The following is a 72,089-nucleotide window of genomic DNA, read 5'->3' as shown; positions in this document are numbered from 1 at the left end:
TGCTGCAGGTGTCCAGGACATCCTTGTCCACATAGAGGTATTAAACAAAAGGTGCAGTAGGAATGGTTTTTTTCTTGTCTATAAAGATTCAGTAATGCAGAATCAGATGTAAGTCAAAAGAGAACAAAGCCACTGACTGGTAAATAACCCTAAAAAACTTTCACATTTTGGTAGGAAATCTGATGAGAAAATAATAATACCTGATAATGACCCTTTCCAGATGAATCGCACAAATGAAATTGATGCACATCAGTTTTTAAGCCCTGAAATCAGGACCGCTAAAAAATCGATTCTTTGTATCTATCAGTACACAAAGGTATTGGTATATAGTCCCGCCTTAATTTTCTGTTGTAACACAATATATTTAATTGAGAAATATCTTGAAAATTTTTGTACAGCTTTCTAAGTAAAGTAAAAGTGCAGGCAACGGTCCTAGTTCTTGCGTCGAACAAATATAACTTTAAAAATATTGTTATCAGGTTAGTTTCAATAATTATAATAAAGATTAAGCGAGCATAATTTATTATACAACATACATGCGATATATACATTACAAGCATTATGTAAATCTCCATAGAAGAAAATGAATCGTACGTAGATAACATTTACCGTTTAATAACTTTATCATTATCATAACCTCTACAATATGTCACTGAAATATTTTAAAATAAATATGAATTATTAACACAAGTAATCTGTCTTTATCATGATATGAAAAATAAATTTTAACTTAAGATAAATTTTATACATATTCTTTTCTGACAGAAACACTTCTACTTAAAAATATTAAATGTTTAAAATATACAAGAAAAGTAAGAGTGTGTGTGTTTTATATATATATAAACACAGCAAAATCATTTAAAAAATTATATAATTGTACTCAGATACCATCATGTATAATTACATTCAAAATTGTTTTACACTTTCTGTCACTAAATGCATTATTCGAATTTACAATAAAAAACCTTTGAACAACTAAGTTTCATTAAAAATATTTATAATTATTGACTGTTTGGTGGTGCTAATACAGGTACTGTAGGTAAAGTTGAATTCTTCAGCAGATTACCGGTTAACAATAATTGCATGCTTGATATTCCTGTAAATAAAACCATTGAGTTAAAGCTAATTCATGAACACAACATAAGTTATAATAAAAGTAGATGCAGAATAATAGATGTATAAGTAAATAAAATAAATAATTATACTGAATTGTACTAAATTATACTAAAAAATAAATAATTGTGTAAGAAACAACACACAATCATACACACACACACACACACACACACACACACACACACACACACACACATAAAATTTATAACAAACCAATTATGTTTATCAAACTGATATTTGAATAACGGTACTTCTAGAACTAAAGTAAATAACTGTTTTCCAATAAGTTTCCTTCAAATTTCTTGAAAAGTTATATTAAAATTTATTAAGATATTTTAACAGCAACATATTTTTCTCCGTCAATATATTTCAGAAAAGTTTTAACGACTGAAGATTTAAGTTCTCCATTTATTTATTTACAGCAGCCGCCTAAAATTAAGAATAATTTACGACGGTCAACTTAGGTTAAGAGATGGCTCTAAGAAGATACATGCATGTATATAGAGCTATTTTTTCTGTTTTATGTTGGATATTATGAAAACTGCAGGAGATGCAGTTCTGTGATCAATGTTATTTGATTTTTGAGGTTAAAAGTCATACAAAACCATCCGGTTTAACGCCAGAAAGTTTCAGTATGAACTCATTTCACCAGGAAAACTGAAATACAGGAAAAATCTTTCACTAGCTGTAACTCGATAACAAAATGTTTTTTAGATACACGTTTGTATCAATGTTCTCAAGTAGAGCTTATTTCAAACTACAGTATATATATATCTTTTTGAAAGATAGAAGATGACATGTCTCCAATTATTGCATGCTTGCACCGGTAAGACAAATACATAAAATCTGTATCCGAGAAAATAGGCCATAAAGGAACATCTAGTGTAACTGCTCTGGTTAAATCCATCAATGTAAATCACTTCACCTTATAAAGAAGTATCTTTATTGCAGAAATTCTATAATAATACTACACGCTTATTGTCTGTTTTTCTTATAACTAATCACCTAAGTAAATATACTAATGAACAGTAAATGTAGCATGTAGTTTCATACTAAGGAAAGATAAAACAAACATTCCCCAAGCTTGAATAATCATAAAACTAAATTAAATGGGAATTTGTGGAATTAAGACTGAAAATAAAAACAAAATCACACAGAAGATGCTAAGATTGTCCCTTTATGATGCATGTAAATCATTATTGGTCAGACTCGACCAGAGAGGGAAAGACTCACCTCCTTCATTAAAGTGCTTACTATTTGACTAGACAGGAATGATCCGGTAGCAAATCAAATAAAATTTTACGAATGGTGATCCAACATCCCAAGAATTGTACACTCTGAGGAGTAAACTACTAATCGAATTTAGACATTACCAAGTTTCAGTAAAATTTAAGTACACATTTCACCTGCATCCCAAAAGCTGTTACTGTAAATATTATGCTGTTACTTGTTAACCTATAAAAATGTTTTAAACACTGAATTTTGAGTTCTCTTACACGTTTAATTCAGGCAATGCATTCATAAAGCAGACCTAAATTTATGTGGAGTGATACTGAGATTTTTTTGTTAATTTAGATAATTTCACCTTATGACTCGTTCATAAATGAAGTTTTGAACCAAACGTTTTGCAGCTGCCGATGGATGTAGGCTGTTAAATCATTTACATGTAATGAACACATGAAGGCGGTTTTTAATAAATTTTATAGTGTTGTTTACAGCCAAAGAAAATAAAATTATAGAACATCAGTACTTTAAGGTACATTTTCCAGTGTAAATGGTTCTGAAGTTAAAAACATTGTTCTCAAGGAATCTTACTATGAAGCCCAGAAAATTGCCATCTACATCCTATTCTTTTAAGATGCGCAGCATATCTAATCAGCAAGTCAACTTGTAAGCCTTTTCAGAATTGAAGAAGACAGCAAACGTGGCACTGGGATTCAAAGTATCCAATTAAACATTCTGCTTCAAGAGTAATTCAGAGATCCAAGGGAGATCTAGCACTTCAAAATCAGCACTCCTCTGATGCAGTAAAAACGTTCTCATCTTCTCAAAATATCATATCAGAATGTATATTTCACCATTAGCTGAACAGTATTTCTTGTTTCTTGTTTAAGCAATATCAATATTGAATCTCAACATCTTTATTTTCTTTCTTGTTGGTATCTTATTTTTTCTATTTCTTTCCTGATTGATTGTTATCAAATTTCTCCTTCAATTGTTTCTTTTAAACATAAATAGAATAGGAAAGGTGATAACACAAACATGTCTGAGAAAAGGTTTTCTGGCCTTCCTAAATTTCAGCTTACCTTTCTAGATCTCTAATCTTATCACAGCTACCGAATTCTTACACATATTCTAAACAAGCTTTTAAGTATAGCCTACAAACATTCTAAGTACGAGGTAAGTTCTTACCTGAGATACATGCATTTTATACAGAATGTATAATTAATATGTAATGCATGACATAAAAACTACACTTACATTTTTTTCTATAAAACGGGATAAAACATTCATTAAAAAAATTAGATTGAATTCTTATTACCTCTAATGAAAACCTCTATTTAACAAATTTTTCCTGTGATTCTCGATTTCATTATATAAAGATTTGACCATATATGACAGCATAGCACAGTTATATGACAGCGTAGCACTCTTTGGGTAAAAAGAAAATAGAAAATTATGGTTATGATGAGAATACTCAGACAGCTCAGTTTTTACATGGGTTTGAATACTAGATCGTGGATACCGGTGTTCTTTGGTGGTTGGGTTTCAATTAACCACACATCTCAGGAATGGTCGAACTGAGAATGTACAAGACTAACACTTCATTTACACTCATACATATCATCCTCTGAAGAATTATCTAAACGGTAGTTACCGGAGGCTAAACAGGAAAAAGAAAGACAGCTCAGTTTCTTGTAAATGTTTTATAAAAACAGAAACCAATCACAAAAACTAAAAACCTTTTGTTATACGCAAAAGTAAACGAAAAAAAAAATCAAAAAATTGACTGATATAGTTCCAAACATTTTTTTTAAATGTTGGAATATAATATACACAAATTTAACAGGATTAGCAATGAAAAAAAATAATTTTATTGCTCCCTATGATTATACACATGTTTAAATTATGCGGTTGTAATATGTGGTATTTAATTAATTCTATAATTCAAGCTTTGAGTCCTCTACTACCTAATCCTCCCAAACAGTATTTGAATGCGGGAGGTAATAGAGAGAGAACTAGTACAAAACTTTCTGCGAGACCTACCTTAAAACTCTCAAAATTGTTGGCCAGATCAGTTGTAATCTAGATAGTTTGCAGCCACCTAACTGTTTGTACAAATGAAGAACCGACTGCAAAAATTATACAGCGAGTTAAACTTTAGCAGAAACATTGCAGAATTTAATAGATTCAAGTTATGACTGAGGGGTGGAACTCTGTTTCTTTACAGATTGATGCTGGGACTTCTGAATGTTGTGTTGCTACCACTGGTTTGCAATGTAGGTGTTCAAATCGGGTTTTGAAAGGTAATATTTATTTACAACAAGTAAGAACAGCATGCGTGATTTTAATTGTTTGTGTTCATTTAATTAAGCAAAGATCTTTTAAAACCTAATTCGAGCACTAGTGCCTTGTCTAGAAGCAGAGCTGGAACAATCCAGTGGCAGTCTCTGAATTAGCTTAATATAGAGCAAAAGCTAGATAAGCAAAGCTAAAATGTTTAACAATTTTTCCTGTACAAAAAGCGTGCAGTTCTAAAAAACAGTTTTCATTTCTTAAATTCAAAGATTTTCTTATAATACCCAAAAGCCATAAAACAATTCCAAATATATCGACAGTAACCCATGATGATGGGCCAAAAACTTTGATATTTCGAATTTGCAAAAGCTCTTAGCATGAAAGTCATAGAAATTCTTTTGGACCTTAAGATTTTTAGTAAATCTGATAAAATTTTATCGAACTTTATCAGAGTGCTTAGTAGACTCCAAAACATCATATTTCTGCAAGTGATCTTAGAAAAAAAATTGCATTGCACCATTGTTTTTTACTCCAAAGTTAAATATATATATATTTCTAGCCAAATCTCCTTCCTTTGGAGAATATCCATAAGCCTGAAGTATCTGAAGTTTTATGCAAAAGTGGATTGCCAACAAAAAATTAAATAAATAATTTTTTTGTTGTTCATCTCCTCGTACTGCTGCAGGTGTCCAGGACATCCTTGTCCACATAGAGGTATTAAACAAAAGGTGCAGTAGGAATGGTTTTTTTCTTGTCTATAAAGATTCAGTAATGCAGAATCAGATGTAAGTCAAAAGAGAACAAAGCCACTGACTGGTAAATAACCCTAAAAAACTTTCACATTTTGGTAGGAAATCTGATGAGAAAATAATAATACCTGATAATGACCCTTTCCAGATGAATCGCACAAATGAAATTGATGCACATCAGTTTTTAAGCCCTGAAATCAGGACCGCTAAAAAATCGATTCTTTGTATCTATCAGTACACAAAGGTATTGGTATATAGTCCCGCCTTAATTTTCTGTTGTAACACAATATATTTAATTGAGAAATATCTTGAAAATTTTTGTACAGCTTTCTAAGTAAAGTAAAAGTGCAGGCAACGGTCCTAGTTCTTGCGTCGAACAAATATAACTTTAAAAATATTGTTATCAGGTTAGTTTCAATAATTATAATAAAGATTAAGCGAGCATAATTTATTATACAACATACATGCGATATATACATTACAAGCATTATGTAAATCTCCATAGAAGAAAATAAATCGTACGTAGATAACATTTACCGTTTAATAACTTTATCATTATCATAACCTCTACAATATGTCACTGAAATATTTTAAAATAAATATGAATTATTAACACAAGTAATCTGTCTTTATCATGATATGAAAAATAAATTTTATACATATTCTTTTCTGACAGAAACACTTCTACTTAAAAATATTAAATGTTTAAAATATACAAGAAAAGTAAGAGTGTGTGTGTTTTATAAATATATAAACACAGCAAAATCATTTAAAAAATTATATAATTGTACTCAGATACCATCATGTATAATTACATTCAAAATTGTTTTACACTTTCTGTCACTAAATGCATTATTCGAATTTACAATAAAAAACCTTTGAACAACTAAGTTTCATTAAAAATATTTATAATTATTGACTGTTTGGTGGTGCTAATACAGGTACTGTAGGTAAAGTTGAATTCTTCAGCAGATTACCGGTTAACAATAATTGCATGCTTGATATTCCTGTAAATAAAACCATTGAGTTAAAGCTAATTCATGAACACAACATAAGTTATAATAAAAGTAGATGCAGAATAATAGATGTATAAGTAAATAAAATAAATAATTATACTGAATTGTACTAAATTATACTAAAAAATAAATAATTGTGTAAGAAACAACACACAATCATACACACACACACACACACATAAAATTTATAACAAACCAATTATGTTTATCAAACTGATATTTGAATAACGGTACTTCTAGAACTAAAGTAAATAACTGTTTTCCAATAAGTTTCCTTCAAATTTCTTGAAAAGTTATATTAAAATTTGTTAAGATATTTTAACAGCAACATATTTTTCTCCGCCAATATATTTCAGAAAAGTTTTAACGACAGAAGATTTAAGTTCTCCATTTATTTATTTATTTACAGCAGCCGCCTAAAATTAAGAATAATTTACGACGGTCAACTTAGGTTAAGAGATGGCTCTAAGAAGATACATGCATGTATATAGAGCTATTTTTTCTGTTTTATGTTGGATATTATGAAAACTGCAGGAGATGCAGTTCTGTGATCAATTTTATTTGACTTTTGAGGTTAAAAGTCATACAAAACCATCCGGTTTAACGCCAGAAAGATTCAGTATGAACTCATTTCACCAGGAAAACTGAAATACAGGAAAAATCTTTCACTAGCTGTAACTCGATAACAAAATGTTTTTTAGATATACGTTTGTATCAATGTTCTCAAGTAGAGCTTATTTCAAACTACAGTATATATATCTTTTTGAAAGATAGAAGATGACATGTCTCCAATTATTGCATGCTTCCACCGGTAAGACAAATACATAAAATCTGTATCCGAGAAAATAGGCCATAAAGGAACATCTAATGTAACTGCTCTGGTTAAATCCATCAATGTAAATCACTTCACCTTAGAAAGAAGTATCTTTATTGCAGAAATTCTGTAATAATACTACACGCTTATTGTCTGTTTTTCTTATAACTAATCACCTAAGTAAATATACTAATGAACAGGAAATGTAGCATGTAGTTTCATACTAAGGAAAGATAAAACAAACATTCCCCAAGCTTGAATAATCATAAAACTAAATTAAATGGGAATTTGTGGAATTAAGACTGAAAATAAAAACAAAATCACACAGAAGATGCTAAGATTGTCCCTTTATGATGCATGTAAATCATTATTGGTCAGACTCGACCAGAGAGGGAAAGACTCACCTCCTTCATTAAAGTGCTTACTATTTGACTAGACAGGAATGATCCGGTAGCAAATCAAATAAAATTTTACGAATGGTGATCCAACATCCCAAGAATTGTACACTCTGAGGAGTAAACTACTAATCGAATTTAGACATTACCAAGTTTCAGTAAAATTTAAGTACACATTTCATCTGCATCCCAAAAGCTGTTACTGTAAATATTATGCTGTTACTTGTTAACCTATAAAAATGTTTTAAACACTGAATTTTGAGTTCTCTTACACGTTTAATTCAGGCAATGCATTCATAAAGCAGACCTAAATTTATGTGGAGTGATACTGAGATTTTTTTGTTAATTTAGATAATTTCACCTTATGACTCGTTCATAAATGAAGTTTTGAACCAAACGTTTTGCAGCTGCCGATGGATGTAGGCTGTTAAATCATTTACATGTAATGAACACATGAAGGCGGTTTTTAATAAATTTTATAGTGTTGTTTACAGCCAAAGAAAATAAAATTATAGAACGTCAGTACTTTAAGGTACATTTTCCAGTGTAAATGGTTCTGAAGTTAAAAACATTGTTCTCAAGGAATCTTACTATGAAGCCCAGAAAATTGCCATCTACATCCTATTCTTTTAAGATGCGCAGCATATCTAATCAGCAAGTCAACTAGTAAGCCTTTTCAGAATTGAAGAAGACAGCAAACGTGGCACTGGGATTCAAAGTATCCAATAAAACATTCTGCTTCAAGAGTAATTCAGAGATCCAAGGGAGATCTAGCACTTCAAAATCAGCACTCCTCCGATGCAATAAAAACGTTCTCATCTTCTCCAAATATCATATCAGAATGTATATTTCACCATTAGCTGGACAGTATTTCTTGTTTCTTGTTTAAGCAATATCAATATTGAATCTCAACATCTTTATTTTCTTTCTTGTTGGTATCTTATTTTTTCTATTTCTTTCCTGATTGATTGTTATCAAATTTCTCCTTCAATTGTTTCTTTTAAACATAAATAGAATAGGAAAGGTGATAAGACAAACATGTCTGAGAAAAGGTTTTCTGGCCTTCCTAAATTTCAGCTTACCTTTCTAGATCTCTAATCTTATCACAGCTACCGAATTCTTACACATATTCTAATCAAGCTTTTAAGTATAGCCTACAAACATTCTAAGTACGAGGTAAGTTCTTACCTGAGATACATGCATTTTATACAGAATGTATAATTAATATGTAATGCATGACATAAAAACTACACTTACATTTTTTTCTATAAAACGGGATAAAACATTCATTAAAAAAATTAGATTGAATTCTTATTACCTCTAATGAAAACCTCTATTTAACAAATTTTTCCTGGGATTCTCGATTTCATTATATAAAGATTTGACCATATATGATAGCGTAGCACTCTTTGGGTAAAAAGAAAATAGAAAATTATGGTTATGATGAGAATACTCAGACAGCTCAGTTTTTACATGGGTTTGAATACTAGATCGTGGATACCGGTGTTCTTTGGTGGTTGGGTTTCAATTAACCACACATCTCAGGAATGGTCGAACTGAAAATGTACAAGACTAACACTTCATTTACACTCATACATATCATCCTCTGAAGAATTATCTGAACGGTAGTTACCGGAGGCTAAACAGGAAAAAGAAAGACAGCTCAGTTTCTTGTAAATGTTTTATAAAAACAGAAACCAATCACAAAAACTAAAAACCTTTTGTTATACGCAAAAGTAAACGAAAGAAAAAAAAATCAAAAAATTGACTGATATAGTTCCAAACATTTTTTTTAAATGTTGGAATATAATATACACAAATTTAACAGGATTAGCAATGAAAAAAAATAATTTTATTGCTCCCTATGATTATACACATGTTTAAATTATGCGGTTGTAATATGTGGTATTTAATAAATTCTATAATTCAAGCTTTGAGTCCTTTACTACCTAATCCTCCCAAACAGTATTTGAATGCGGGAGGTAATAGAGAGAGAACTAGTACAAAACTTTCTGCGAGACCTACCTTAAAACTCTCAAAATTGTTGGCCAGATCAGTTGTAATCTAGATAGTTTGCAGCCACCTAACTGTTTGCACAAATGAAGAACCGACTGCAAAAATTATACAGCGAGTTAAACTTTAGCAGAAACATTGCAGAATTTAATAGATTCAAGTTATGACTGAGGGGTGGAACTCTGTTTCATTACAGATTGATGCTGGGACTTCTGAATATTGTGTTGCTACCACTGGTTTGCAATGTAGGTGTTCAAATCGGGTTTTGAAAGGTAATATTTATTTACAACAAGTAAGAACAGCATGCGTGATTTTAATTGTTTGTGTTCATTTAATTAAGCAAAGATCTTTTAAAACCTAATTCGAACACTAGTGCCTTGTCTAGAAGCAGAGCTGGAACAATCCAGTGGCAGTCTCTGAATTAGCTTAATATAGAGCAAAAGCTACATAAGCAAAGCTAACATTTTCAACAATTTTTCCTGTACAAAAAGCGTGCAGTTCTAAAACAGTTTTCATTTCTTAAATTCAAAGATTTTCTTATAATACCCAAAAGCCATAAAACAATTCCAAATATATCGACAGTAACCCATGATGATGGGGCAAAAACTTTGATATTTCGAATTTGCAAAAGCTCTTAGCATGAAAGTCATAGAAATTCTTTTGGACCTTAAGATTTTTAGTAAATCTGATAAAATTTTATCGAACTTTATCAGAGTGCTTAGTAGACTCCAAAACATCATATTTCTGCAAGAGTGATCTTAGAAAAAAAATTGCATTGCACCATTGTTTTTTACTCCAAAGTTAAATATATATATTTCTAGCCAAATCTCCTTCCTTTGGAGAATATCCATAAGCCTGAAGTATCTGAAGTTTTATGCAAACGTGGATTGCCAACAAAAAATTAAATAAATAATTTTTTTTTTGTTCATCTCCTCGTACTGCTGCAGGTGTCCAGGACATCCTTGTCCACATAGAGGTATTAAACAAAAGGTGCAGTAGGAATGGTTTTTTTCTTGTCTATAAAGATTCAGTAATGCAGAATCAGATGTAAGTCAAAAGAGAACAAAGCCACTGACTGGTAAATAACCCTAAAAAACTTTCACATTTTGGTAGGAAAACTGATGAGAAAATAATAATACCTGATAATGACCCTTTCCAGATGAATCGCACAAATGAAATTGATGCACATCAGTTTTTAAGCCCTGAAATCAGGACCGCTAAAAAATCGATTCTTTGTATCTATCAGTACACAAAGGTATTGGTATATAGTCCCGCCTTAATTTTCTGTTGTAACACAATATATTTAATTGAGAAATATCTTGAAAATTTTTGTACAGCTTTCTAAGTAAAGTAAAAGTGCAGGCAACGGTCCTAGTTCTTGCGTCGAACAAATATAACTTTAAAAATATTGTTATCAGGTTAGTTTCAATAATTATAATAAAGATTAAGCGAGCATAATTTATTATACAACATACATGCGATATATACATTACAAGCATTATGTAAATCTCCATAGAAGAAAATAAATCGTACGTAGATAACATTTACCGTTTAATAACTTTATCATTATCATAACCTCTACAATATGTCACTGAAATATTTTAAAATAAATATGAATTATTAACACAAGTAATCTGTCTTTATCATGATATGAAACATAAATTTTAACTTAAGATAAATTTTATACATATTCTTTTCTGACAGAAACACTTCTACTTAAAAATATTAAATGTTTAAAATATACAAGAAAAGTAAGAGTGTGTGTGTTTTATAAATATATAAACACAGCAAAATCATTTAAAAAATTATATAATTGTACTCAGATACCATCATGTATAATTACATTCAAAATTGTTTTACACTTTCTGTCACTAAATGCATTATTCGAATTTACAATAAAAAACCTTTGAACAACTAAGTTTCATTAAAAATATTTATAATTATTGACTGTTTGGTGGTGCTAATACAGGTACTGTAGGTAAAGTTGAATTCTTCAGCAGATTACCGGTTAACAATAATTGCATGCTTGATATTCCTGTAAATAAAACCATTGAGTTAAAGCTAATTCATGAACACAACATAAGTTATAATAAAAGTAGATGCAGAATAATAGATGTATAAGTAAATAAAATAAATAATTATACTGAATTGTACTAAATTATACTAAAAAATAAATAATTGTGTAAGAAACAACACACAATCATACACACACACACACACACATAAAATTTATAACAAACCAATTATGTTTATCAAACTGATATTTGAATAACGGTACTTCTAGAACTAAAGTAAATAACTGTTTTCCAATAAGTTTCCTTCAAATTTCTTGAAAAGTTATATTAAAATTTATTAAGATATTTTAACAGCAACATATTTTTCTCCGTCAATATATTTCAGAAAAGTTTTAACGACTGAAGATTTAAGTTCTCCATTTATTTATTTACAGCAGCCGCCTAAAATTAAGAATAATTTACGACGGTCAACTTAGGTTAAGAGATGGCTCTAAGAAGATACATGCATGTATATAGAGCTATTTTTTCTGTTTTATGTTGGATATTATGAAAACTGCAGGAGATGCAGTTCTGTGATCAATGTTATTTGATTTTTGAGGTTAAAAGTCATACAAAACCATCCGGTTTAACGCCAGAAAGTTTCAGTATGAACTCATTTCACCAGGAAAACTGAAATACAGGAAAAATCTTTCACTAGCTGTAACTCGATAACAAAATGTTTTTTAGATACACGTTTGTATCAATGTTCTCAAGTAGAGCTTATTTCAAACTACAGTATATATATATCTTTTTGAAAGATAGAAGATGACATGTCTCCAATTATTGCATGCTTGCACCGGTAAGACAAATACATAAAATCTGTATCCGAGAAAATAGGCCATAAAGGAACATCTAGTGTAACTGCTCTGGTTAAATCCATCAATGTAAATCACTTCACCTTATAAAGAAGTATCTTTATTGCAGAAATTCTATAATAATACTACACGCTTATTGTCTGTTTTTCTTATAACTAATCACCTAAGTAAATATACTAATGAACAGTAAATGTAGCATGTAGTTTCATACTAAGGAAAGATAAAACAAACATTCCCCAAGCTTGAATAATCATAAAACTAAATTAAATGGGAATTTGTGGAATTAAGACTGAAAATAAAAACAAAATCACACAGAAGATGCTAAGATTGTCCCTTTATGATGCATGTAAATCATTATTGGTCAGACTCGACCAGAGAGGGAAAGACTCACCTCCTTCATTAAAGTGCTTACTATTTGACTAGACAGGAATGATCCGGTAGCAAATCAAATAAAATTTTACGAATGGTGATCCAACATCCCAAGAATTGTACACTCTGAGGAGTAAACTACTAATCGAATTTAGACATTACCAAGTTTCAGTAAAATTTAAGTACACATTTCATCTGCATCCCAAAAGCTGTTACTGTAAATATTATGCTGTTACTTGTTAACCTATAAAAATGTTTTAAACACTGAATTTTGAGTTCTCTTACACGTTTAATTCAGGCAATGCATTCATAAAGCAGACCTAAATTTATGTGGAGTGATACTGAGATTTTTTTGTTAATTTAGATAATTTCACCTTATGACTCGTTCATAAATGAAGTTTTGAACCAAACGTTTTGCAGCTGCCGATGGATGTAGGCTGTTAAATCATTTACATGTAATGAACACATGAAGGCGGTTTTTAATAAATTTTATAGTGTTGTTTACAGCCAAAGAAAATAAAATTATAGAACATCAGTACTTTAAGGTACATTTTCCAGTGTAAATGGTTCTGAAGTTAAAAACATTGTTCTCAAGGAATCTTACTATGAAGCCCAGAAAATTGCCATCTACATCCTATTCTTTTAAGATGCGCAGCATATCTAATCAGCAAGTCAACTTGTAAGCCTTTTCAGAATTGAAGAAGACAGCAAACGTGGCACTGGGATTCAAAGTATCCAATTAAACATTCTGCTTCAAGAGTAATTCAGAGATCCAAGGGAGATCTAGCACTTCAAAATCAGCACTCCTCTGATGCAGTAAAAACGTTCTCATCTTCTCAAAATATCATATCAGAATGTATATTTCACCATTAGCTGAACAGTATTTCTTGTTTCTTGTTTAAGCAATATCAATATTGAATCTCAACATCTTTATTTTCTTTCTTGTTGGTATCTTATTTTTTCTATTTCTTTCCTGATTGATTGTTATCAAATTTCTCCTTCAATTGTTTCTTTTAAACATAAATAGAATAGGAAAGGTGATAACACAAACATGTCTGAGAAAAGGTTTTCTGGCCTTCCTAAATTTCAGCTTACCTTTCTAGATCTCTAATCTTATCACAGCTACCGAATTCTTACACATATTCTAAACAAGCTTTTAAGTATAGCCTACAAACATTCTAAGTACGAGGTAAGTTCTTACCTGAGATACATGCATTTTATACAGAATGTATAATTAATATGTAATGCATGACATAAAAACTACACTTACATTTTTTTCTATAAAACGGGATAAAACATTCATTAAAAAAATTAGATTGAATTCTTATTACCTCTAATGAAAACCTCTATTTAACAAATTTTTCCTGTGATTCTCGATTTCATTATATAAAGATTTGACCATATATGACAGCATAGCACAGTTATATGACAGCGTAGCACTCTTTGGGTAAAAAGAAAATAGAAAATTATGGTTATGATGAGAATACTCAGACAGCTCAGTTTTTACATGGGTTTGAATACTAGATCGTGGATACCGGTGTTCTTTGGTGGTTGGGTTTCAATTAACCACACATCTCAGGAATGGTCGAACTGAGAATGTACAAGACTAACACTTCATTTACACTCATACATATCATCCTCTGAAGAATTATCTAAACGGTAGTTACCGGAGGCTAAACAGGAAAAAGAAAGACAGCTCAGTTTCTTGTAAATGTTTTATAAAAACAGAAACCAATCACAAAAACTAAAAACCTTTTGTTATACGCAAAAGTAAACGAAAAAAAATAATCAAAAAATTGACTGATATAGTTCCAAACATTTTTTTTAAATGTTGGAATATAATATACACAAATTTAACAGGATTTGCAATGAAAAAAAATAATTTTATTGCTCCCTATGATTATACACATGTTTAAATTATGCGGTTGTAATATGTGGTATTTAATTAATTCTATAATTCAAGCTTTGAGTCCTCTACTACCTAATCCTCCCAAACAGTATTTGAATGCGGGAGGTAATAGAGAGAGAACTAGTACAAAACTTTCTGCGAGACCTACCTTAAAACTCTCAAAATTGTTGGCCAGATCAGTTGTAATCTAGATAGTTTGCAGCCACCTAACTGTTTGTACAAATGAAGAACCGACTGCAAAAATTATACAGCGAGTTAAACTTTAGCAGAAACATTGCAGAATTTAATAGATTCAAGTTATGACTGAGGGGTGGAACTCTGTTTCTTTACAGATTGATGCTGGGACTTCTGAATGTTGTGTTGCTACCACTGGTTTGCAATGTAGGTGTTCAAATCGGGTTTTGAAAGGTAATATTTATTTACAACAAGTAAGAACAGCATGCGTGATTTTAATTGTTTGTGTTCATTTAATTAAGCAAAGATCTTTTAAAATCTAATTCGAGCACTAGTGCCTTGTCTAGAAGCAGAGCTGGAACAATCCAGTGGCAGTCTCTGAATTAGCTTAATATAGAGCAAAAGCTAGATAAGCAAAGCTAAAATGTTTAACAATTTTTCCTGTACAAAAAGCGTGCAGTTCTAAAAAACAGTTTTCATTTCTTAAATTCAAAGATTTTCTTATAATACCCAAAAGCCATAAAACAATTCCAAATATATCGACAGTAACCCATGATGATGGGCCAAAAACTTTGATATTTCGAATTTGCAAAAGCTCTTAGCATGAAAGTCATAGAAATTCTTTTGGACCTTAAGATTTTTAGTAAATCTGATAAAATTTTATCGAACTTTATCAGAGTGCTTAGTAGACTCCAAAACATCATATTTCTGCAAGAGTGATCTTAGAAAAAAAATTGCATTGCACCATTGTTTTTTACTCCAAAGTTAAATATATATATTTCTAGCCAAATCTCCTTCCTTTGGAGAATATCCATAAGCCTGAAGTATCTGAAGTTTTATGCAAACGTGGATTGCCAACAAAAAATTAAATAAATAATTTTTTTTTTGTTCATCTCCTCGTACTGCTGCAGGTGTCCAGGACATCCTTGTCCACATAGAGGTATTAAACAAAAGGTGCAGTAGGAATGGTTTTTTTCTTGTCTATAAAGATTCAGTAATGCAGAATCAGATGTAAGTCAAAAGAGAACAAAGCCACTGACTGGTAAATAACCCTAAAAAACTTTCACATTTTGGTAGGAAATCTGATGAGAAAATAATAATACCTCATAATGACCCTTTCCAGATGAATCGCACAAATGAAATTGATGCACATCAGTTTTTAAGCCCTGAAATCAGGACCGCTAAAAAATCGATTCTTTGTATCTATCAGTACACAAAGGTATTGGTATATAGTCCCGCCTTAATTTTCTGTTGTAACACAATATATTTAATTGAGAAATATCTTGAAAATTTTTGTACAGCTTTCTAAGTAAAGTAAAAGTGCAGGCAACGGTCCTAGTTCTTGCGTCGAACAAATATAACTTTAAAAATATTGTTATCAGGTTAGTTTCAATAATTATAATAAAGATTAAGCGAGCATAATTTATTATACAACATACATGCGATATATACATTACAAGCATTATGTAAATCTCCATAGAAGAAAATAAATCGTACGTAGATAACATTTACCGTTTAATAACTTTATCATTATCATAACCTCTACAATATGTCACTGAAATATTTTAAAATAAATATGAATTATTAACACAAGTAATCTGTCTTTATCATGATATGAAAAATAAATTTTATACATATTCTTTTCTGACAGAAACACTTCTACTTAAAAATATTAAATGTTTAAAATATACAAGAAAAGTAAGAGTGTGTGTGTTTTATAAATATATAAACACAGCAAAATCATTTAAAAAATTATATAATTGTACTCAGATACCATCATGTATAATTACATTCAAAATTGTTTTACACTTTCTGTCACTAAATGCATTATTCGAATTTACAATAAAAAACCTTTGAACAACTAAGTTTCATTAAAAATATTTATAATTATTGACTGTTTGGTGGTGCTAATACAGGTACTGTAGGTAAAGTTGAATTCTTCAGCAGATTACCGGTTAACAATAATTGCATGCTTGATATTCCTGTAAATAAAACCATTGAGTTAAAGCTAATTCATGAACACAACATAAGTTATAATAAAAGTAGATGCAGAATAATAGATGTATAAGTAAATAAAATAAATAATTATACTGAATTGTACTAAATTATACTAAAAAATAAATAATTGTGTAAGAAACAACACACAATCATACACACACACACACACACATAAAATTTATAACAAACCAATTATGTTTATCAAACTGATATTTGAATAACGGTACTTCTAGAACTAAAGTAAATAACTGTTTTCCAATAAGTTTCCTTCAAATTTCTTGAAAAGTTATATTAAAATTTGTTAAGATATTTTAACAGCAACATATTTTTCTCCGCCAATATATTTCAGAAAAGTTTTAACGACAGAAGATTTAAGTTCTCCATTTATTTATTTATTTACAGCAGCCGCCTAAAATTAAGAATAATTTACGACGGTCAACTTAGGTTAAGAGATGGCTCTAAGAAGATACATGCATGTATATAGAGCTATTTTTTCTGTTTTATGTTGGATATTATGAAAACTGCAGGAGATGCAGTTCTGTGATCAATTTTATTTGATTTTTGAGGTTAAAAGTCATACAAAACCATCCGGTTTAACGCCAGAAAGATTCAGTATGAACTCATTTCACCAGGAAAACTGAAATACAGGAAAAATCTTTCACTAGCTGTAACTCGATAACAAAATGTTTTTTAGATATACGTTTGTATCAATGTTCTCAAGTAGAGCTTATTTCAAACTACAGTATATATATCTTTTTGAAAGATAGAAGATGACATGTCTCCAATTATTGCATGCTTCCACCGGTAAGACAAATACATAAAATCTGTATCCGAGAAAATAGGCCATAAAGGAACATCTAATGTAACTGCTCTGGTTAAATCCATCAATGTAAATCACTTCACCTTAGAAAGAAGTATCTTTATTGCAGAAATTCTGTAATAATACTACACGCTTATTGTCTGTTTTTCTTATAACTAATCACCTAAGTAAATATACTAATGAACAGGAAATGTAGCATGTAGTTTCATACTAAGGAAAGATAAAACAAACATTCCCAAGCTTGAATAATCATAAAACTAAATTAAATGGGAATTTGTGGAATTAAGACTGAAAATAAAAACAAAATCACACAGAAGATGCTAAGATTGCCCATTTATGATGCATGTAAATCATTATTGGTCAGACTCGACCAGAGAGGGAAAGGCTCACCATCCTTCATTAAAGTGCTTACTATTTGACTAGACAGGAATGATCCGGTAGCAAATCAAATAAAATTTTACGAATGGTGATCCAACATCCCAAGAATTGTACACTCTGAGGAGTAAACTACTAATCGAATTTAGATACCAAGATTCAGTAAAATTTAAGTACTGCATCCCAAAAGCTGTTACTGTAAATATTATGCTGTTACTTGTTAACCTATAAAAATGTTTTAAACACTGAATTTTGAGTTCTCTTACACGTTTAATTCAGGCAATGCATTCATAAAGCAGACCTAAATTTATGTGGAGTGATACTGAGATTTTTTTGTTAATTTAGATAATTTCACCTTATGACTCGTTCATAAATGAAGTTTTGAACCAAACGTTTTGCAGCTGCCGATGGATGTAGGCTGTTAAATCATTTACATGTAATGAACACATGAAGGCGGTTTTTAATAAATTTTATAGTGTTGTTTACAGCCAAAGAAAATAAAATTATAGAACGTCAGTACTTTAAGGTACATTTTCCAGTGTAAATGGTTCTGAAGTTAAAAACATTGTTCTCAAGGAATCTTACTATGAAGCCCAGAAAATTGCCATCTACATCCTATTCTTTTAAGATGCGCAGCATATCTAATCAGCAAGTCAACTAGTAAGCCTTTTCAGAATTGAAGAAGACAGCAAACGTGGCACTGGGATTCAAAGTATCCAATAAAACATTCTGCTTCAAGAGTAATTCAGAGATCCAAGGGAGATCTAGCACTTCAAAATCAGCACTCCTCCGATGCAATAAAAACGTTCTCATCTTCTCCAAATATCATATCAGAATGTATATTTCACCATTAGCTGGACAGTATTTCTTGTTTCTTGTTTAAGCAATATCAATATTGAATCTCAACATCTTTATTTTCTTTCTTGTTGGTATCTTATTTTTTCTATTTCTTTCCTGATTGATTGTTATCAAATTTCTCCTTCAATTGTTTCTTTTAAACATAAATAGAATAGGAAAGGTGATAAGACAAACATGTCTGAGAAAAGGTTTTCTGGCCTTCCTAAATTTCAGCTTACCTTTCTAGATCTCTAATCTTATCACAGCTACCGAATTCTTACACATATTCTAATCAAGCTTTTAAGTATAGCCTACAAACATTCTAAGTACGAGGTAAGTTCTTACCTGAGATACATGCATTTTATACAGAATGTATAATTAATATGTAATGCATGACATAAAAACTACACTTACATTTTTTTCTATAAAACGGGATAAAACATTCATTAAAAAAATTAGATTGAATTCTTATTACCTCTAATGAAAACCTCTATTTAACAAATTTTTCCTGGGATTCTCGATTTCATTATATAAAGATTTGACCATATATGATAGCGTAGCACTCTTTGGGTAAAAAGAAAATAGAAAATTATGGTTATGATGAGAATACTCAGACAGCTCAGTTTTTACATGGGTTTGAATACTAGATCGTGGATACCGGTGTTCTTTGGTGGTTGGGTTTCAATTAACCACACATCTCAGGAATGGTCGAACTGAAAATGTACAAGACTAACACTTCATTTACACTCATACATATCATCCTCTGAAGAATTATCTGAACGGTAGTTACCGGAGGCTAAACACGAAAAAGAAAGACAGCTCAGTTTCTTGTAAATGTTTTATAAAAACAGAAACCAATCACAAAAACTAAAAACCTTTTGTTATACGCAAAAGTAAACGAAAGAAAAAAAAATCAAAAAATTGACTGATATAGTTCCAAACATTTTTTTTAAATGTTGGAATATAATATACACAAATTTAACAGGATTAGCAATGAAAAAAAATAATTTTATTGCTCCCTATGATTATACACATGTTTAAATTATGCGGTTGTAATATGTGGTATTTAATAAATTCTATAATTCAAGCTTTGAGTCCTTTACTACCTAATCCTCCCAAACAGTATTTGAATGCGGGAGGTAATAGAGAGAGAACTAGTACAAAACTTTCTGCGAGACCTACCTTAAAACTCTCAAAATTGTTGGCCAGATCAGTTGTAATCTAGATAGTTTGCAGCCACCTAACTGTTTGCACAAATGAAGAACCGACTGCAAAAATTATACAGCGAGTTAAACTTTAGCAGAAACATTGCAGAATTTAATAGATTCAAGTTATGACTGAGGGGTGGAACTCTGTTTCATTACAGATTGATGCTGGGACTTCTGAATATTGTGTTGCTACCACTGGTTTGCAATGTAGGTGTTCAAATCGGGTTTTGAAAGGTAATATTTATTTACAACAAGTAAGAACAGCATGCGTGATTTTAATTGTTTGTGTTCATTTAATTAAGCAAAGATCTTTTAAAACCTAATTCGAACACTAGTGCCTTGTCTAGAAGCAGAGCTGGAACAATCCAGTGGCAGTCTCTGAATTAGCTTAATATAGAGCAAAAGCTACATAAGCAAAGCTAACATTTTCAACAATTTTTCCTGTACAAAAAGCGTGCAGTTCTAAAACAGTTTTCATTTCTTAAATTCAAAGATTTTCTTATAATACCCAAAAGCCATAAAACAATTCCAAATATATCGACAGTAACCCATGATGATGGGGCAAAAACTTTGATATTTCGAATTTGCAAAAGCTCTTAGCATGAAAGTCATAGAAATTCTTTTGGACCTTAAGATTTTTAGTAAATCTGATAAAATTTTATCGAACTTTATCAGAGTGCTTAGTAGACTCCAAAACATCATATTTCTGCAAGAGTGATCTTAGAAAAAAAATTGCATTGCACCATTGTTTTTTACTCCAAAGTTAAATATATATATTTCTAGCCAAATCTCCTTCCTTTGGAGAATATCCATAAGCCTGAAGTATCTGAAGTTTTATGCAAACGTGGATTGCCAACAAAAAATTAAATAAATAATTTTTTTTTTGTTCATCTCCTCGTACTGCTGCAGGTGTCCAGGACATCCTTGTCCACATAGAGGTATTAAACAAAAGGTGCAGTAGGAATGGTTTTTTTCTTGTCTATAAAGATTCAGTAATGCAGAATCAGATGTAAGTCAAAAGAGAACAAAGCCACTGACTGGTAAATAACCCTAAAAAACTTTCACATTTTGGTAGGAAATCTGATGAGAAAATAATAATACCTGATAATGACCCTTTCCAGATGAATCGCACAAATGAAATTGATGCACATCAGTTTTTAAGCCCTGAAATCAGGACCGCTAAAAAATCGATTCTTTGTATCTATCAGTACACAAAGGTATTGGTATATAGTCCCGCCTTAATTTTCTGTTGTAACACAATATATTTAATTGAGAAATATCTTGAAAATTTTTGTACAGCTTTCTAAGTAAAGTAAAAGTGCAGGCAACGGTCCTAGTTCTTGCGTCGAACAAATATAACTTTAAAAATATTGTTATCAGGTTAGTTTCAATAATTATAATAAAGATTAAGCGAGCATAATTTATTATACAACATACATGCGATATATACATTACAAGCATTATGTAAATCTCCATAGAAGAAAATAAATCGTACGTAGATAACATTTACCGTTTAATAACTTTATCATTATCATAACCTCTACAATATGTCACTGAAATATTTTAAAATAAATATGAATTATTAACACAAGTAATCTGTCTTTATCATGATATGAAAAATAAATTTTAACTTAAGATAAATTTTATACATATTCTTTTCTGACAGAAACACTTCTACTTAAAAATATTAAATGTTTAAAATATACAAGAAAAGTAAGAGTGTGTGTGTTTTATAAATATATAAACACAGCAAAATCATTTAAAAAATTATATAATTGTACTCAGATACCATCATGTATAATTACATTCAAAATTGTTTTACACTTTCTGTCACTAAATGCATTATTCGAATTTACAATAAAAAACCTTTGAACAACTAAGTTTCATTAAAAATATTTATAATTATTGACTGTTTGGTGGTGCTAATACAGGTACTGTAGGTAAAGTTGAATTCTTCAGCAGATTACCGGTTAACAATAATTGCATGCTTGATATTCCTGTAAATAAAACCATTGAGTTAAAGCTAATTCATGAACACAACATAAGTTATAATAAAAGTAGATGCAGAATAATAGATGTATAAGTAAATAAAATAAATAATTATACTGAATTGTACTAAATTATACTAAAAAATAAATAATTGTGTAAGAAACAACACACAATCATACACACACACACACACACACATAAAATTTATAACAAACCAATTATGTTTATCAAACTGATATTTGAATAACGGTACTTCTAGAACTAAAGTAAATAACTGTTTTCCAATAAGTTTCCTTCAAATTTCTTGAAAAGTTATATTAAAATTTATTAAGATATTTTAACAGCAACATATTTTTCTCCGTCAATATATTTCAGAAAAGTTTTAACGACTGAAGATTTAAGTTCTCCATTTATTTATTTACAGCAGCCGCCTAAAATTAAGAATAATTTACGACGGTCAACTTAGGTTAAGAGATGGCTCTAAGAAGATACATGCATGTATATAGAGCTATTTTTTCTGTTTTATGTTGGATATTATGAAAACTGCAGGAGATGCAGTTCTGTGATCAATGTTATTTGATTTTTGAGGTTAAAAGTCATACAAAACCATCCGGTTTAACGCCAGAAAGTTTCAGTATGAACTCATTTCACCAGGAAAACTGAAATACAGGAAAAATCTTTCACTAGCTGTAACTCGATAACAAAATGTTTTTTAGATACACGTTTGTATCAATGTTCTCAAGTAGAGCTTATTTCAAACTACAGTATATATATATCTTTTTGAAAGATAGAAGATGACATGTCTCCAATTATTGCATGCTTGCACCGGTAAGACAAATACATAAAATCTGTATCCGAGAAAATAGGCCATAAAGGAACATCTAGTGTAACTGCTCTGGTTAAATCCATCAATGTAAATCACTTCACCTTATAAAGAAGTATCTTTATTGCAGAAATTCTATAATAATACTACACGCTTATTGTCTGTTTTTCTTATAACTAATCACCTAAGTAAATATACTAATGAACAGTAAATGTAGCATGTAGTTTCATACTAAGGAAAGATAAAACAAACATTCCCCAAGCTTGAATAATCATAAAACTAAATTAAATGGGAATTTGTGGAATTAAGACTGAAAATAAAAACAAAATCACACAGAAGATGCTAAGATTGTCCCTTTATGATGCATGTAAATCATTATTGGTCAGACTCGACCAGAGAGGGAAAGACTCACCTCCTTCATTAAAGTGCTTACTATTTGACTAGACAGGAATGATCCGGTAGCAAATCAAATAAAATTTTACGAATGGTGATCCAACATCCCAAGAATTGTACACTCTGAGGAGTAAACTACTAATCGAATTTAGACATTACCAAGTTTCAGTAAAATTTAAGTACACATTTCATCTGCATCCCAAAAGCTGTTACTGTAAATATTATGCTGTTACTTGTTAACCTATAAAAATGTTTTAAACACTGAATTTTGAGTTCTCTTACACGTTTAATTCAGGCAATGCATTCATAAAGCAGACCTAAATTTATGTGGAGTGATACTGAGATTTTTTTGTTAATTTAGATAATTTCACCTTATGACTCGTTCATAAATGAAGTTTTGAACCAAACGTTTTGCAGCTGCCGATGGATGTAGGCTGTTAAATCATTTACATGTAATGAACACATGAAGGCGGTTTTTAATAAATTTTATAGTGTTGTTTACAGCCAAAGAAAATAAAATTATAGAACATCAGTACTTTAAGGTACATTTTCCAGTGTAAATGGTTCTGAAGTTAAAAACATTGTTCTCAAGGAATCTTACTATGAAGCCCAGAAAATTGCCATCTACATCCTATTCTTTTAAGATGCGCAGCATATCTAATCAGCAAGTCAACTTGTAAGCCTTTTCAGAATTGAAGAAGACAGCAAACGTGGCACTGGGATTCAAAGTATCCAATTAAACATTCTGCTTCAAGAGTAATTCAGAGATCCAAGGGAGATCTAGCACTTCAAAATCAGCACTCCTCTGATGCAGTAAAAACGTTCTCATCTTCTCAAAATATCATATCAGAATGTATATTTCACCATTAGCTGAACAGTATTTCTTGTTTCTTGTTTAAGCAATATCAATATTGAATCTCAACATCTTTATTTTCTTTCTTGTTGGTATCTTATTTTTTCTATTTCTTTCCTGATTGATTGTTATCAAATTTCTCCTTCAATTGTTTCTTTTAAACATAAATAGAATAGGAAAGGTGATAACACAAACATGTCTGAGAAAAGGTTTTCTGGCCTTCCTAAATTTCAGCTTACCTTTCTAGATCTCTAATCTTATCACAGCTACCGAATTCTTACACATATTCTAAACAAGCTTTTAAGTATAGCCTACAAACATTCTAAGTACGAGGTAAGTTCTTACCTGAGATACATGCATTTTATACAGAATGTATAATTAATATGTAATGCATGACATAAAAACTACACTTACATTTTTTTCTATAAAACGGGATAAAACATTCATTAAAAAAATTAGATTGAATTCTTATTACCTCTAATGAAAACCTCTATTTAACAAATTTTTCCTGTGATTCTCGATTTCATTATATAAAGATTTGACCATATATGACAGCATAGCACAGTTATATGACAGCGTAGCACTCTTTGGGTAAAAAGAAAATAGAAAATTATGGTTATGATGAGAATACTCAGACAGCTCAGTTTTTACATGGGTTTGAATACTAGATCGTGGATACCGGTGTTCTTTGGTGGTTGGGTTTCAATTAACCACACATCTCAGGAATGGTCGAACTGAGAATGTACAAGACTAACACTTCATTTACACTCATACATATCATCCTCTGAAGAATTATCTAAACGGTAGTTACCGGAGGCTAAACAGGAAAAAGAAAGACAGCTCAGTTTCTTGTAAATGTTTTATAAAAACAGAAACCAATCACAAAAACTAAAAACCTTTTGTTATACGCAAAAGTAAACGAAAAAAAATAATCAAAAAATTGACTGATATAGTTCCAAACATTTTTTTTAAATGTTGGAATATAATATACACAAATTTAACAGGATTAGCAATGAAAAAAAATAATTTTATTGCTCCCTATGATTATACACATGTTTAAATTATGCGGTTGTAATATGTGGTATTTAATTAATTCTATAATTCAAGCTTTGAGTCCTCTACTACCTAATCCTCCCAAACAGTATTTGAATGCGGGAGGTAATAGAGAGAGAACTAGTACAAAACTTTCTGCGAGACCTACCTTAAAACTCTCAAAATTGTTGGCCAGATCAGTTGTAATCTAGATAGTTTGCAGCCACCTAACTGTTTGTACAAATGAAGAACCGACTGCAAAAATTATACAGCGAGTTAAACTTTAGCAGAAACATTGCAGAATTTAATAGATTCAAGTTATGACTGAGGGGTGGAACTCTGTTTCTTTACAGATTGATGCTGGGACTTCTGAATGTTGTGTTGCTACCACTGGTTTGCAATGTAGGTGTTCAAATCGGGTTTTGAAAGGTAATATTTATTTACAACAAGTAAGAACAGCATGCGTGATTTTAATTGTTTGTGTTCATTTAATTAAGCAAAGATCTTTTAAAACCTAATTCGAGCACTAGTGCCTTGTCTAGAAGCAGAGCTGGAACAATCCAGTGGCAGTCTCTGAATTAGCTTAATATAGAGCAAAAGCTAGATAAGCAAAGCTAAAATGTTTAACAATTTTTCCTGTACAAAAAGCGTGCAGTTCTAAAAAACAGTTTTCATTTCTTAAATTCAAAGATTTTCTTATAATACCCAAAAGCCATAAAACAATTCCAAATATATCGACAGTAACCCATGATGATGGGCCAAAAACTTTGATATTTCGAATTTGCAAAAGCTCTTAGCATGAAAGTCATAGAAATTCTTTTGGACCTTAAGATTTTTAGTAAATCTGATAAAATTTTATCGAACTTTATCAGAGTGCTTAGTAGACTCCAAAACATCATATTTCTGCAAGTGATCTTAGAAAAAAAATTGCATTGCACCATTGTTTTTTACTCCAAAGTTAAATATATATATATTTCTAGCCAAATCTCCTTCCTTTGGAGAATATCCATAAGCCTGAAGTATCTGAAGTTTTATGCAAAAGTGGATTGCCAACAAAAAATTAAATAAATAATTTTTTTTGTTGTTCATCTCCTCGTACTGCTGCAGGTGTCCAGGACATCCTTGTCCACATAGAGGTATTAAACAAAAGGTGCAGTAGGAATGGTTTTTTTCTTGTCTATAAAGATTCAGTAATGCAGAATCAGATGTAAGTCAAAAGAGAACAAAGCCACTGACTGGTAAATAACCCTAAAAAACTTTCACATTTTGGTAGGAAATCTGATGAGAAAATAATAATACCTCATAATGACCCTTTCCAGATGAATCGCACAAATGAAATTGATGCACATCAGTTTTTAAGCCCTGAAATCAGGACCGCTAAAAAATCGATTCTTTGTATCTATCAGTACACAAAGGTATTGGTATATAGTCCCGCCTTAATTTTCTGTTGTAACACAATATATTTAATTGAGAAATATCTTGAAAATTTTTGTACAGCTTTCTAAGTAAAGTAAAAGTGCAGGCAACGGTCCTAGTTCTTGCGTCGAACAAATATAACTTTAAAAATATTGTTATCAGGTTAGTTTCAATAATTATAATAAAGATTAAGCGAGCATAATTTATTATACAACATACATGCGATATATACATTACAAGCATTATGTAAATCTCCATAGAAGAAAATAAATCGTACGTAGATAACATTTACCGTTTAATAACTTTATCATTATCATAACCTCTACAATATGTCACTGAAATATTTTAAAATAAATATGAATTATTAACACAAGTAATCTGTCTTTATCATGATATGAAAAATAAATTTTATACATATTCTTTTCTGACAGAAACACTTCTACTTAAAAATATTAAATGTTTAAAATATACAAGAAAAGTAAGAGTGTGTGTGTTTTATAAATATATAAACACAGCAAAATCATTTAAAAAATTATATAATTGTACTCAGATACCATCATGTATAATTACATTCAAAATTGTTTTACACTTTCTGTCACTAAATGCATTATTCGAATTTACAATAAAAAACCTTTGAACAACTAAGTTTCATTAAAAATATTTATAATTATTGACTGTTTGGTGGTGCTAATACAGGTACTGTAGGTAAAGTTGAATTCTTCAGCAGATTACCGGTTAACAATAATTGCATGCTTGATATTCCTGTAAATAAAACCATTGAGTTAAAGCTAATTCATGAACACAACATAAGTTATAATAAAAGTAGATGCAGAATAATAGATGTATAAGTAAATAAAATAAATAATTATACTGAATTGTACTAAATTATACTAAAAAATAAATAATTGTGTAAGAAACAACACACAATCATACACACACACACACACACATAAAATTTATAACAAACCAATTATGTTTATCAAACTGATATTTGAATAACGGTACTTCTAGAACTAAAGTAAATAACTGTTTTCCAATAAGTTTCCTTCAAATTTCTTGAAAAGTTATATTAAAATTTGTTAAGATATTTTAACAGCAACATATTTTTCTCCGCCAATATATTTCAGAAAAGTTTTAACGACAGAAGATTTAAGTTCTCCATTTATTTATTTATTTACAGCAGCCGCCTAAAATTAAGAATAATTTACGACGGTCAACTTAGGTTAAGAGATGGCTCTAAGAAGATACATGCATGTATATAGAGCTATTTTTTCTGTTTTATGTTGGATATTATGAAAACTGCAGGAGATGCAGTTCTGTGATCAATTTTATTTGATTTTTGAGGTTAAAAGTCATACAAAACCATCCGGTTTAACGCCAGAAAGTTTCAGTATGAACTCATTTCACCAGGAAAACTGAAATACAGGAAAAATCTTTCACTAGCTGTAACTCGATAACAAAATGTTTTTTAGATATACGTTTGTATCAATGTTCTCAAGTAGAGCTTATTTCAAACTACAGTATATATATCTTTTTGAAAGATAGAAGATGACATGTCTCCAATTATTGCATGCTTCCACCGGTAAGACAAATACATAAAATCTGTATCCGAGAAAATAGGCCATAAAGGAACATCTAATGTAACTGCTCTGGTTAAATCCATCAATGTAAATCACTTCACCTTATAAAGAAGTATCTTTATTGCAGAAATTCTGTAATAATACTACACGCTTATTGTCTGTTTTTCTTATAACTAATCACCTAAGTAAATATACTAATGAACAGTAAATGTAGCATGTAGTTTCATACTAAGGAAAGATAAAACAAACATTCCCCAAGCTTGAATAATCATAAAACTAAATTAAATGGGAATTTGTGGAATTAAGACCGAAAATAAAAACAAAATCACACAGAAGATGCTAAGATTGCCCCTTTATGATGCATGTAAATCATTATTGGTCAGACTCGACCAGAGAGGGAAAGGCTCACCATCCTTCATTAAAGTGCTTACTATTTGACTAGACAGGAATGATCCGGTAGCAAATCAAATAAAATTTTACGAATGGTGATCCAACATCCCAAGAATTGTACACTCTGAGGAGTAAACTACTAATCGAATTTAGACATTACCAAGATTCAGTAAAATTTAAGTACTGCATCCCAAAAGCTGTTACTGTAAATATTATGCTGTTACTTGTTAACCTATAAAAATGTTTTAAACACTGAATTTTGAGTTCTCTTACACGTTTAATTCAGGCAATGCATTCATAAAGCAGACCTAAATTTATGTGGAGTGATACTGAGATTTTTTTGTTAATTTAGATAATTTCACCTTATGACTCGTTCATAAATGAAGTTTTGAAGCAAACGTTTTGCAGCTGCCGATGGATGTAGGCTGTTAAATCATTTACATGTAATGAACACATGAAGGCGGTTTTTAATAAATTTTATAGTGTTGTTTACAGCCAAAGAAAATAAAATTATAGAACATCAGTACTTTAAGGTACATTTTCCAGTGTAAATGGTTCTGAAGTTAAAAACATTGTTCTCAAGGAATCTTACTGTGAAGCCCAGAAAATTGCCATCTACATCCTATTCTTTTAAGATGCGCAGCATATCTAATCAGCAAGTCTACTAGTAAGCCTTTTCAGAATTGAAGAAGACAGCAAACGTGGCACTGGGATTCAAAGTATCCAATAAAACATTCTGCTTCAAGAGTAATTCAGAGATCCAAGGGAGATCTAGCACTTCAAAATCAGCACTCCTCCGATGCAATAAAAACGTTCTCATCTTCTCCAAATATCATATCAGAATGTATATTTCACCATTAGCTGGACAGTATTTCTCGTTTCTTGTTTAAGCAATATCAATATTGAATCTCAACATCTTTATTTTCTTTCTTGTTGGTATCTTATTTTTTCTATTTCTTTCCTGATTGATTGTTATCAAATTTCTCCTTCAATTGTTTCTTTTAAACATAAATAGAATAGGAAAGGTGATAAGACAAACATGTCTGAGAAAAGGTTTTCTGGCCTTCCTAAATTTCAGCTTACCTTTCTAGATCTCTAATCTTATCACAGCTACCGAATTCTTACACATATTCTAAACAAATTTTCTTTCTCTGTATTTCAATCCTAATATCCTAACACATTTATTCGGTTAGACAACAATATGTAAAAAATTAATTAAATTAAGAGCTTTTTCAACTAAAACAATTTGAAAGCAATCTGACGCGAGGAAATTTTTAGATGGTTAATTGAGTATTTAGGTGGTCTTTATTTTAATAAGTTATCCCAGAGTATGCCGACTCAGTATTTTAAACTCAATATCAGTCCCTCAGTTATAAAAAAATAGTTTTCAATTTCTTTTACTCATTTTTTAAGCGAACAATTTTCTGGGAATTCATTAAAGTATTTATTAAATACGGAATTTCACCCTGTGGTTTTACATTTCATTAATCCATTCAAAAATTAAAGAATAGAATACCAAATTTACTTCAAGTTTGGTTTCATGTACATTTTTCCACAATCTATTTCATATAAAAATTTTTTACTTTTGAATAGTGAGTTTACATCCATCGACTGACCAATAACCTACTGATATCACATCCATAGGAATGATAAGTTGATCGTACTTTAGCAGCCAATCTCAATCTTCTATAAATATCTTTGATCGCATGACCTAAGTTTTTCACAATTAGAATATTTAATTTTTCCAAACCGTTTCCTCATTCCCCGATTCCACAATACTTTACCGACTCCAGAAAACCCTATCTGGCCAACCCATATGCGTATAGGTATATTAGATGACAAAACTGTAACGGTTGCGTACAATTTAATACGAGATATCAGTCACTGCTGAAGATTACATAACATTTTCATGAATATTAAGCTACAGCGACAGGCTTACTAGATAAATTGGGGAGTGAAAATAGGATTCTCAGCGCCTTCACTGAGCAAAACTACATTTCAGGATGACATTCAAATACAATATGAGCCATAAAATCATTTTTTCACTCTGCTCATGAACCACAGATCGGCAGAGCAGTAAAAATTAATTTTCCTTATAAAATTTCACTAAATACAATTATTATTACTGTAATACTTTAAGAAGACCTCTTCACATCAAAAGATATCTTTAACGCTGTGTATGTGGCCCATAGATAAAGATCTGTAGTCGTAATTTTCAAAATGTGGTATCATGACTACTTGATTGTTTCTGAAGCTTTTTCTTGATGAAGTAACAAATTAAAATCAGAATATTGATACTTTATAGAAAAAATACATGCATGAAAAAAAATAGTGCATGAAATATAATGATAATGGAAAGCAGATAAAAGAGAGACAGAAGCAGAAAGAAATGGATTAAAAAGCTGTGTGTGTGCGCGCGCGTACGTGCTTCCAAAAGCATAAACAAAATTCAGCACAATCCACCAATGTACAGAATCAAAATAAGAGCTCTTGTTTATGATGTGTGTGTGTTTAGCAGTATTTCTCAATTACGAGGGATATCGTTAAAGTAAAGACTGTTGGGAAATTTCTCTCCTTAAGGTTGGTGAACCTTTCGTTCATGGCAACACTAGTAATATACACATTGTATTGTCTGTAAGTTGTCGCATTGTAGTAACATTTATTTTTTTTTTTTTTTGTCTTCAGTCATTTGACTGGTTTGATGCAGCTCTCCAAAATTCCCTATCTAGTGCTAGTCGTTTCATTTCAGTATACCCTCTACATCCTACATCCCTAACAATTTGTTTTACATACTCCAAACGTGGCCTGCCTACACAATTTTTCCCTTCTACCTGTCCTTCCAATATTAAAGCGACTATTCCAGGATGCCTTAGTATGTGGCCTATAAGTCTGTCTCTTCCTTTAACTATATTTTTCCAAATGCTTCTTTCTTCATCTATTTGCCGCAATACCTCTTCATTTGTCACTTTATCCACCCATCTGATTTTTAACATTCTCCTATAGCACCGCATTTCAAAAGCTTCTAATCTTTTCTTCTCAGATACTCCGATCGTCCAAGTTTCACTTCCATATAAAGCGACACTCCAAACATACACTTTCAAAAATCTTTTCCTGAGATTATATAATAGGATTATAGGATTATATAATAGGATTATACGTCGGTTAGAGGCATAGGCGTAAAGACCGAGACCCGGTTCCCTGCGGAGGGGCTGGGGGACGGCATCGCCGGACCTTGGCCCTAACGCGGGGAATTAAAGGCAGGCAAAAAATAAAACAAAGATCCAAGACCGGGGGGGCCAACCTGCCGTGCCGTATGTAAAGCCGGTGGGTGGGGGACGCCCCCTTTGAGTAGAAGGACACTCTCCCCGACTGAGTATACTTAAATGGATATCCGGTCGGTGAGAGTAGGGGGAAAAGAAAAAAAAAAGTAGAACTAAGACTTCCAACACCAAGCGCATCTATGAACCACTTCTATTATAAAAAAAACGGTAATAAAACACTCACTCACACCACCACTTAGCCGCCATCAGGAAAACGCAGTTAAGCCTAGTAACACACACCATACAATAAAATAAAATTCGGTAAACACAGTAACTTCCCGCTACTGCGGCAGCTCTCGTCGCAGTCAGCCACCACTATCACGTTGGCTGCGATTGCACTCCTCAACCGGCAGCAAAACACAAAACAACTTGATAAAATGAAATAAAATAAGATAAAATAAAACACAATCAGGACGATAGCGAAGAACCCTCCCTTCAGTTGCAGTCCATCACGTTGGTGTCTGCTCCTTCCGCAAACGCGGGCACGTTCGCTGTGAGTGCCCTCGTAGCCGTTAGCAGGTACGGAAACACAATCGATAAGATAAAATAATACCACAATCATACAATACAAGGAAAATACATAATAAATGAAATCCACACTTCATGTTGTCTCTTCGGCGATGTCACCTCTAGCCGTGGCCCTCCTGCACACGGTCGAAGCGATCGTGCTTGTCATCTCGAGCCGGCCGTAGAGTACCGACCACAGTGACAATGAATTCACAATACAATACAACAAAAAAATAAAATATATAATAGAAGAAACACACAGTATACTCGCTAGGGACATTGCTGCTTACCCGCGCCTAGAAGTCTTCTCCCCACTCTCTTCCATGTACCTCCTTCGTCTTCAGGATACTAGCCTCCCGTTCTCTCTTCCCTTTCAGCATGTGAGCTACAGTTGTTTCTGGAGTGAGGCCATTTGTGCCATGCCTACACCGGACCGCATCCGGTCCTCATATCTGCAATTCCTGAATCTAACCTATATTGTGCCAGTTTGTTACAAACTGTAAACGAGTGGTCGGCATCATCATCATCATGGCCGCAGTACATACAGGCCGGTTCTAGTCTTTTCCCGATCTTATGCGGGTAATTATTGAAATTACCATGGCGCGTATAATACTGTGTCGTGTAGTAGTAATCTATTTCACCATGCCTCCTTCCAAACCAGGCCTGCAGGTCAGGGATATCAGCTCTTTTGTTCTCTTGGCAGGTCCCTCCTCTCTCCATCTATCCTGCCGTCTGGATAATAGCCTATGCTTATTATATATACTATCTAACAGAATTTATTTCACTAGCGGTTTTTCCATCGCTTAAATGTAATGAATAGTGCATCCTGCGAGAACACCTTTTCACTGAAGACTAAAGGTTCCTCCTAAAACCAAGAATAAGCTATAAATGTCTTCTTTTTTAAATGAGCTTTTGTGAGATTTGTTTTAACTTACCGATATTGTAAAATTTTTATTACATCTCTGGCTTATTGGAAAAAAGTAATATTATATAAGCTTATAGTTAACTTATTATTTAAGTTTATTAGATGTTTTCCCGTATTACATTATCATTATAAAACAATTTTATTGGGCGATAATGATATATAAAACTTTAAATTTTTGTCGATTATTTATCTACAAAATCTAACATATTAGGAACATGTTTTCTGTCATCGACAATCTGAAACATATTCTTATTTTTTGGTAAGCTCTGCCTAAAACCTATTAATGACTATCTCAAAAACTAACTCCTCTACTACTTCGTACCGTGGACTCACAATTTCTTAGATCGATTACTACTATATTATTAATTAAAGTTTTATTAAAAATTACTCGAGTTTGTATAAAAAGTACATAAACTTTAGTCGATATAAAAGTATTTGTACTTGAAATCGGTTTGTTAAAAATGATTTGCTTTACTGTTAGCGCCTTCTGTTTTTTTGTCTTTTTACATTTCTATAATAAAATAATTGAATTAATGTCTTTTAAAATGAAAAAAAGATTACACAGCCTTAATTTGTGATAGTTAAAAAAAAAAATTTAGTACTGTTTGCAGTACTTACCTGGTTGCCAATTTTGATGGTTCATCATTTTCACCCGCTTCTATATTTTTAGTTTTTTCTGATATGTGTAACAGAGTCCTGAAAATTTCTTTTATTTTAGGTTACAACAGCACGATTGAGAAGTTTTAAAATTTTTCCTTAATTTTCTACATTATTATAGTTTTATTACTATGGTCGATGATAACTTTGATATAAGATTAATATTTTTGGGTGCTATTCCAAATGAAGTCAGAATTTCCCTGTTGGACTCAAACCTTTGGAAATTAATTGTCCTTAGTATTTTTTAGCAGGTACATGTGCATTAGAAATGCAAGTGCAACATATTACTTATTTTATTTATTGTAGTAATAAACTATAATTTATTTGAGCTGAAAAATAGAGAAAAATAAGTATTATTATTTACACAGTAATTAAAACAAGTACAAATGATACATTCCTGTCATTTTTTTTCTATATGTTAATTGTCACCCATTGTGTCCCAGAACGTGTCAAATAAGTTACACATTGCACAGCATATATGAAGTTGATTTTGGTGACTCGGCACTGGATGCAATACTGTAAACAATAAAATGTGTCAGCTGACTAAAAAAATATTCTATTACGCATTATGATTAATTTAAATACATAATTACAAGGATAAACTGAATAAGTTTATTTGACTTATTTCAAAACAACTAAGTCCACATAAAAAAACTACTAAGGTCCACTTTCATGTATTCGAATACTGGGTTCGAATCCCAGTCACACATGATATTTTTTTTATGTTACAAAATTCCATTTTCACATCCCACTCACAAGCTTCAAGCTTATATGATGATATCATCATCAAACAAAAAAAAAAATACAGGAACTATAAAGAGTAACCTATATGATGTGATGTATATTTAAATATAGTTATTCTATTTAGTTTATACAGTAAATATGCAGAACCTACATAAAATTAGATTGTAGAAAATAAAAATTGTATTAAAAATGAAAAACTTGAATAGTAACTGGGGAGTTTATTTGAATATATGTTTATATGAAAAATGCATGTCGAGAAATTGTAAAAACAAATGTTAAGTAGTGTACAAAAAATCTGTCAAATGAAAATCTTACATTTAATGTAAGATTTATTTAATTTATTTATCTGTCACTCTAAAGGACATATTCAACATTTATACGATAGTAATCCAAAACGGGTAGAGCCATAGAATTACTAACCTTTTTCTTCCTTTTCTTGTAGTAAATAAAGATCTTTAATATTTAAGAGAGTCAAAATAACAAAGCGATATTAAATTATATATGATAAAGTATTACTTCTGTCAGTAATATTTAAATAATTAATAATTAAAAAACCCACTTACCAACAATTCTCTTATATATATGTTGAAGCGTAGTATATAACATAACGGTGGAGACACTCATAATGACAGGACGTTAGGTCGACATAATTTTAAACATTTGACAACCTCTGTTATATTACATTACATAAACAAATTTACACGACGAAGAAGTTTTAGTTTTATTAAGATTATAACACATTTTTTAAGTTCCTGATGATGGAATTTTATTCTGAAAGCGCTTGAATGTATATACAAAGGAATTGTTGGTAAGTGGGTTTTTTAATTATTAATTGTATAATCATACCAACAGGCCACGTTTGATAAAATTAATATTTAAATATCAATTAGTATCAGTATTGTGTTGCTTTATTATAATTCTAAATTATAACGTACTGAAATTTAAGTAAAAACTGAATTAAAATAAATAAAGTTGTATAGTTATATATATGTGTGTGTTAAATGCCATAACAAAAAAGGTTATCTCTCAACTGGTATGAGATATAAGCCAGTCTTGAAATAGGCACAAGTATTCCCAATCATATTGAGAACACTCTTCACTTGAAGAATAAAGTGGTTTCCTGTTGCCTTTTTCACTGAGCCAAACATATTAATGTGTATTGGTATAGTAAGGTCATTGAAATACAGATGTTCAGCTATTTATAAGAGAGCAAAGGTCACGTGTAGCTTATGTGATTAAAGACTCATTACAAGATCTGTAGTGAACATCATAATTAGAGAAAATAACTCAGGTTAGTGCTTCTCATATCTTAAGTGCTTTACATGTGTTTCAGAAATAAAAACCATTGAAATAGAAAAAATAAATTTCTTTTATCCAAAAACAGGTAGGAGTAATTAGTCCTACCTCTTGTATTCCCTAGATATAGTTAGCAGTAAGTGTAATCCAAATGGGCATACCATTTGTACCACAAATGGGTATTTGCATACCCAGTCGAATGCATCAATAAAATAACATTTTTACTAAAAATAACCTTAGTTTCACAATTATTAAGTAGTTTATACATTAGACTGGTAGAAATGTTGTCTGTCATTTATATTAATTGATATTGTTAATTACATTTTTTATCGATGAAATAAAATATATCATAAATTATAAACTGTGTTGTAATCATTCCTAAATTTAAATGCATTAACTAATCATAAATTTACACATCACATGATGTGTTGATTATTTATTGTTTTTTTTTTAATTTGTTTTTAACAAGCTATTTTAAAAATAACTTTTTGTATATTGCACTTATATAAATTATGATTTTAAAATTTTAATGTAATTTTTTCATTTTTCTTTTTTTGATTCCTGAACCCAAAACCTGGATTTACATGTCCTTTTTTATGTCTGTAGATATATTGTTGTATGCATAACCTGAATTAATATATAATTTTTAAAATTAATTGAATACTAAATAGCTTGTTTTCAGAATTTTGAATTTTTTCTTTCAGATGACTTTTCAGAGCTAGTTGGCAACACTTTCTTAAGTGGAGATACCAATCATTCTGTTTTTAATAGCAAAAATCTTAAAAAGGTTAGAGACTCATTAAACAGGAGACTGAATGTTATAAATTTGATGCGTTGTGTTTTTTCAGTCTAATATTTTATTATTATTATATTTTTTAATTTATGTGTGTTTAAAAATTGGATTGATAAATAATAAAAGTAAGAAGCCAAGGCTGGATGTTTTTGAGGCATTAATGCCTAAACTACAAACTTAACACTTTGATAAAATTGTAATAAAACATATTAAGCTTATTTGAAAACTTACTAGCCAAATTGAGCTCTATATCTAAGGTTTAGATGAGGAATATTAATCTATGGATAATTAATTTAAAAACTATTATTCACAAAATGCAGTTTCATTTCACAGTTAAAATATTCATCTGTTGCCTAGTTCAGAATACTATGATCTTTTTTTCAAGATAGTTCATTTTATTTTTTTTTTTTCAGATGACTTCATAAATTTATAATATATTCAGCTACTTCACATTAACAGTTTTTTTTTTACCTTTTAACATAATCTATAAAGTGGGAATCTTTGTTAGATTTAGATGTAAAATGAAGAATTCTTATATTTTTTCAAAATATTAATACCTGTGGTTGCACAGGTTTCATTATTTTTAACATATTTCTTTTTAATATTTTGTGGAACAATATGTTGAATGAAATATATGTACGTATAGAAAAAGTTAACTAAGGTTTATTAAACATCACTTCTACACAGGGTACAAGATTCACCGCTAGATTTTATAAGCAATCTGAAAATTTTCACACTGATCCTTAGTATAAATTTTTTATGAACAAAAGTTTTGGATGCTGCCAGAGTAATAATTAAAAGATTGTGTTCTTATAGTTCTCAATCAATAAGTATAAACTTAATCTGTTAAGAAATTTGTCTGGATATTATCTATACATTTCTTGCTACTGATTCCAGTCCAACCAGAGCTTATAAAGTCCATTTCAAAACTATGACGCTAATAAGGACAATTAGGAAATGTAACATTTAAATCCTAATGTGATATCAGAAGCTATGCAAATGACTTTAATAAGGTATTATAACTTTTTTAAGTCCACGTAAAGTGGATTGCTTTGAAATAAAAGAATTGTATGCATTTAGTTGCATTCCCTTATTCTTTGCGTTATATTTTTCAAGTATAATGTTTCATTTTTTTAATAAAAATGGTCAGTTTGTAAATTTGAGTACTTGGCAGGGTAAACAATAAAATAAACTCTGGAAAATCTACTTAAATAATCTCTTCTTAAATCTACTGTAACAAGAATTTTAACTTTTGAAGTTTTAAGAATTTTGCTAAATAAAGATTGACCCCAAAAAATAATCCTCTCCATTGAAAGAAAATATCTGAAACAACCATAGATATCTTGAAATCAACTGTATAGATAAGACATACAGTCTGATGAATAAATTATATCTGATTTCTTCAATTACTGACAGTTTGAATTTCAATATCAAAAATTTACACATTAAAAGAAAAATGAAGAATCCTCTTCTGACCCAAAATTACGTTAAAAATTGATACTTGCCCTTCTTTAAATTTCGTCAGTTTGAATTTGAAGCTAGTTAATTTTTGAGAAATAATTATGATGTAGTTCACTATCGCCAACTACTTGGACAGTTACTCAAGGCAGGAGATTGGTTCTTAGTGGTTATCTAAATTTGAAGCCTGCATAACTGCATGCAGTTGTCACTTGTAATGGTAATAATCAAGAGAGAATTATACAGAGCATTTGCAAAGTCGCTGTGCAGTATCCTTTAGAATTAAGTGGTGAATTTTGTTCTTTTGGCGTTAGGTTGGTTGCGCTGTGGGTTCGTCCTGGTTTTTTAGTGCTGTCCGGGATTGCAAAATTGTGTGGGGTTTGAGAAATATTATGACTGGTGCGGATTTTTTTAAATTTTTGACCTATATGGTCGACAATGTGTTTTTAAACATTCTCTTACAGCTGAGCATCTCTCAGCTGACCTTGGAGCAAGCACTGATGTCAGTTTCGACAGAGGCATTGCTACTGGTCTCGCCACAACTTTTTACTTACTCATTTGGCAACACAACAGGGACAGTGTGTTTATGTTGTTTTCGTCTGTGAAGTAAGTAACTTGTCTACATGTTTTTGATCATTTTATTTCTATTTGTTTTTTCTCTCATCGTTTACCAACGGACAAAAGAAAATGTGTGTTTATTATTAACCTGCAAGAGAATATAAATTTTTGAAATTGTGTAATGACAATCACAATGAACGTCGTTTATTGCACATTAAGTACTGGAGAATTTTCTGTTGCACATAAAGGAAAGGGTGATATTGAAGACGACATGAAAACAGCTAAACATAGGAATGCTACTAATGCTACTGGTTCAGCAAACATAAGAGATTTTTTTAAAGCCAAAGGGTGGAATAACAACAACAGTGATCTGGTATGCTGCTACCTTTCCGTACCAAATTGCTAGACACGAACTCAGTTTGAAAACATAAGACTGCACATCTAAACCGGTTGAAAAGTTATATGACCCAAAATTTTCATCTGCTAGAACCAAAACCGCGGCAATTATTGCTAACGTTATTTTGCCATTTATATTTGATAATGTGTTGCGTTCTTTGGAAAACATTAATTATGTAACAGCTACGATGGATAGTTCAAGCAGAAGTGAAGCAAAACTTGTTCCGAATGTTGTAAGATATTTCAGTCCGGAGAAGGGAATTCAAGTTAAACTTTTATATGTCGATGAAGTGTCAGGTGAAATTGCTCAAATTTTGACTGACTGCAAAATCTTTTGCAGTTTGTGAAAAAATTCAAACTTGAAGAAAATTGCTGATAACACTAAGAGTAATATTTGTGGTGTGAAGAGAAAGGGGAATGAAAATGTGTTCATAAAAGTTCAAAGCGATTTGGATAACCTATTTTAGAAATTGGTTGTTCAGCCCACATCGTATACAATTCAGTATAAATAGCATGTGATTCTTTACTCCTTAACATAGAAGTTATTGTTTAAAAATTTATAAATATTTTCACGTATATACAGTAAGAGTAACAAAACTTAAAGAGTTCTGTGAATTTATGGAAACAGATTACAAAAAGTATTATCTCATAAGAGCACAAGTTTTCTTAGTTTCTTATCTGCAATATTAAGAATTCTTTCCATTTTTGATGGCCTAAAATCATACTTCTTATCGTGTGACTAATACCAAAATTAATATTTGATTTTTTGAAAATCTAGAAAGTGAACTGTTTCTGACATTTTTAATACAGTATTCTACATTATTTAAAAATGTAGTTCTGAAATCAGAAGCTAATTCTATCACAGGCAACAGAAGCATTTCAGGTATATTCTGAATTAATTTCTCAACTTCAGGAAAGAAAAACCCACAAATTTATACAATCTTCTGCCAAAGAATTGCTACGCATTCTAAAAGAAAATAATGATGTTCAGGAACAAAAATTCGTCCCGTGTAGATAATTTTTATAATTCCAGTATCCAATACTTAAGAGTTGTGGAGAATCAGTTTTGATAAAGTCAGTAAGTTTCTGTGGATAAATTACAAACTGAAATTTTCTGGTCTGATTTAGAAGAGAGTGCACAAGTTGTTAATGAAATTATAAAAGATCCCATAAATATTGTTGACCAAAGGGTAGGTTGTGGTGCGGTTCAAGTCTGAGAAAGTACCAGATACTATTGAAGAGAAGTGGAAAGCAATTCTTAAGGTGTTCAAAAAGACTGATATTTCATGTTGCAATATTTCTAAAATGGTTGAGTTTGTGATGTTTTTGCCTCAGACAACTGCCCCAGTTGAGAGAGTTTTTTTCAATTACAGGGAACATTTGGTCTGCAGAAAGGGGTAGACTTTCAGTATCTACTGTTAAACATCTGCTAAATGTTAAAATTAATTCAGGACTTTCTTGTTAATTTTATGATTTAATTAAAACAAACAAACCATTTCTGAAAAAAGTCATGTCTAGTGAAAATAAATAAATAAAGTTTAATGTTTCAGTAAACTGTTAAGACTTTTAAGCAATTTCAGAAATGTATCCTGGGTTAAACCCAAAAAAATATGTAATTGTTATTTGTTAGGGTGTCATAATTTATTATTTATTTCTTGATTATTTTGTAAATGGGAAATTTGTTAATAAGAAACAGTAACTGAAAGAAATACATGCACCTTACTGCACGATCTAAAACTATTAAGACTGAGGTATTTATGGAAAAATAACAATGGTACCGAGTAATATAATAATAGTACCAATATCCTAAACTATTTACATAAAATTATGTATATAACACTATATACCAAAAAAATAATTATATAAAAACTTCCCTGCTAAAAACTTTTAAAAATTGATTTTAATTAATCAGACTCAGTAAATTTAAAAACTATAAAATAAAAAAGGTACTTGATTATACAGAATGATTCAGGAGGTTAAGGCAATACTTTGACAACTCATTCTAGAGGCTAAAAATAAGAAAAAAGTTCATATAAACAGAGGCCCGAAAACGCTTCGTTAGCGAGTTATACAGGGAGAAAGATTTTGCCAGAGTTTCAGTTCCTCCGGGTAAATTAAGGCTTTCTGAAATTATGGGAAGGTCAATTAAGGGGCAAATTCGATTGTTTATGGTGTTTGGGCTGGAAAATTGAAAAAATAACTCCCAGAACTGTATCTCCCTTAGTTGATAAGGGAGATATCCCATGTAAAATGCCAAATATAGGGTCAAAAAACACATTTTTTTACATTTGACGTACAAACATTTTTACGTCATTATCTCTTACACTATAATTATCAAAGTCTACACCACGAAGCACATAACAGATTTTTCAGTCATTTTTTATATTGACAATTCAAGTTTCAAGTGGACCTAGATTTGCAATAACAACAATTACTGTCATTCTATACTTTTGAAGAAAATAGCCTTTAAAACTTACTTTTACGGTACTTAAATGTTAAATTTCCCAATGGCCTTTACTTTATCCTTCACAGCTATTGAAGATCGATTCCATTTGGGTGATCACTGATGATTTTAAATGAGTGTGTTTACACAAACCCTTTGTCATGTTTAATTGTGGACATATAAAAATGATCCCTTCTGTAACAAGGGTAGCCACCAGGTACATCCCCATATTTGGGCTACCAACCCGGATGTCCAACCCAGTATGCCAATGGAACCAGCATGTCAAAGCAGAGAGCAGAGAGCCCTATGGACCGACAAATGGACACCTTATTACAAGCTTGCCATCGCAGAGGGCAGTGAGAAATGGATGGATCTGTTACACCTACTACAGCTTCAACCCTGGTCGCTATATCACCAGCACAAAAGATGTAAACCTGTTTCCAAAATCATTCTCATTATACATAATCTACAGGTAAGCCAAAAAATCCGATCTGTGTATCGATCTGAAGTTGAAAATAAGATCAGGATTATTAAAAAAGAACGATCACATTTTCGAGGAAAAAGATTTGGAGTCCCGCTAGCCAACTATATGTTTTGTACTTATAACAACTGTTATTGCCCTGGATGGTATATTCCAGATATGGAGATCTACCTCGGGGCATTCTTTTTCTTCTTTTTATTATTTTTTTTAAGTGTAAAATAACTACTGGTAATTTAAAGAGAATGAAAAAATGATTGTCATTTTCTTTAAATTACCCTTTAAAGAGAATGATAATCAGAGCTTTTACGTAGAACAGGTCAGATCACCTTAAAAATATTGGTTTCTAATGTATTTATTTTATCCTGATATTACAACTTTATTAAATTTTATCTATAATTTAATAATTCCAACAAAAAAAAATAATAAAGATCGTTCAAGCTGCTCAATTTTTATAATAAGTATAAATAAAATCTTAAGCGTAATACCATTAAGTTTTATTACATAAAAAAAATAAAATAAAATAAAACAATGCAATATATAACCTCCTACTTTTGTTTCTGATATTAGCTAAATGAATGAATTTTTCACTACTTTTCAAAATTCTTTAATTCTCCGAAACAAATTTCATTATGATATGCATTTGAAAATAAAGTTGCGTTTAAGACTGTAAATCATATATTATTCATAACTATCAAAGGAAAAATGCAAGAAATATAAATGGTGAATAGAGGAAGAGAGAGAGAGAGAGAGAGAGAGAGAGAGAGAGAGAGAGAGAGAGAGAATGATAAAGTAAAATATCTTGATTTTTGTATCAATTGATTAAAACTGATTGATCTATCCATATATCAATATTTCAAGTACAATTGGTTATTTTTTTTTTTTTTTTTTAATTTTATTTCTGTGACATTTAATTATATAAACATAACAAATTCAGTTTGCCATGTGATAACAATTTTTATCTAAATTTAAAGACAAGAAAAAACTTTTTTATTTGGTAAAATTGACAAAAGTAGGGATAAAGATATACAACTCCACTAGGACCAGTATTAATTTATAAAGCGCAAAATAAACCTATAAAAACCATTTGTCCAAGTGTGCCTCCATAAAGTTCTCTTGCATGAGCTTGATAGAACTCGATCTTTGATGTGAACTGTTACTACATTAACTCACAAATTCAATAGTACTTCTAACTATTTAGTTAGAAGTTAGATAACTTCTAACTAAATAGAAATAGCTTACATCATTATTTTTATACATCACCACAGGTGATCGATAAAAATATAATATCAAACTTGGTTTTAATTATTAAATAAACACCTTTTATGTCTGAGATGCTAATTTATAAGACATGCCACTTGCACTGGAACCATCAGGTTGTGAAGTATGAATGCGGTTATATCTCGATCTTAATTCTTTAATTAACTTTCATATTTAATTAATAGTTATTATTGTATTTTTATAGGGACATCGAAGCTTTATTACATGTAGTCAAATCAAGCCTTGGTTCAGGAGTACTAGCAATGCCGATTGCATTTAAAAATTCTGGCCTTCTGCAAGGATTTTCGGGAACTATATTTGTCTGTTAACTTTCCACACATGTACACATTTATCGGTATGTATAAATATAAATTATCATTTTATCGTTCCAGATTCATTAAAACTTTGTTTAAACTTCATCCTTCATTTTCTATAAAAGTGTCTCTTCCATTCAGAATATGTGGAAGGGTTAATATCATAAAATAGTTCAGCAGTACGTTGAATATTTACAGTTTATATACAAATACAATATACACTTTATATACGCAATATATAGTTTATATTCCTAGAGATAGGAAAATATTGAACTGTGAGAAAAGACAGTAATTTACGAGTAATCGGGTAATAGCTGTAATTATTAAAGAGAATGAATTAATAAATAATTATTTAATTAATTACTTCCTGGTACCATTGTTTTTATTATATGGAACACAGTTATTATTTATATAGATTGATTATTAATTATAAACACAGTGAAACTCCGTACAAGAATAGCCATCACAGAGAAAAAATATCCCATTAAGTGAATCATTTCAATCTCTGGTGTAGGGCGATGCAGAACTCATTGATGTTAAATTACTGAGAGTTATACATTAGCAGTCAATATAAATGTGTTCACATAATTATAATAATGAATTTATTTTTAACGTACTTTTATTTGCGATTAAAAAAATATTTTAGCTCAGTAAGGTTCAATATTTTTTCTCTTTAAGATAGAAAAATAGTAAAAATAAATAAACAATGTTAATAAATATTTTTAACCGCTTCAGAATTATCAGTTTTAATTATTTTCAGAAAAGGTGAAACCACAGAAAAACCGCAGACAGATTAATTTAATTAATAACTTGATACTATACTTGCTTTTGTAAATAATTCAAATTTCATTATACTATTTCTGGTTTTATCTCAAATAATCACAGTTAACAATCACTTTTTTTAAACAAACTGTCTATTGATGTTTTCTTTAAAAAAAAAAGTTACGTAACTGATACTTAAACTAATAATAACTTGAAAATTCTGTACCTGAATAGGATTCAAGAAATTTCACAAGGATTTATTGTTTCTTGAGTTGATGGTACCGTGATTATGTCAACTCTTCCTCTCAAGCCTTCTTTCTAAATTTGTGTCAGAAGTTCTAATGATATTTCTGAATCTTCTTCTCTAAGTGCCGGTTGATTGACTTTCAATCGGAAGAAAATATTCATTTCATATCCACTCTGAAATAATACTGGGAGTGACAAATTCACTTCTCTAGATTCTTACTTGGGAAAGTATTAAAAAAATAACTAAATGATAATTTTATATTTAAGCTTAGGCTTTTAATTTGTTAAAAATGAAATTTGATTTTAAAAAAATTCTCTACGTTCCAGCAATTGGAAATTACTATGGATCTGGGAGACTTGTTGAAACAAGCAGACTGCTCTTTTTTGCTGGCCACAGTTCATAATTAGATGTGAGTGTTAATAAGTTGTTTTAAGTGGAGTTTTAACTAATGTAATTTTTTTTAATATAATTAACTGAAATCTAATTTATTGTGCAATTTTTTTAGATAATTAAAAATAAAATTTAGTTCTAATCATAAAATGTGTGTTCTGTGTTAATATATTTACTACATTTTTCACCTGTTAAAACTTATCCACAACTGAATTTACTGTTGTAGGAATAATACTTTAGTATCTATAATTCAGCCTACTTCATTTTAATTGTATATACGATTCATTATATCCCTTACAGAATTGAGGTAACGTGTATAACATATTGTTTCAATACAGAAAGAGGTATGTTAATTTGTTGTTAAACACTATCTAACCCGGTCTTTATCGTGGTTATAGCGCTTGTAACATAAGTTGCAAGAATGACAGATTACGGTTGATTTCTCTGAGATAATGATTTCGATATAGCGTTAATTCCTATGGTGGATAGATCAATAGTGTTGTCTGTAGGGCTGAATATCATCTGCATTTTGGTAAGTTTAGCAGAATGATATGAGATACAACATATTTGACAGATGAAGAAGACAACATGAAGTCTCTTCACTCATAATTTTAAAGGTAAGCCTTAATTCAATTATATTTTTTCTAAACTTGGGTAGATTTATAATTTACGCTAATAAAAGTATTATAATAATTTTTATTAATAATGCAGAAATTTAAGTCAGTTCTACAGAATATTTTGTCTATTGAATTAAAAGCTGTCAAGTCAATTTTTTCAACAATAAATCTTGTACATGAGCAGCCATTAACCATTAAAGTTTGTTCAAGCAGATCGTGGTAATAATTAACTTAAATATTATATTGTAGTATCATTTGTCTAGAAGTTTGGTTAAATGTTATGCGTGAAGTGTTCTGTTCGGTTTGAAACGGAAACATTAGAAAGAGAGAAGATTGAAGCTTTTGAAGTACAAGTTTGGAGAAAGAATAAAAGATAAAATAAGCACAACAATTAAGAAAAAAGAAACGTTTAGCAGAATTGTTGTTGATAGAGAACTCTTACATCCAGTTTCAAGGAGGTAAGGAAATTGGTCATGTCAGAGGAGAATTATGATTAAACTGAACTCTTAAGGGAACAATTGAAAGGGAAAACCGGAAAGAGAGAAAGCAATTGAAATTGGTAGACAAAATCAAGAATAGAGGGTAAAAGAAGACTAAAATGCGGGATGGGACAGGATTTGGAAACATAGTAAAAGGAGCCTAGCCACTCAGTAAAAACCATATCATAATGGTAAACATGCAATCTTAATGCTAGTTATCTTTTTCTGAACATAAACATTGTTTCATGTTTGAATATAGATGTATGTACTATTATTATGAAATATTCAACAGTCATTTGATTAATATGCGTGATTGTTAAAAACAAAGTTACACAGAACTAAATAAATAGAAATGTCACGAAAAATAAAATTTAATAACTTGTTGCTTACTATATTCCAGAATATTCAAAAACTAAATTATTTGTATTTAAATTACCTCAGATTACCGAATCTATAGTATACATTTATATATGAGATAAAAAAATTGCCAGTTTTTTATTTCCCAGATAAATAGAACATATAAATTATACTTTCAGGTAAAATCATATCAGAAAATGTGTTACACACCTAAAAAAAATCTTTAGGATATGCAGAAACAGTTGAAGCAGTATTTATGTCATCGCCACATAAAAGTGTCAAATCTTATGCATCATTAAGTACGTGAGTTCAAACCTACATTTATTAAAATTATATTACGCTAAAATATGAACAAAATTAATTTATAACTCTCACTAATTTTATTATTTGTTAAATGAGGAAGATACTTTCAAATAAATCATGTAATTCTTTCTGTTTCAACAATTATCTTTATTGTTCTGATACAATAATTAATTGCTTGTTTAACTATTAGAAATGATTAATATTAAATGATAAATTATTCCACCGATTAGATCTCATGAAGGTAGTGCTTATCGGTAAAAACTTACCCGCTTTATCAAGTAACATGAAAAAAGTTATACAGGGTTAATTATTATTAAATATAGTTGTTGGGAAAAGTTACAAAATAAAATTACACATAGCTCGTTTTTGCCAAAAGAATTGGACTTTATTTTTCGACAGAATGAAATCAGAATTGTATAACCATATTTATAAAAACTGCATAAATACATTATCACATTTTAATACTTTGTTAAGACTGCACAAAATCTACATGTGCGAAATTTATATACAACAATCCTTAATTTAAAGTATAGATAAATTTGTTACCTTTAATATTTTTTTTACATACACAAAGTATATAATAATAATACAGAGTATAATAATAATACCTTATTATTTAACAGACGATCACTGTTCAATGAAAAACATTAATATCTTGCTTAAAATAAAATATCTTACACTTGCACAAAATGTAATCTCACAATCGTGAATTTTATATATGTCTACATAAATTCCTTTGATTTTAATGGAACATTCCAAATTATAAAGAAGAAAAATCACAAACATAATTTTTGACATGCAACAAAAGATTCATACGTATTATAACATAACAAAAGATATTACAAAGATTCATACGGATTATAACATGACAAAGAATATTCATAGAGCTCACACAACAAAGATTCATAAGTATTAAACGTAACAAAAAATATTCACAGAGTTAAACATATTGATTCAACAAAGTACAACAAAGATTCATAAGTATTAAACGTAACAAAAAATATTCACAGAGTTAAACATAAGTCCAATCAGGTGTTCAATTCTTTAACACAAAATGAAATGTTCACATACACAATGACTGCTCAACTCAAACTCGAGAAAAATATGTATCAAAAATGTTTTTTACATAATCATGTCATATACATATAAAATTAAATGAAATGAGAAAAGATCAACATGTGTAATTATGAATGTGAAAAAAAACAATACAACAATCTCAAAATGTTTTTCTTTTTTTATAATTAAAAGTTCTTATTATTACTATTTAAGATGTGAACACATGAAATAATATAGAGTTAAATCTTAAAAAATAATCAATACAGAAGGCATAAATGAAAATCAGCTGAGCATATATATATGTATGTTGAATGGAAGGCATAAATTTCAGTGTTTGAAAAACTTCTTAATTATAATTAAAATTTTCATCTACAACAGTTCACCAATTTATTTAAAAAAAGAAAACAAAAAAGTATAATGAGACACTCTCTTATAAGTTGAATTAAAGCTGCTTTAATTCAACTTATAAGAGAGTTCACGCCAATACTTTACGCAATGGCGTAAGCAATATTTTCATATTTAATTATGGGAATTAAAACAAAAATTGTAATCTGGTTTAAAATAATCCCAAATTGGTGATTTTGGAATCAGCTTATATATGATTCAAGATATGTGCAAATAAGAAATCTGCTGTGACTATGTCAGTACCTATCTCAAGACAGTAATATCTTCTAATTGATATTAAATATAAAGAATTTTTTGTACAGTAGAACCATAAAGACACATTATTTTTACACTCGCATTTAATAGTTTTACTGTGTTGACGAAAGTTATAAATGCAAAATAAAAATTACTCGGGTATAAGTACAAAACTCAATTATTTTTCACAAAAAAACAATTTTTTTTTAAATGTGTGGTTATTTTTGAAAACTAATTTAATATACATGCATTTTTAGTTATTTTTTTTTTTGTATGGAGAACTAGAAATTGTAAAATTGTGGTGGAAACTGTTTGGTAAAGCAGTTGTGATTTACAACTGTTTATGAATCATACAACTGATTATCAGAGAATTTGTTTCCATTTCTTCATGAATCTTCTAGGTACTTCCATTTTTCTTTATCACAGGAAAACTAGTGTTTAATTTGATAATATATCTGTTTTTTTTTTTTTTGTTTCTTTACCATTTCCAGCTTTCAGTCGTGCTTAAAATTGTTAATGGCTTTATTTGTCAGCTAAAATAGGATTAGGGAATATACATCCTATCCTTTTGTTCATCAAATCGATGAACTTCATTAGTCATGTTGTAAAATTTACATTATTTTTTTGTACATAAGTTTTTTATTTTGCACTATTTTTATTTAGTTTTATTTTAACGATTACAAAACTTGACTAGCGCATTCAATCTTTCATGAAATACCATTAATCTATCAATCGAACAATAATTTAAGATATAATGCTAAAATTCTATGAACGGTACGGTTGACACATTTATTCAATTTACAATTGAATGTTGTGCAGGTGAAAAACAAGTTGCCCATTGATGAGTTCTTACATGGTATAAGTGAATATTAGATCGTTATTATGTTACACATTTAAACAGCAATCGGAAAAAATAAACCTCTAAAAAAAATTATAGAAACTCGGCTTCAGTACCATCTAAGAGTTTCTTAGCTTATAATGTCTCCTTCGTCATAGCAACAACAGTATCCATCAAGATTTCTAAATCAGAGGTATATGTGCTCATGTGGACTTTGGTAAGAGGAGAATGACAATAGCCTTTGCTTCAAAGCAATTATTGTATAATTACAAACCCCAAATGATCGCTGTAGTCAGATCACTAGAGGGGAATTATTTAAGTAAATATTGATTTTAGTAATTTATTGATAACGTAAGCGTTTATTGTAAAACGATCTCAAAGACAATCCAAATAATTAGCCTTAATGTTATTTAAATGATACGCTAACTCTCTACAGGGAATATCAAATTTTTTTTAAGCCGCCTGTAGAAACGTAAACTAGATCTCGATAACAAATTGAGATTTAACATAGACAGCACATCCCTTTGAATAAAATGCGTCTATATATAAAAGGCGTATTTTCAAAGTAAGGTCTGTTTTGAATTTGCCTCCTGTACAGGTGATGTAAATAGATGGCGCTTGCGTACTTAGTTAATTCGATCGATATTCAGCTGATAGCAGCAATAGCTAGTCATTTTGATGTTAGCTGTTTATATTAATCCGTTTATAATGATCGTTAAAATTCCTGATTCTTAATGGCAAAAGATAATTTTGCGCCAAAAGTGTACAAGCAAATCTGTGATGTTTAAGGGCCAGATATTATAAGTGACAGAAAAGTAAAACAGTGGTTCCGTTTATTTCGAGAAGGATGAACGAACGTTCACGATGAAAAACTGAGCTGTCGGGGATAACAGATGATTTGATTGAAGAATTTGTCAAAAATCAAGCGCCATGAAAACCGGCGCTTTTCCCCCATCAAAGTTGTCTTCGATGTTTCAAGATTTTTTATTTAGATCTTTTTATCTTGAATTTTTTTCGGATCTTTGAAGTTTTGATTGAAAAAATTGTGTGCCGGATGGATGCCGAAGATGTTAATCGACACGTACAAGGAAACACGATCGTAGCACAGCGCACTAATTTTGTGACATTAATAAATGATGGTGATGGATTATTTGATCCCTTTGTTACCGGAGAACAAATCTAAATTTGTTATTCGTATGTCCAGAAAAACAGCATTTGATGCAATGGTAACATTCACTATCGCCTAGACCAAAGAACTTCAAAGAAGAACGTTCAGTAAAGAAGGTTGTACTGTTTTTGGGACAAAAAGTGTGATCTAGCATATTAATTTAGCGATTACAGAACCACTGTGAACTCGCAAATACATATTAAAAATGTTAAAAAATGTTAGAACTGTAAAGGATGAACGACTGCAGGATTTTATTTCAGGAGTAAGTTATAAAAGAATTACCTCACAGCTAGCTTTTACTGTATATTAAATTTCTTTTGAAAAATCAGTCTCTGTTGTTGATTTTTAAAAGAGGATTTATACAGAGTGATTCCAAATTGCACGACAATCTCTCAGGAGATAATTCTACAGCCAAAAATAAGAAAAACATTGTTCATATAAAACATAGGTCAGAAAACAATTCCTTAGAGAGTTTCGGCTCGTGAAACATTTAGCCCTGCTTTCTACTCCCTCTGTGAAATTAAACTGTAATAGAATTCTTGGCGTATAAATTGAGGGGTAAATTTGGTACTTCCTAAATCGAATAAAATTGGTCCCAGACCTCTATCTCACTTAGGTTTTATGAAAAACCTAATTAAACGTTTTTCTTTAAATTAAAAACTTCTAATTATATTTGAACTTCTAAAATTTGTGTTTAATTTCAATAGACATTATTTACATCAATTTTCCCACAATTAAATTCTCTAAGTTAACTAGAATTTATTTGTTTATTGGTAAATTAACAAAGTTTTTTATTTCAAGCCTAAAAATGTTTATTTTCCAATAAAACCTTTTCATGTTTATCCTATTTTTCTTTATATATATATATATATATAGAAAAATAACAGTTATTGCATTTACTCCAAAAATAATTATTTCAAACATTATAGACCAAAAATTACATCACTGATTAAGTTCTTTGCTATAATTTTGCTAAAATTCATGATTATATTATATTATTAAAATTGATGGATAAATTATGAAGTGTATGAAACTTATATTACTATAATTAATTTTAGATAACTGATGAGATGTAAATATTAGGGTTTTTATTTTTGTTAAAATACAATAATAAAAAAAAATTTATATAAAAAATAAATGTAAATATATTACAAAAAAATGTAATTCAGTAGGTGTAGAAGGAAGTCATATGGTGTCCACATAAGATATTTCTTTTAGATCCTCTGTCCACTTAACACGGTTAATACCATTAAATTATTTTGATTACTGAAATTAATTTGAGTAAAAATAATTTAAAATGGTGATTATCTCAACATATGTATTAAACAAAAATCTTCAGTTACCAGTTTGTAAATATTCCAGTTACCTTCCTTGTAAATTTTGTCCTCTAAAAGTGCTGTCTAGAGGGAAAAATTATTTCAGAAATACTCTGTAATTTGCTCATTATTCTGGCTTATCTCTTACAAAGTATTTTCCTGTACTGTTACTGCATTACTCTGAGCATTTTTCACTGTCTGTAAGCTTCCTGAAACAGAAATAAAACATTAGGTGTATTAGTAAAAGTTTTTTTTTGTTTTAAAACAGCGTAATTAAACGTTTAGTACGGTTTTGCAAAATGAAAGTATATTTTTTTACAAGAGATAGGAGAATTGAGAACAAAATTTACAGCACATCTCACCAAAAATTCATACATAAGTTAATACATGAGCATGTGAAGCACCCTTGAATTACTGACCAATGCCTCCTACAGTTTCTTTTCACCCATTCTCAAATTACAGATTCTCAAAATACTTACAAAAAATTCATTTTTTTCTAGATCCTACAGGACAAACTTCAGACTAAGATGATTTTTTTCCACCTCTTTGATGTTTTGGTTTCCAAACCGTAGTTGTACTTTTGGACAACTACACCTTTTGAAGTATTTAAAAAAATACTACAAATTTGTTTTTTACTGTCAAAGTACTCAAACAGAGATGTTTCTGTTCAAGAAAGAAACTGCTTATGAAAAAAGAAACTGTAAATGTTTCTATACTCAAAACAGAAAACTACTCCGACAGAAATGTTTATTTCTTGTTTAGAAGCACGACACAAATTTTGCTTAAACATGATACACATATTCAGTTTTTTAAATTCAAGTTAGTTTAAGTTTTACAAATTTCCATTTCTGATACTTCACAGACAGCTGAACAATAATTTTTCCAAAAACACACACGTACATACTTTTGCAAAAAATATAATTTATCTTTTTTTTAAACCCAAGGATCAAATGCGCACTATAAAAAAAATATAAAGAAATGAAAGATGAAGTTAAGAAAGGTGAACTGAAACAGGAGTATTATAGTCACCAGAAGAGGAAAGCCGACTGTAATAAAGCAAAAGAAAACGATAAAGATAGAGCAAATACAGATACTGAAGTTATAGAGCACAAGTTTCTTGAATCCAGCCACAGTCATAGGGAACGTAACTCCATGCATACAGCTGTTAAGTCTCAGAGAAGTCAGTCGGTATTTTAATTTACCGACTGTAGCAAAGAAGTACAGCAATGATATTCTACCAGAACCACATATGTCAGAAGAAAGTGAAGTAGAAAGTTATTGGAACTTAAAAACTTAATCTTTTTTTAAAAAAGGCAAAGATTTTTATATTTTGTTTTATTAAATTCACAGTAATTCTTAGTTGTATTATATTAATTATTGTTATACATTATTATTGGCTCTGTTTATTTCTGTATTAATTTCCCAAGTGTTTTAATGAACTAACATTACTGTTTAGAATTATTAGCAGCAGTTTGTTGATGTATCGCTCGGGTTAATTACATTAAACAAATTTTCCAAAAATATGAACATTAGTCCTAACATGTGCAGGAGTTTGTTAGTTAATATTTTTCTATTCTGATATTGTAATTTGCATTTTAATTTCTGTGATCACGAAATAAAGTAGAGAAACCATTAATATTCAAAAAGACCTAAGCCCAGAAACATTTTTTTTTTAATTATTTTAAAACTGTAACTGCTATAATTCAATATAGTATATAAAATTATTTATGTTTTTATTATAAAAAGTACTGTAACATTCATTCATTTTAATAAGAATTTATTTTTAAAATTCATTTGAGTCTTAACTTCACGTACCTTGATTAGTGAAAAAGTGCAGTTAGTAACTTAGGACAGCAATGTATTCTTAAATGAACATATGTTCATTTAAAAAAATATTACTTGAAACTTAATGCCGATCGATCATAACATTTGGCCAAATATTAAAGTCGTCTTCTAAACACTTGAAGGTGGATATTTATTTGAACTTCATGAATAGTTCCTGAAAGTACAAGTTTTACTAATTTGAAAGAATTAAAATTTTTTATTGTTTTAGGAATAGTTTCCTTACCAAGGAAACTATTCAGTTTGATAGTAATCTGAATACCAATGAAGTCTGATGTATTTCACATATGACAAAATGGGTTGCAGGTTATTGGCTATGAATTAAAAGGTATTCAAGAAATACAATCATTCACTTCAACGGATGATTCGATTGGTGATCTCAATTATTTGCCTTGCAGTAGCTTTAATCTACTGCCAGGCTCTGATATCTCTTTTACTGAAAATTAAAAGTGTTTACCATGTGAAAGTCATGTAGAGCTTGTGGTGTCTCATGTAACACTAGTTAATGAAAAGATTGAAAACATTAAGAAATTTGTATATATTCATATTCCAATTCTGATATGAGTCATCATGTAGGTCATGAACCTAAAGAAAAATGTAGGACAATATGAAAGAGAAAAAGAAATGCTACTTTTTGGATTAAAATGTCAGAAAAGGTAATGTTCTTCGACGGGAAAGCTAGTAGCAAGTCGTGTTACAGGCCCTGGCTGTAAACAGGATTGCAGAATGAAACGTTCTCGTTGATAAGTGAGGCTGACAGGAAAAATATTTGATAAATTTTGGTCTAAAGACAAGTCTTGGGATATGAAAAGAAAGTACATTGTATCAAAAATTTATTCATCAGAACCAGTATCCAGAAGAGGAATGCGAAATTGTAGTTGAGAGGATCAAAGGAAAATGACAAATGTATACAGGGCGTTTCATAATGTTCTTCAGAGTTTCAAAAATTCATTAACAAAAAACTATTTCACTCATAAGAATAAAACAAGTACTGTACGAAAGAGTAGTTCAAATAGTTTTTTCCACATACACTAGGCAGTTAGTAAACCATTTGCTCGCTAGGCGTCGACAGTAGAGAAAATGGGTGCCACGGGAAGCGAGAAGTTGTTTTGTGTGTTAGAATTTCACTTGTCAAAGTCAGTAATTTCTGTGCAATGTGCGTTTCGGTTGAAATTTCATAAGGAGCCACCAAGTGACAATTCAATTTATCCCGCCGAGGTAAAGGATTGCATAATCAATGCAATCAACTCTATCGAAAATGACATGTTAGAACGAGTTTGGCAAGAGCTAGACTTTCGTGTTGACATGTGCCGTGTCACCAGAGGAGCACATATCGAACATTTATAATTTTAACAAAATCTGTTTGAGTCCATGCATCACCTCGTACAACTTTCATTTAGGTTAGTGAAATACTTTTTTTGTTCTGAATTTTTGTAACTCGTAAGAACATTATGAAACGCCCTGTATAAATTCTCATTTTTAAATAAAAAAATACATTTCTGTCAGTCTATGTTTTTAAGTACTCTACGAATAAGTATGCCGGTGGTGAAGATAGTTTTGAAAAAGGTTTCTGAAAGCAGTATGATATCATGTGATAAGAAAGGCAAACATGCACCATCGAATAAAATACCACAAACTATATTATTGAAGCAATAAAAGCTCACAAGACAAATACTCAGCTTACGAGAGCCATTATAGTCAAGATAGAATACAAAAAAAAATATCGTGGGTGTAGATTAAATATAGATATAGTGGGTTTTTCTTATGCGTGTGATCAAAACGGAAATCAAGTAATGAGGTTGCAAAAGAATGGCTTTCCCTTAAAGTTTTTAACAAAGAGTATAATTCATCAATTAAAGAGACCACTGGAAGAAAGAGCTTCTTTGTTACAAAAGAAAAACACTCATTTGGACGAGGCTGATAAATGCTATAAACTGAGAGCTAAAGACAGGAATTGATGGAAAAAGGCCAGGAAGCCAACTTTTAATGGTGGATTTACAGAAACTCTTGCCTATCCCGTTCCTTTATGACAAACAATCAATTTATCTCAGAAAGCTATGGACATTAAATTTCACAATGATGATCCAAAAACAACAGATTCATTTTGCACGATTATGATGAAACCACTAGAGGGTGTAGAGGAAATGAAATATCATCATGCTTCTTAGAATGAGCAGGGAAATATTTGCAAGATGATATAAATGAACTTAATATCTGGTCTGATACATAATTATTCTAGCCAAAATAAAAAACACGATATGATTATAATGTACATGTAATTAATAGAAAAATTTACAAATTTACAAGTTATAAACTACAAATAATTGTTGCCTAGGCACACTCGTGTAAAAGTGAATACAATCACAGCATAATCAAAAAGAAAAAAACAATTAAAACTGAGGAAATAACATGCTCTGATTGGGGAAAATTTTTAAAGAAAGTGGAAAGAACATCCACATTGAAAGAATGGCTGTAGCTGATTTTAAAGATTTTAATTCTTTATTACACAAGGATGAAAATTGTAATTTAATAAAACAAATATAAAATACTGTATTTAAATAAAAAGTATTATACATTTTATGTTTAATAATTTAACTGAACAAGACACTTGAATTACAGACATGATGTGGATTCAGGTAGCTAAGAGTAAAACATGGTGTATATTTCTACAAGACTTTATTTGAGAAATATTTTCAAAAAGCTGACCTGAGAAGAAATAAAAGGAAAAAATTTAATTTTTCCCAGATTTTTTGCCAATTGTGAGAGATAAAAAGACCATAAGTAAACAAAAGTATGAAGATTTATGTACTGATCTAAAATGGATAGATGAAGAATATCTATATTTCAGAAGTATACCAACATCTGAGAATATTAATTACAATTATTCAGATTGTGAATGGACATAATATTATTACTAAACACAGTATTATTATTTTGTTGTGGATATTGTTAAAATTAACGAGTTTACAATAAATCATATAGAAAATATTTTTCTTTTTTTTTTGATGTTACAACTTATTTTTTATTAGTGTAGGCTAAATTTTATTATTTCAATAGGACTAGTAGGCTACCTTTTTTAGGAAGATTCTCACAATGAAAATTATACACTATTCAAAAAAAAAATTTTGACGTAATATTTTGTTTTCTTATTATTGCTCTATGCAATTTATTTTATTACCTTGTTCAATTTAAATAATATTTTGTATTTATTTTACTAATTTTATCTATTAAAAAAAATATTTTCACACAGACTTACTTTCTAAAGAAAACCTGCATTATCATAATTTAAATAATCATAACTTTCAATTACTCCATTAATTTTTTTTTTGAATCTTTAAGAAGATTAAATTTCATAACCAGCTCGTGAAAGTTTATATTGAAATAGAAATACCTAAAAAATAAAACACTTTTTGATGCTTTATTTAGATATAACAGTATTTAGATACACAATACCTTCTTCAGATGTTACAAAATACTAAAGCTAAAATGTTTATAAAGAACCAGGTAAATGCAATAAATCAGTAGTGACAAAGATTAAGTGCAACCGTAAGGCGTGAACATACCCGTATGTATTAGTTACATAAATTTATCAGTTAATTTCAGAGAATGATCAGGATTTACATTTAGATTCAAATTTTATCTCTCCATTAAAAGTTCAACGAAATTTACCTTAATTGCCTTATCCCACATTGACTTGGAAAATCCATCAGGTTGTTGGATTCTCCTGGCCACGTCAAAAATTAATTTTGTATTTTCCTCTCTCCCAAAATACATACATGAAACAATTTTTTTTTTACTAAATTGGTTCAAATCCTCTGAAACAGAATAATAGTAATAATAATATTAATAATTGATAACAAAACTTTGAATTCTACATGGATTATTTATTTATTATTGTAATTTATTAAAAAAAAAATTCATAATGTATTGAGAAAATCTTTTTACTTTTTTTTGCAGAATTTTAATTATCTGGATAATATTTTATACAATCAATTCTGTATTTCTCGATGAAGTTTATTTAAACTTATCATAGAATTCTTTTGTAATTTGATAAAATATAATACTGATGGTAAAATGCAATACATTTACTGAAGAACAAAGATCACATGAGAAAAAAAAGAACACTGTAGGCAAACAAAACTTAGGAAGAAGCTGCCAAACAATTTTTTTTGTTTAGTTAAAAATATATCTAAACAGATGTGTGTTCTCAGTTGTGGCAGGGTGGGATGTACTGGCCGGTTCATCGATGTGATCGTGGTCGGTGGACGGTTCACTTGTGACCAGTGGGTATTTCACAGTGAAATTTTGCAAGGCGACAGCTTTAGGCCAAGTACGAGCCCGTCTCTATCCCCCGTTTGTGGGTACGCTGCAGAGACTCCCGCTGAGTCATCCAGTTGAAGCTACATAGCCAGTGCCTCAGAGCAAGAAGGCGACTGCAGAGATTGTTAGGGGTGGTGACTGTCCAGGCATCCTCCAAGCTAGAGGGACACTTAATGAAGCCAGGCGTGCACATAGGACAGGTATTAGTCAAGCTAGAAGAGTTAAGTGGGCTGACCTGCTTTGAGATTTTCAAAATAAATTATGGAATGTAAATTACATTCACGAAGAGCATTGATTCTTATAACAATAAAGTTGTGTCTAAATGTGAAGTTGGGTACAGAAAATAAAGAAAAAATGGGATAATAAAGACCAAAAAAAAGGACATTAAATAAAAATTGGGACAAACATAATATCATAACTATTATAAAAAAGATTTTGCAAAAAATCAATGGATAAAATTAACAGAGGAGAATTACATATTTTACATTCACGTTTGAAATTTTTTCCACTTAACTTTAGCAATATAACTGATAAGTCCGATGAACTCTTTCCTCAGAATACATCAAAGACTGAAACACGCTTCTAGGGAAAATGGTGCCTAAAGACGCTTGTCAATTACTGCTGGAGAATGAAAAGGGATATTCCTGATGATGATTCAGAACAAAACTAAAGAAAACAGATATTAGGTAAGGTAATATCATACTTAGGCTATGTAATTTGTTAATCAAGTTTTCTTTAAATTTGCGTTACTAAATACCCTGCCCTCGATTTTAAATTTGGTTTGCAGATTTGAAATCGCATAAAAAGTACTCACCTTATTATTATTAGGTTAAAAGTATTCACCATATAATAAGAATAACAATTTTTTTTAAACGCTGGGAATCGACAAGTTGTTGATGTTTATTAAAGTTAAAATTTTTCTTTAAATTTAACAATACTGATTTTTAAAAATGTTATTTGAATTTTTTGATTATTTTATATAACCACTAGAAAAGGAGTGTGTATGTATTGATTTATAGAAGTAAATTTGATGTAAAATCAAGTCTGTAACACTTGTATTGAATGCTACGATAAAAATTATTTGAATTGCACAAAAAACACTAAATATTAAAAGCATTTTTTTATATAACCACTAGAAAAGGAGTGTGTATGTATTGATTTATAGAAGTAAATTTGATGTAAAATCAAGTCTGTAACACTTGTATTGAATGCTACGATAAAAATTATTTGAATTGCACAAAAAACACTAAATATTAAAAGCATTTTTCTGTAGTGTAATTCATGGTAATATGTTTTAACAATACATAATGGAGAAGAGAGCAAATGGTAAATATAATTCTCTATTTAAATCAAATGTGCGATTTCTTTATTTTGTAATTATTATTTGACTTTGTCAGAAAGAATGAATTAAGGTAATCAATATCTATTATTAAATTTCACAATATTAACATATAATTTATTCTGATAAAAAAATTGTTAACTTTTGCCGGTGTTATGCTAAGGGGTTTAATATAATGTTTTCTTATTTACAGCCCTGTTTGCCGTGATTACAGCTTTTCTTGTTCGTTAACTTTCGCGGGAGGAATCTGAAACAACGAGCAAGAAATATTCACCAGATTACAGTTAAATTATTTATTATTGTGCGAGACAAGTGTATCTTACTGCAAACATAAGTACAATATTAGTTAAATTTAGAAAAAAAAAGTTTTTATTTTCAGTAAAACTTTTTAGTTGTATACACAAGAGAAAGCTTCTCTTTGAAACCCTTCTCGGTGTCAGTCATCGGTTAAAAATAAATAGTCTCTCCATGTTTGTCTAGAACACTTGTACGCTAGCAACATTATGCTAATTAGTGCAAATCTTTTTTTCTGCGTAGAATTATGAAGTGATGGCCAAGATTGCCAACAGTTGTAGTGGAAATTCTTGTTAGATTTAGTCCTTTTTCATATTTATTTTAATTGAACATCGTGCAGCTATGTACGACTCTAAATGTTTATATAATAATTATGAATTTGTAATTTTCAGAATTCCTAAAGATTCTCTTCAAACTTCAACAATAATAAATACGCACAAAACAACAAGTATAATGTATATTATATCACAAATTAACTAGTATTTATTCCTGGTTTGTAAAATATAACTTTTCAAATAGAAGATTCTTTGTTATAATCGCACGCTATAATTTATTTTCACCTGGCTGATGGTGTGGCTTAGACCCGGTTATTAAAGAAGTTTCTTTTGCAGTACCACTTTAATACAATACAAAATCAAATATTAAAATGATTTTTCATAATTCTGACAAAAAATCAATGAAATACAGTATTTATATTTTTAATTGGAAGTCATTATTAGTTGTAAGAAATGAATAAACTTAACTGCGCTTATTATATTTATTGCTCAGGGTAATAATCGCTTAGAAAGCAAGTTAGAATTTTTTCTGAATCCTTTCAAATTTTAGTTCTTTTGTTCAATATTTATACTAACCCTCTTTTCATGAAAGAGTTTCATTTCCAGTTTTATAAACTAGAACTAAGAAACCTAAAAATTCTATATCGTTTTTTTTTTTTTTTTTTTTACTAATGCATCACTTCTGAATAATAATTAAGTATTTTTTATATCTGTAAACAAATTATGATTTTTAAAATCAAGAATTAACATTATCTTTTATTATAGCATTCATTATTTTCAATAATTTTATTTGGTTTTTTAATTTTATTATAAATCCAGCTGTAATTTGGTAATAAATGTAATCGATTCAACCTAATGCATAAATTAAAAAATAATAACGCTTTCAAAAAAAAAAGGAAAAAGATAAGAGACTAGAAATTATGTTTAATTAAACATTAAAAATTCAAACAAATCGGGACGTAGATAATTTGAATTCTCAATACATTACAATTTTTGAACATACAGTATATTATTATGAAATAAACATTATAACAGAACCCTAAAATTAATTATGAACAAACAATAAATATACAAGTCATTTATATATTTTTACTGCGGGTAGAAGAAAGTTACAGCTTGAAAATATAAATTCATAAGTTGAATAAACTGCATACAAATATCTTACAGCAGGTAACAGCAGAATATTTTTAGATGGCCAGAATCATAATTAACAACATAACTATTAACAAAATATTTATTTTTAACAAGTGAAAAGTTATTTGAAATATCCACAAATTTTTTGACGCATCATTAATCTAAATCTACATTTTATTACTGTAAGATTTTTAACTTTTTTATAACAAGAGTAGCCGCACAAGATCTTTAATAAGACTTGTAATGAGTCTTAAGGCTACATGTTGATGTCATATTTGTTAGAATCATTTTCACTTACGTAAATTTATTTTACGGATTTTCCAGTCACATGTTTTTTTCATTTTGATCATCATCATATCTCAACCCAAGAATTGAATGACTGAGATTCATTTATATCTTTAACCTTTTATAGGATACAACTCTGGGGCCTAAAAAAAAATATATTTTTTTTACATTGTTGGTAGACTTAAGCATTAAATAATGTATTTCCATCAAAAGTGGACATCCATTACCAAATCTGTGGCAGTCAGGCCTTGGTACATACATATATGTACCAAGGACCATTCACAGTCAGTGCACTTACCATGTGGGCAGTGATACATATGTATACCATATTCATTTTTTGTAACATTCTTTTTTTATTTTAAAAATAAAATAAGAACAAGAAAATTGTTAATACAAAATGTCTATTACCCGTAAAAATATTATTATTAATTTATTTAGGTTAGCCTTTTTAGAGTCCATTTTTTCTTTCTCTGTATGAAAACAGGAGGGTAAGTCAATTATTATCCGCAATTTAGTTATATTTTTGTTTATGTTTGTAGTACTGTCGTGTTGCGTAGATGATGCATGCGTGGTTTAATTGTTGTATGTCTGGGCAGATTTGATGATGCTAGATTAAATCCATTATCACTGCGTTGCTATTAACCATGGCTGCTCCGCTTTCTGTTAGCACCAAAGAAGAGCAACATTCATTCGTTTTTTGTGGTCAGAAGGTGTATCAGGGGTTGAAATTAATCAAAGACTTTTGGTACAGTACAGGAACAGCGTGTTGCCGCAACAGAGTGTCTACAAATAGATTGAAAAATTCAAAAATGGTCGCACAAGTGTTACATGACGAAAGAGCCGGACGTCTGTTTAACCCCACACATGAGGAAAACATTGACTGTGCACGTGACATGGTTTTCTTAAACAGACAAGTAATTACTGATGAACTGGCACATCGTCTGCAAATTAGTCACGGTTCTGCCTACGAAAACATTCACAACAGACTTTGGTTTCATAAAGTCTTGCAAGATGGGTCCCAAAACAACTCACACAGTCGCATAAACAAACGCCCTTGGACATCTGCCAAAAACATTTGGATCGCTATGGTAATGAACTTCTTAGACAGAATCATCACCGGTGACGAAACATGGATCCATCATTACATGCCAGAGTATGGAATGGAAACACCCAAATTCACCCTGCAAAAAAATGCTCAAGTCCCAACCGGTCACAGGAAAATTGATGCTTACGGTTTTTTGGGACTCACAAGGCCCAGTACTGGAACATTATGAGGAAAGGGGCATGACAATAAACAGTACGCGTTACAGTGAGATGCTTACTGCCAAGATGAAGCCTGCAATTCGAAGCAAACGCTGAGGACTGTTGTCGAAAGGTGTTGTGTTGTTGCACAACAATGCCCGTCCACATACTGCTGCCCACACTGCAGAAGCGATCCAGAAACTCAACTTTAAAGTACTGGTTCATCCTCCGTATAGTCCTGATTTTGCCCCTTCTGACTACCACTTGTTTGGTCCACTCAAAGCGGCATTAATTTACCTCAAACGTTTGAGGTTGATTTACCTCAAACGAAACAGTGAAAAAAGCGGTGCATTCCTGGGTTGCAACTCAACCGAAAACCTTCTTTTATGAGGGCATCAGGAAACTTATGCAACGATGGACCAAGTGCGTTGAAATGCAAGGGGACTATGTTGTAAAATTATGTACATGTAAGTTTCCTATTTGTATTGCAATAAAATGTACAACTACATTGCAGATAATGTAGTTGTCTATATATACAGATATGACTTACCCTCATATCTGTATATACAATATAATATTCTTTTAGCCTCCGTGAAGCACAGAATTAGAGAAACATTCTTACCTTTAATCTTTTATTCCATCAAAGCACTTTCAGGGCTAAGCCCATCCTCAGTGATGTTTTTTTTATAATTTTTAAAACTGTTTACAGTCGCACAATAAAATTTTTAGCTTTGTTTGTTTAAATTTTGTAAAAATTGTTTGTTTAAAAATAAAAAAATTTTAAAAACATTTAAAATTTAGAACAAATATCTGTTCAGTCAGGAATGAAAAAGTATTACAATAATTATTCATTTATCATATTGTATCTTTTTTTTTTTTTGTCTTTAGTCATTTGACAGGTTTTATGCACCTCTCCAAGATTCCCTATCTAGTGCTAATGTCATTCCAGTATACCCCCTACATCCCTAACAATTTGTTTTACATATCCCAAATGTTGCTTGCCTGCACACAATTTTTTCCTTCTACCTGTTCCTCTAATATTAAAGCGACTATCGCAGGATGCCTTAATATGTGGCCTACAAGTCTGTCTCTTCTATAAATTATATTTTTCCAAATGCTTCTTTCTTCGTTGATTTGCCACAACACCTCTTCATTTATCCACGCATCTCATTTTAACACTCTCCTATAGCACGGCATTTCAACGCTTCTAGTCTTTTCTTCTCAGGCACTCCGATCATCCAAGTTTCACTTCCATATAAAGCTACGCTGCTCCAAACATATACTTTCAAAAATATTTTCCTGACATTTAAATTAATTTTTGATGAATATCTTATCTTGTATACAAACTTAAATAATTTTTATAAGAATATCCCCATCAAATTAAATGTGAATTCAGCCTTATAAACCTGCAAACAGAATTTGATGGGGACATTCTTATTAAAATTATTTAAGTTGGTATAAAAGATAAGATATGATAAATTAATAATTATTGAAATAATTTTTCATTCTTGACTGAACAAAAAGGTAAGTGTTTCTCTAATTCTGTGCTTTGCGTAGCCTGAAAGAATATTATATTGTATAAATAAAAATATTATTATATATTTCAAAAACATTACATAAAAACCACCCAAGAAAATTGCTAATTCAAAATGTTTCTTACCCATAAAAATAGTAAGATATAAAATAAATATAAAACAAAATAGCAAAAACATTACATAAATAAAATATAAAAACTCCTAACTTATGATGCGTAAAATGGAATGAAACATTCTATACATAACCCTACTTCACAACTGACACACATTATATTTGAACACTTATGTTTCTTTGTTGTGCTGCAATATGCGAATCTTCTTCTTGTTCCAGTCGCTGGTAAGTGTTTATCAACATTAGCCAACCTTTTAACATTTAGAAGTGTGGCCTGTCCATCAGGATGATTTCTCTTTCTCCCTCTTCCACTTTGAGTTGTTGGTCCTGCTTTCTCCTACACAGAAGACTCTAATCAACTCATCTCCCAGACAGAACCGAAGTATCAAATGTGTGAGGTGTTTGCTCTTTGGTTGAGTTGCTTTTGCCATATTTTTATACAATAAAAATGGCAATAGGAGATAGCAATAAAAATAGCAAAAATGAATAGGAGACTAGATTCTTTGGACATCATTTGAATAAAATGCATAGAAATACCTTGTAGCAGGCAACAGCAGAATATTTTTGGATTGCCAAAATCGTAATTAATAAACTATTAACAAAATATTTAGTTTGTAAAATGAAAAGTTATTTGAAATATCTTCTAATTTTTTGATACATCATTAATTTACAATTTATTCCTCCAAGATTTAATTGCAGTAATCTTCTTGAATCAGAAGATTCAAGACTTCTGAAACTTCTAGTACAGTAAAATCTCGACTCGAAAAACACAAAGACAGGATGCAGATTGATCAGTAAAACAAGAGAGGATCTGAAGGAGATTAGCCTTGCACCAGAAGATATACGATAAACAATGAATTGTTCCCCAAAACTTAAAAAAACAAAAACAAAAAAGGAAGATAAAAAAAATTGAGCGATATTTGTTAAATCAATCCATTTTATGAACAAATTAAAATAGTTCAATATAAAAGTCCAATAAGGATAAACAAAAAATTTATTAAAATCCCAAATCTATCATCCTCATCGCGGCTTCGCCCGTGCTCTATGGTTACTTGCACTTCCCGTCACAATTAGAGGGAAATGGCTTGCTTCGCTCTCCCTTCCCATTTTTCTTTCCCTTTACAAAGATAAATGGTTTGGATAGCAATGATCTGTACAAGGTCAATGTCCAACCCGATGATATCAATATTTTAGTCAATTAACAGTCAGTTTTATGAGTTATGGTGACCTGTTAAGATGATAATCCATTCTGTGAAGAGAGGTTGCATTTTTGTAGTTTATTCTAAGTTTTTTAAATTTTTTAATTCAATTCTTTGTTAGTGAAATAAAAGTCTGTTAAACGAATATTAAATTAGAACTATCATTAAAATTGTCTCTATGTATTTTTAAAACTGCAGAACATTTGAATTGTTAGGTTGACCGCTTTGTAATGACATACAATAATAAAGACAAACAAATAACCTTGTACACAAATGAAATGAAAAATTATTGTCGCAGTTAAGTAATAATATGTACGAATGGAGTATGGAGTAAATGTGCAAATAACTAGAAAAAAACCATACAGTAAGCACAAGCTTTGTTTCCGTACAGTCGCTAATTTAAATGTTAATGGTAAATAATTTAAGGTGTAATCACGTTTCATCATGCTGTTCCACCTTAAATATTAATTCTTAAAATAACATTGACAAAATCTCTTCTCTTCAACTCTTACTATAATTTTCTGTGTATATTTTTTATGATGTTCACAACGTTTAAGTAAACATTATTAGTATATAATCTAAAAATGATTAAACAACTGTATCTGAAAACAAAACTATTGTTTATGGTTACTTATTATACTAGTTAAAGGTAGGTTAGAAGTAGGTTACTTAAAGGATAAAACAATAAAGTTAAAAAATACGTTGAAAAATAAATCATTAAAAAATAAAATAAACTACACAAAATGGACGAACTTAATAATTTTTACATTAAGCTGCATTTTTAGTGAATAGAAAAAATAAAAACTACAGTTGACAAAAAAGACTTATTTTACAATAGCAGACATTAAATATTAATATTAGCCTAATTAACTTACGTATTATAAACAAGTAACGAATATCAACGAGCGACGATTAATTTACACTCGCTTGCAACATCTGTAACTCAACCAACATAACTCCCAAACAGATTACGACAAATCACCGACGATACCAACATGAATTTTAGCAGTAATGTAAATGATGAAATATAAAATGACTTTTTATCGTACAATTTCCAAAAAAAGCAAAAATTATTACATTATAAAACAACGTTTTAAATAGTTGAAAATAAAAAGAAGACATGAATTTAAAAAAATTGTTTAGCCGACTTACCGGTATTGTATATAAATGTGTGGAAATATACTCACCAAAGACGTTATCGAAATTATGCACCTTTAAGAGATAACAGAAATTTTATATCTATTAAAAGTTAAAAAACTCGACTGCAAAAAAAAAAGTCCCGGCCAGAGCAGATCATTACACTAACGTGTAAAGAACAATTCCAGAGCTCCTAATTTCCGACCTTTGCCAATAAATCCGTGAAGGCAGTATATCAATATGACTTTTTCTTTCTTTTACCTGTTTAGCCTCCGGTAATTACCTATCAGAAAATATTTCAGAGGATGGTATATGCGAGTGTAAATGAACTGTATTCTTGTACAGTCTCAGTTTGACCATTCCTGAGATGTGGGGTTAATTGAAACCCAACCACCAAAGAACACCGGTATCCACGATCTAGTAATAAAATCTGATACCAATATGACTGAATCCCTTCAATATTACGCATCGCATGGTGAACGTTTTCAACACTATTAGGATAGTGTTGAAGTCAACTCCACTTTGTCGTAAACAGTCACAAACAGAAATACTTTGCTGACTTTTATGCAACTCTTCAGTTGAGAGGGCGTAAAACAGATAATCGTTGGTTTGTAATCTTTTTTCGTTACTCATTTCCCTTGATTATAGGTAGTCAAGTGGAGTTATGGGCACAAACCAGTATTCTCTTAACCCACTCTTACGTCTGGAAACAGTTTGACTCATGCCAATTCCTCTGCCCTCTATTCTTAGTTAGTCTCCGACAGATTTTTCTGTAAACCTACTTGGGTAAAAAATGTCCATAGTTTTATTTTTGCATTTTGTACGCATCGTTTCAACAGTCTTAACAAATTTATCCGTACACCATATTTTTAACATAATTACTGGTTCAAGGGCCAAAATAAAATTTCACTATGGTACATCGATACATTTCATAAATCCTATCAAGCTATGGTGGCTTCCCGCTCTAGATTAACCATTTCTTTGCTCCAGCAATATAGGAAACAAAGCATTGATAAGAATCTTTTCCTTCAGGTCTGTTTACTACTTTAAAAACACCTCTGAGACATTTTTCTTGCTGTATTGCCTAAACAGGTACAGCTTGAAGCAGTTTGCAAGGCTGATAATTGCCATATATGATATTTGTGTAAACAAAATATTGTTTTTGGAGAAACACAAGAACCAGTGCCACTCAACAATTTACTTATTTCTGGATTATAGATTATCAAGTGCCAAATAAAATCAAAATAAACATAACAGTATGGTACTTTTTATTTTAGCTTGTTGTACTTGGGGATGTGTTACACATGTATTTAACAAGATAGGCGAGGTAAAATGTGAGGTGAAAAGATTTTTAATCTTTGCCAGGAATCAAATACAACTCTAGTTACTCTGTAACCTAATAATTACTACACTAAACTGGCCAGCTTTCTGCTTTGGTTTCATTACAGACAACAGTTTCAGTTGTAGAAAACAAAATAAGAAATAGTTGCATTTTTCCAAATAAATTAATTATATTTGCTTTTACAGATCTTTCAATAGATTTTTTGAATACTAATATTGAATTGGAGAAAACTGGCTTTTATTATTTCTATGACTATATCTATAAGGTAGAAAAAAGTTGTAAATAATCTGGTGTGGCAAATGTAAGATTGGTTTCTGTATAGCTTACTCTTCTTCTTCTTCTTCAAGTGGCATCTCCTTTCAGGAGGTTTGCAATCATCACTATTTTGACCTTTGAGTAGGCATCTCAGTGGACGTTGTGTTGAACAGTTACCTCAGTACTACCCTACCGTTCAGAATGAAATCCCTATCGTTAAGAAGTTCAAAGAGGAAATACAGGAAAAACTACATGTAAATCTATCATCTACAACTGTTGTCACATTGTGAAAAAAATTGGTTTTTGTTATAAAAAAAACTGAAGATGGTCAACATTTCTAGATGGAAAAACATGCTATTGCATTAAAAAAAAATTGAATTTTTAAACAAAATTCACAAATTAAAAGCGTCATGTGATGATTGACATATATTTTACATAGATGAGATGTATGTTAATGAAAATCATTCTGATAAATACATATAGCAAGATTCAAAGAAAAATGAGATATTAAAATTAAAATACTCATCAGAAAGGCAGTAAATTAACAGTATGTCATGCAGGTTCAGCTAAAACAGGGTTCATTACAGAAAGTAAATGCGTTTTCCGCAGTAAATTGAAAGCCGGTTCTTCAGATTATCACTCAGAAATGAATGAATAGGGACAGTTTTAAAAATGACTTTTTGAATTGTTTACAAGAAGGAGCGTAATAATAATGGATAACGCAACTTATCACCCTTTTGTGGTAAATAAAGTTACTATTAACAGCCGGAGGAAAACTGAAACCCAATACTGGCTTAAGAAAAAGTAGTTGCTGGCAACTCCTTTAACACATTTTTTAAAATTTCAGCATAACAATGAATTGTATTATGTTTACAGATATGATTTTAATGCCTTTATGTAATGTTATTCTTTTTACAGAGATGAGTCTTTGATAGAAATATTGCAAATAGTTGTAAAAATAAAAATAAATGAAAATAACACCAACAGTATAATAATAATATTTACAAAAATTATAATTTATAATATTAACAAGGTATAAAGTAATCTGATAAAACTGTGTGAAAGACAATATTAAACCATGCCTGTGTGTCGCTGGTCATTATAGCAACGAACAGTATACACGATCACCTTCTGGTTGCAACTGTATTTTTTGAATGATCTTTTCGACCTCAATTAGAAGCTTAATATTAAATACTTATTCAAATTTTTTCAATGATTACAATGATGTGTTTTTCCCCATAAAATATTCACTGAAACTAATGATAGGCTGTCTCACAAAAAACACTCTGCACGCTTAAATAATACTAGTTTTGGGCTAAATCTTAATTATAATTATTGAGAAACAATCGCTTAATATACCTCCAAAAGTAGAAAAAAATGCAAAAAATTTTTTGTTTTCGGCTTTTCACACCCCTTATTTTCAAAAGAAATGACATTAACTAAAATTGCCCAAATCCAGTTAGCGAAAAAATAATTGCTGTTTCCAACAATTCCTTCATTTTTATGCAATTTTTTTTAACTAATATACATCAGTTTAAACACAAGTACCACCTTTCATAGTGACCACTTAATAATATTGTTAAAGGTTATATACCAAAACTACTTATAAAAAAAAGTATTTTTTGAAGCAGTTCTGTAGTTCTGTAATAATATAATCTTGTATTATAAGTATATAAGATTATAAAATAAAAGCATCTCTTACAAATTAGCACTTTTGTGGTACACACCTCACACATTTCTACACACCTCGAATCCTTTACAGGAATGATAAAATCCTTCACAATAAAGCGATGTAAATTATACATTTTGCCTTTAGATTCTTGCCGATTTAAATCTGAAACCGTACTATGTAACAACATATGAGAACTAACCGTAACACCTTAATTAATGTAGATTGACTTCTCAAAAACATTGTTGATATCAGATACACCCGATCTACACTTTTTTGTCAGATGAGGGACATGGTTTCATTTATCAAGACTAGTGAATGAATTTCCTGCTGTTTCTGGTGAACATATATGGAAGGAAACAATTTTTGTTACTGTATTGTCAGTACAAAAGTCTTCTGTACAATTTTCAAGAATTCTTTACTCGATTAAGATTGTGGATAAAAACTGTTGTTGTTTAATGTGCAACACATTGTTTCTTTGTCTTGATGGAAGAAGCCAATGTGTTGCACATTAAACTCATTAGTACACATTCATACAGCTTTTACAGTCAGCAGAGGACAATAGCCTCTGTTCCCAGATCTGAAGGATTAGAGTTTATAAATATTGTTTAGTTTTACCTAATATAAATACAGAATTAAAATTTATTTTACTTTCATTTCATTAATAACATTTTATTTCACAACTATGTTTCATCTGTATCACGTCCGTCCTGACCCTGTAGGAATAGACTCCTGCCATGTGATGATTCTGGTCGCAATGTCACCCTCTCCATATTATCCCTACAAAAAACCTATCAATAAGTCTTAAACAAGACTGACCAATTAAGCTTACAATAAAATAAACCACACCTAATAGGAAAGGCTGAGTTCAACACACCAACATGAATAAAATAAAACAAAAACATAAAACAGAACGTAGCAAAACATAAATAGAGAACACGAGCAGAACATAAAACATGAACACTAATACCAGTTGAGCTGACAATAAAATCAACTACACCTAATAGGAAAGGTTCAGTTCAACACACACCAGTATGAATAAAATAAAACAAAAACACAAAACAGAATGTAAAAAAATGTAAATAGAGAACAAGAGCAAGAACATAAAACATGAATACTAATACCATAACAAGAACATAACAGAACAACAAATGGAAAACCCAAGGGGGAATCTACTCTACACACCTTCAGCAATACTTTCTTTTACAAGAGATCCCATATGTTCTTCAATGATGGTCCATTCAGCCTGGTTTTTCCAATTTTCATGGAAGTCCAACGTCGATCTGATAACATCAAGCTAACAAATCACTTCTGTATGCTTCATATCACAGTGAAACATTCATAGAAAACATAAACGTAATTGTCCAGCGCACCACATTGTAGACATAACACGGAATCAACCAGGCCAAAGCAAGCCAATCTCTGCCCCTAAACATGCCATACCCTGGAAGAAATTGCATCACAAATTTTTTGATCACACCCAAAAGGCACCCTGCAAACCAGCAACATCAGGAAACAGATCATGCCCATCAACTGTTTCACCCCATCTTGCCTGCCATAAAGGATAGCCCTGTTGCTCTATAGTCCAAACTTTTTCTGAAGTCAACTCTCCTGACTTCTCAGCAACATATCACTGTTGCTCCTCTGACACAAGATTCACTCCAGCAATCACCAAGATTGACTCATGTCATCATATGGTAACCTCCTGTCAATGTTAACAGCAAGACGTATTGGGTCTCAATCAATAACATATCCCAATAACTTTTAAATTTCATCTTTTTCACCCAGACAGGCGCTGCATATAGCATAATTACCTCTTACACACCCTTATACAGCGTACTCATGGTCTTAAAATTAAGAACCCCATCAGGATTGATCACATGTCGAATACCACAGAAACCACAGAAGGTACTACAAGCTTTCTTTGCGACATATTGTAAGTGCTCCTTGAATCAAAAATTCCCATGAAGAAACACCCTGAGGTACTTTTGAACCTGAATATATTTGATTCGCTGGCCTGACATCAAAATATACGCTTGCTGCCAAATGGACTTTTAAGGAGTATCATCGTGGTCTTTTCCAAGCTGAACATCATCTTATGTTGATGACCTCACGGCTCAAGCATCCTGCA

This window comes from Lycorma delicatula, chromosome 13 (assembly GCF_047948215.1).
Source record: "Lycorma delicatula isolate Av1 chromosome 13, ASM4794821v1, whole genome shotgun sequence".
Lineage (NCBI taxonomy): Eukaryota > Metazoa > Arthropoda > Insecta > Hemiptera > Fulgoridae > Lycorma > Lycorma delicatula.
Note: the sequence above shows the minus strand (reverse complement) of the source record.